Below are 71889 nucleotides of genomic sequence, written 5' to 3'. Positions count from 1 at the left end.
AAACATGAAAAGAATTATTTATATGATAAAAATATATTTAGATTTTTCAAAGCACAAGACTGAATTGAAGTGCTCTTTTTACGCTTCCTGGAGATGGCACTGCTAAATGTCTTTCTACATCAGGCTTTAATAAATCTGTAATGACATTTGATGGATTGATTTCTGCCTGCGTGTGGTTTTTAAAGATGGCAAGAGAGGAGAGAGGAGAGGGAGAGGGTAACGGGGGGGGGGGGTGGGGGAGTAAAGCGCCCTCCCTCAAGGAAGTGGGAGGAGGCAGAGTCTTGGTAGGCCTCTCCTTGCAGTCCTAATGCCTCACTTCTAGCATCTGCTCTCATTCCCACCTGCCAGCGCGGTTCCTTTTTCAGATGTCTGCACCCCTTGCTTGTCTTCTGGGCTGGCTCTGCAAGCTCTCCTATCCCACCAGCTTACACCAGTAATAAATAAGGACATTTCAACAGAGACACAGGCAGCTGTCTGCCATGCTGTGGATGTCCCTGCCTTAGAGGGACAGCCCTGATGGACACTCAGTTTCCCTCTGTGCTCCCCTCCATTTCCTTTAATGTCCCGGGAGACCAGGACCGAGCATCACACAAGCTGACTGAGCAGACACCAGTCCCAAGCTGAAGTGTTGTGTGATCTGCGCACAGGTGGCTCACAGCTTCCAGAAGCTTGCCCGCCTTGGGCCCGAGCTTGTTAAATGATGATAGTCACAGGGCCACCTGTTAGTCTAATTACATTGCTGCGCTCCATGTGTGGCTGTCACAGGACAGGACAGGCTAAATACAGCAAGGCAGGGAAGCAACAGAGGCACAATGTTGGGGTGAGCAATCTGGCACAAGTAAAGGGGGGGTTGTTGTTTGTTTCCTTAAGGACCTATTATGTGCTTGCTGGGTCTGAGGGTTACTTTGACAAATGAAATGGCAGTGGTCTACAAGAAGCTATGGCTGTCCACAGGAGCTACGCTAGCATCTAGGCTCAGTCATATGTCGTCTGGGACGGAAGCGAAGGTCGCAGAGGAAGGACACTACTTCAGGTTGCGTATGGGGATGATGGAAGCACAGAGGTGGTCCAGCCAGCCTGAAGTCACGGGATTCCAAAAGGAAATTATGTTGAAGGTAAAATCCTGGCCATCTGCTAGGTTAATGTCTCAAAAGAGTCCTAAAGGGGGCTGGACAGATGGCTCAGCGCTTAAGAGCACTTGCTGTTCTTCCAGAGGACCCAGTTCAATTCCCCACACCCACACAGTGACTCACAACTGTTTGTAACATTAGTCCCAGGGGATCTGGGGCCTTCATCTTGCCTCTGAGGGTACTATACCAGCATGTGACACACAGGCATCCGTGCAGAAAAGATACCTGCACATATAAAATAAATGATGATCCATTTTAAAGGAGCACTGAGAGAAACGCAAGTGGGACAGACAGAAAGGTGGCTTTGCAGGTGAGGCGCTTGCTGTCAAGCCTGAAGATTTGAGTTTGATCTCCAGGAGCCAATAGTGGAAGGAAAGAAACAGCTCCTGTAAGGGTGACCTCTGACCTCCAAATGCGCACCTGTCGACCTGAAGACAGTTCCTCACAGACATCCCCATAGGCTAGCACAACGGAGACAGTCCCTCCCTGACGATTACAGGTGGCATTGACAATGAAAGCTAGCAATCACACTGACAGCATAGCCAAGAATGACCTCGAACTCCTGATCTTCCAGCCTCCACCTCGAGCGACAGGATGATAGGTGTGCAGTCCCACACTCGGGTTGACGGTCTTGAACTTAAATGATCCCCTTATCCATGTTGATGGTTTGGCTCTCACCCTGCAGAGCGTGGGGAGATGGAAGGTCTTTAGGTCATTGCCCTCAAAGTGGGTGGTTGGTGGGGACCTCAGGCCTCACCTCCCACTTTTGCTTCCTGGCCATAATGAAGTGAGCTATGTGACGGTACCTCCCATTGCAGTCACAATGCACTGCCTTCCCCCAGCCCCAGAAAGACCGTGCCCAGGGTATCACAGAGTCACAAAACTGTGACTCGAGATGGGCCCTTTCTCCTTTTAACCTTCCTGTGTCCAGTATTTCATTATGATGATGGGCAGCTGAATTTCACACAAGATAGAAAAGGCCAGAATGTAAGCAAAAAAGGCTTTAAGAACAACTACCACCAGGTGTGTGGGTTCATGCCTGTAACCCCAGCACTCAGGAGACTAAGGCTCACATGTTCAAGGTAAGCCTAGTCTAAATAGAGTGAGTTCCCGCTAACTTGAGCTACAGGATGAAATCCTGTCTTTTAAAAATCCTGCTGAGGAGTTCTGAGAATCAAGAGACTCAGGTGTTCACGCTCCCTTCCAATCAATAAGAGGCTGAGGCCACCAGACTCAGGTGTTCATGCTCCCTTCCAATCAATAAGAGGCTGAGGCCACCAGAAAACGCATGCAGTGCAGAGCAAAGGTGTTGAAGTCAGAAGCAGAACCAAGCAACATGCAGGGAAGCCGCCAAGGACTGTGGATAGGACACCCAGGAGTCCAGCTCCCTTAGACCAAAAACCCCAACTCCTGGGGACTGACTGGGAGGCAGCTCAGCGGTAAAGAACTTGCCTCTTACACACGAAACCCTGGATTTGTACCATAAAAAAATAAATAAAAAGAAAGAGAAGGAGGAAGAGAAGGGGAGAGAGAAGGGAGAGAACAAGAGGAGGAAGATGAGGAGGAGAATCGGGAACTCCAGAGCTGGGTCTACTGGCACAAGCCTGTGATCCCAGCTACTCAGGAGGCTGAGGTAGAGGAAGAGGCTGGGGGATGGGAGCCAGTGGTAGAGCTCTTGCCCAACATGTCTGAGGCCCTGGATTCAATAGTCAATGCTGAAGGAAGCACTCTACGGCAATGCTCCATGTGCTGTTATGTGCATGTATTCACCTCTCAAAAAGTTTAGTTGCAGATAAAAGAAAAAAATTAGAATGAGGATATGGAACTACTGGTGTGGAAATAGACCACAAAGCCACTGTGATGTTTAAAATGCAGGAGCTGAAGGCTAGAGAGACGTCTCAGAGGCCAAGAGCACTGGCTGCTAATTGAAGAGGTCCCTGGCTTGGTTTCCAAAACCCACATAGCATCTCACAAATGTCTGTCACTCCAGCTCCAGGGGATCCAACACCCTCTTCTGATTTCCAAAGGCCCTGGACCCTAACACACGGGGCATACACACACAAACACACACATGCATACACATAAACAAAAATAAAATTAATATTAAAATTCAGGAACCATGAAAAATTAGATATCTCACTTATTGAAAATATTTAAATAAGAACTTAGTATATTATAGAAGTAGAATTTTAAATGTATGCAGAAAAGATGCAGTAATAGCCATTAAACACCACATGCACACAGTTGGTAAACTTACCAGGGTCTAAATTCCAGTATCTATGTCTTCCTAGATACACATTGCAAGATCCATTAATTTAATCTGAAAACAGAATCATAAAAATAGCTAGTGAGTAATGTAAGCAGGAAACAGATATAGGTTGGGAAGTTACTGCCAGCCTTAAAACTCTTTCTCTTTTACGTGCAAAAGGAATAATAAATACAAAGGGAAAATTATACAAAAGTATCAATTATACAAAAGTATCATCAAAAATATTGTCAGTACAATGAAAAGGCAGAAATGGCGTGAAGCCATATCAGCATAGGACTTACTATTATAACTAATGCCGAGGTGTTGCGTGTCCCAAAAGACTATAAACACATACACATCTTGTTTGTTTTGAGGCAGAGTCTCCTGTGGTCCAGGCTGGTCAGGAAATAACTGAGGCTGACCTTGAACTCCTGACCCTCCTGCTCCCTAACCCAGAGTCCTGCAACTACACACCTGTGTGCTACCCTTTCAAATTATGAGGTGCTGGCAATGGAATCCAGGGGCTCCTCAAGCAACTGACCCACCAAGCCACATCCCCAGCACACGAACTCCAACCAACCAGACTGTGTGGGGTAAAACTAATTGAGAAAATGCCTTACAACTGGATCTCAGCTGAGCCTCCTTCCCCTCTGATGACTCTAGCTTGTGTCGAGTTGACACACAGAACCAGCCAGTACAGAAGCCAACCTCGTGAAGAGTATCCTGTATACTGGTATTATTAAAATATAGAGGAGACACTTAGGAGGCAGAGGCAAGCAGATGCCTGCAGGTATGGGACCAGCCTGGTTAACATAGAGAATTCCAGAAAATTGGAACAAAACAAAATTTAAAAAAAAATCAAAGGAGATGGGGTGGGAGTGGGGGCTGCAGAGATAGCTCAGCAGGTAAGAGCACTGGCTGCTCTTCCAGAGGACCCAGTTTCCATTCTTATCACCCATACAGCGGTTCACAGCCATTGGTAACTCCAATTCCAGAGGATCCAATCGCCCTCTTTTGACTTCCCAGGCCACCGTGGCCATGTGGTACACAGACATACATGCTGGCAAAACGTGTGTGTGTGTGTGTGTGTGTGTGTGTGTGTGTGTATGTGTTTAAAAAATATATAAGCTTAAATTTTTAAATCATATATATACATATATACATACAAAAAGTGCTTGCTGCTGAGCCTCCTGCCCGGAGTTCAATCCCTAGGACTCGTGATGGAGAGACCAGCTCTCAAAGCTGTCCTCTGACCATCAGTGTGCCACATGCCCCTTCACACATTTACAGCATAAAATAAAAAATATATATATTTTTATAGCCAGGCATGGTGTAACACACCTTTAATCCCAGCACTCAGGAGGTAGAAGCATGCGGAGCTCAGTGAGTTCAAGGCCAGCCTGGTCTACAGACTGAGTTTCAGGACAGCCAGGGCTACACAGGGAAACCCTGCCTCGAAACCAGTACATACACACACATACATACATGCATACATAAATACACATATACATACATCTATATATGCATAATATATATATGTATATATGATATTAGTGCTATCCTAAAGAGAGAGTCCAGGCACCTTGGCGTGCCTCTGGCAATCTACAGAACAAGACTTGAAACCCAAACCTATCGAATGACCCTCAGTGACCTCTGAACCATCCCTGGACACAAGGTTAGCATCAGCAGCAAGAAAGCCGTGCGGCTCCTGCCCCTCATGTTAGTCCTTCCCCTCAGCAGCAGTGGCTCCCAGGAGCTAGTTCAAAATGCAAACTTGCAGGCCCGAGCCCTTCCCAAGCATCTGCAACATGTCCAGAGGTCACAGGGAGTCCTGCAGCCACAGATGAGCCACCCTTGTGTGCCACAAAGAGCCCCAACACAGCAACACAGACGCCTGCGATTGTTCGTACGTGTTAAGTCCCCAGCCCCAATCAGAAACTCCCTTGTCAGACTAATTATACTTATGGGTGTTCTGTGACTTGCTGTATTCCCAGAAAAAGAAAGAAAAATGAAGTTCTCTTTCAGGTTTTCAGGGTAGATAATGTCAAATATTTACAGAGCAAACATCATTCTAGTGGCACACCATTCTCTTCCTGCTGATTAGGGGGCTGTCAATCAAGCTGTGATGGGAGGCCTGTCAACCCTCTCAATGAGAGAAACCTCCTGCCATCCTGGCTAAACCATGTGTGCTACCATGCTAGGGATGTGAGGAGCAGGCTCCCAAGGCAGGCCACCCAGGGTGGGGCTCCTGCAAACAGAAGTCCTGCCTCTGTGCAAGGGGATAGCTTCGGGCCGCCTGCCCCATGAAGATCCTGGAGGAAGGGCAGGGCCTTTGTGTTAGGATAAGATGTTCCAACATGAACTAAAGGTTCCAAGGGCCAGCAGCATCTTATCGGGGCTGACTCAACATACATGACTGCCCTGCTCCAGGATGGAAGAGGTTGGGAATGAAGACTGAGGAGTCCACATGCCTAAGGCTTCCAGTTGCCGCCCCTCCCTGCTGCTGCTCTTCTTCCTCCTCTTCTTCCTCCTTTTTCTCTTCCTCCTCTGAGATCAGGTGTTGAGAATCAGCACCTACTTGCCATGATGATACAAGTCTGTAATCCTAGAGCCAGGAAGCAGAAATGGAAGAATAATTCCAAGTTTGAGCTCAGTGTGGTTCATGTAACAAAGGCCAGACCAATGAGGATTACAGAGAAAGACCCTATCTCAGCAAAGAACGAGGAGGAGGAAGAAAAGGAAAAATGAAAGAGAAAAAGAAATGGAGGGAGGGAGAGAAAGAGAGACAAACGGAGGGAAAGAAAGACAGAGGGAGGGAGGAGAAGGAAGGAGGAAAAAGGAAGAAGGGCCAGAAAGGGTGGGGAACAGAGGGGAAGAGAAAGGAAGAAAGAGAGCCAGAGGGAAGGAAAGGGGAGCCTGGCCTGAGCCCATGCTACTCTGAGTGTGGACCTCCAACCAGGAACTTGAAGTTACCTAGGAACTTGGATGAAGAGAGCAGGGCAAAGGAGCCTAGCCCTGCTACTGAACACACTGTATCTTCACAGCATCCCTGGAGGTAGCTCTGCACGTTGAACTCAAGGCCCTCATCTGTATCTCACAGGGCATCAGAGTCACCTGGGGTGGCTGACACATGCGGGTCTCTAGGTCCATCTTGGTTAAATAATCAGATTATTTGGAGAGCAGGAGCAGAGAAGTAATGTGAAGTAAATACTCTACCAGCTGCAGGGGTGCATGCCAAGCATTGTGCCAGCACTCAGGAGACTGAGGCAGGGGAACTATAAAGATAAGAACAGTCTGGGCTTCGAGAGCAACACTGCATCTCCAAAGACTAAGAGTTGGAGTGTAGACCTGCAGTGAAGCATTTGCCTGGCAGGTGGAAAGCCCTGGGTTCGACTCTCAGCCTGGGGTCGGGGGTGGGAGTCCTCGTGTGAAGACTACGACATGTATAAACCAACAGTAGGCCAGGCAGGGTGGCACCTGCCCTTAACCACAGTGCTAAGGAGAGAGACAGAGACAGGCAGATCTCTGCACTGAAGGCCATCCTGACCTACATAGCACAGGCCAGCTAAGGCTACAGAGTAAGACCCTGATTCCAAACAAAGTGGGAGAGGGTGCTGGCGACGGCTCAGAGATAAAGATGGCTGGCTGCACCAGCCAAGGACATGGGTTTGGTTCCCAGCACCCACGTGGCAACTCACAACCACTGTGCCTCCAGTTCCGGGGATCCAGTCCCCTATTCCTACCTCCACAGTCTTCTACAGCCATGTATATGTGGTGCACATGTACTTGGGCAGGCTCACACACATGCATAGAAACACAAAGTCAATCTTTTTCTTCTTTTTTTGAAGAAAAGAAGAACTGCCCGGTGGTGGTGGAGCATGCCTTTAATCCCAGCACTTGGGAAGCAGAAGCAGGCAGGTCTCCATGAGTTTGAGGCTAGCCTGGTCTACAAAGTGAGTTTCAGGACAGTCAGGGAGGGATATACAGAGAAACTCTGCATGGGGGCAGGGATTAGGGAGAATGAGAGACATCCCCTATGACCCACATATTTGAACACCTTTCTTCACTTGGTGACACTGTTGGGGAGATTGTGGGCACCAACAGCCTTATTGGAGGAATTATTTCACAGGGGGTAGGCTTTGAGAGTTCAGAGCTTCCAACCCCTTCAGGTTTGCTCTCTGGTACATAACTGTGATTAAACACACGATCTCTTGACTTCCTGTTCCTAAGTCTCCAGCTGGCTGCCATGCTTCCCCGCCGGGATGAATTCTTATCCCTCCGGCACCAGAAGCCGAAATAAGCTTTTCTGTCTGTAAGACACTTGGTCCTGGCATTTTATCACATCAACAGCAAAAAAGTAACTAATCCAGGGAAGGAAGGAAGTCTCTCCAGACAGGAGCATGGAATTTACCCACCTCTACATGGTTCTATGTACATGAAATAAGATGAAAGCCATGTGTGTTACATTCAACTTTACAGAACAAAATAAAAACAGGTGGAGTTAAATTAAAAGGTATTTCATTAACACAACATAGTGATTCAACATTAAATCATTAAAAATATTTAATGAGGCCTAGCATTTAGGAGGACCTGGATTCCATCCTCAGTACAACATACACCCAGCTTAACATAACATGCTGTAAAGTCCAACACCCAGAAGGTAGACACAGGTGGGAGGGTTGGGAGTTCAAGGTCATCCTCAAGTTGGAGGCCAGTCTGGGATACGATACATGAAGCCCTGTCAAGAAAAGAAAAGAAAAGAAAAGAAAAGAAAAGAAAAGAAAAGAAAAGAAAAGAAAAGAAAAGAAAAGAAAAGAAAAGAAAAAGGGTTTACTATTGTTTGTTGGTTTGTTTCCTATTCTAAGTCTCCAAATTCCTAGGCACAGCTACATGAACATTTACATTGAGGCCGAACTTTTCCTGGACATGTTTACCTTGAGTCTGAGCAAGCCATGTTTCAAGCTCTTGGCAACCTCCCGTGGCTAGTTACTATATCAGATGGGCTGCTGTGGTTTGAATATCTGTCCTTTCAAAATCTTGAGGAAAGCTAAGAATTGTACATACCTATAATCCCAGCACTTTGGGAAGCAGAGGCTGGAGGATCAGGAATTCAGAGTCACCCTAAACTGCACAGCTAAAACCCTGTCTCAAAAACCAAAATCAAGCCAGGTGGTGGTAGCACACACTTTTAATCCCAGCACTTGGGAGGCAGACGCAAGCAGATCACTGTGAGTTTGAGGCTAGCCTGGTCTACAGAGTTCCAGGACAGGCTCCAAAGCTACACAGAGAAACACTGTCTTAAAAAAAAATAAAGCAAAAAAATGAACAAACAAACAAAATCAAAGCTGGTGACATTTGTCATGAAAACCCCATTGATGAATGATACCTTTGAGAGGCCATGGGGGGAAGGGGTTGCTGGAGTGACGATGGCTCAATGGTTAAAAACATTGACTGCCAGAGGACCTGGGTCTGATTCCCAATGCCCACAAGGTGGCTCAGAACAATAGGCCCCAGGCACACACAAATGCATGAGTGTTTTGTCCCTGTTTATGTATGTATACCTTCATGTGTATGCATGGCTTCCAAAAAGACCAGAGACAGTGTTAGGTCACTGAGCACAGGAGCCGTAGATGGCTGTAAATCACCATGTAGGTGTGGAGAATTAAACCCCAGTCCTCTGCAGTAGCCATAAATACTCCAAACTTTGGATCCATCTCTCCAGCCCCAATAAAAGCAACATTTTTAAAAAGGTAGACTTTGCCAGTGAATGAATGCTGTCCTCTCCAGGGTAGGTTCATCATCCAGGGAGGGGGTTCACCTAGACCTTCAGGCTTTCTCTCTGGGGCAGTGGTTCTCAGTCTTCCTCATGCTGTGACCCTTTAGGACAGTTCCTCATGTTGCGGTGACCCCCCAACCAAAGTTATTTCATTGCTACTTTATAACTGTAATTTTGCTACTGTCATGGATCACAATGTAAATATCTGATATGCAGTATATCTGGTATGTGACCCCCAAATGGGTCATGACCCCCAGCTCGTAAACTAGGGAATGGTCTAGGGACTCTGAGTTTAGCCAGGCCTGTTTGGGACCTTAGCAAATATTTGGCCAGGAAGTGCCTTCCCAGAGCTACTTTCAGGTTCACCACACCCCCAACCCCCCTTTCTTTGCTTCAGGGTTCATCTAGCCATCAGTCAGTCAGAGAGATCATCTTATTGAAAAGACTCATGAAATAAACTCTAACCCCCAAGGGAACACTTGCTGCAGCTCCTCACACACTAAAATATTCAATTTATAGCCTATATTGAATCCTCTGTCTGTAATTTATTACCCTATGTACGGAGGAGGTTTTCTTAATACCAACCAATTTCGATGTACTTTACTGTTTTCCTTGCCTCTGTTAAAGCAGAAATAATATATTTTGCAGAGAGATTAGGAGGTAAATGCAATGGAGTTTTACAGGGGTGCCTCCTCCCACCTCCCGGGTTCGGTCAGACATCAGCTGAGGACCCACAATGGTGTTGGGTGTCCTGGGCATGTAACTCGCTCACAGTTCCAGGCGGTTCTGAGAGAAGCTGAGCACCACAGTTCTTAAAATAAACATGAGACCAGTCAGGTGGCTCAGCTTGATCTGCAAGTCTTGACGACCTGAGTTCCATCCCCAGAAGCCGCAGTGGAAGGGAGAACCAGCTCCCAGAAGCTGTCCTTTGACCCCTACACGCGCGTGCTATGGCATGGGCATGAACACACACAATAATAATAAATAAAACAAAATAACTTCATGGACTCATAGCCAGCAAGGAAAGAAGGTGCTGGGGATCCGACAGAATACAGACTAGACAACAACCTTGCTGTGCTAAGAAACTGTGTGCAGCTGGCAGTGGTGACTCATGCCTTTAAGGCCAGCATTCCAAAGGCCGAGGAAGAAAGATCTCTGTGAGCTGAGGCCAGCCTGGTCTACAAAGGAAGTTCTAGGACAGCTAGGACTACACAGAGAGACCCTGCCTTGAGGGAAAAAAAAAGAAGTGTTTGTATGAGCTGCTTTTATGTAAACTTGACATAAGTTATAGTCATCTAAGAGGAGGAAGCCCGAGAAAAATCCCTCCATACAATCAAGCTGCAGGCAATCCTATGGGACATTTTCTTAATTAGTGATTGACGTGGGAGGGCCCAGCGCACTGGGGGTGTTGCCATGCCTGGGTTGGTGGTCTGGGTTCTATAAGAAAGCAGGCTGAGCAAGCCATGAGAAGCAAACCAGTAAGCAGCCCCCTCCATGGCCTCTGCATCAGCCCCTGCCTCTAGGTTCCTGCCCTGCTTGAGTCCTGTCCTGGCTTTTTCAATGTTGAACTGTGATGTGGAAGTGTGAGCCAAACAAAGCCTTTCCTGCTCCTGCATGCCAGTCAGGGTGTTTCATGACGGCAATAGTAACCCTGACTATGATACTGCTGTTCCAAAAAATCAGAAAGAACACAAATAAATGAATGAAATAAAAACTGGAGACTGCCCCGGGGGTGGGGTGTCACACAATGCTTCACCAAGAAATGGCATCTGAACCAAGGTCTAAGAAGTGGAGGGAGGGGACAGGTCACATCTCTGACGAAAGAGTAGGCAGAGTCTGGTAGTGTGTTTCCTGTGCATGTGTTAGTGGATGGAGGTACATGTTCGTGCAGGTACGTACACGTGTACATGTATGTAGGTGTGCACGCACATGTGCGTGCTTTCATGTGGAGGCCAGAGACATATGTGTTTTCTTCAGTCACTCAATGCTACTTACTCTTTGAGGCACGGTCTCCCACTGAACCTGGAACTTATCCATTCAGCTAGATGAACTATCTAGGGAGCCCCGGGATTCTCTGTCCCTGCTTCCCCAAGCAGACATGGGTACGGGGGAACCGAACTCGGATCTTCAGGTTTGCCAGCAAACACTTTACCAATGAAGACATCTCCCAGCCCTGGTCCGTGATTTTAAAGGATCCCTCCAGTTGCTGTACTTGGAACTGGCTCTCAGAACCACGATGAAGGAAGGCTGGGTAGAGACCTGATACAACTGGCCTAGTAAAGGATGCGGTGTGGGTCAGGGTGGTGGTGGTAACTAAAATCGTAGGGTGGCATGCTTGCGCTGTGAATATATTTTTAAATTAGAATCATGGCAATTGATCTTATGGTGGATATGTGTTGTGAAAGCAAGATGGGGATGATTTCAAGGTCTTCACCCGAGATCAAAAATATCAGAAGACAGGCACAGCTGTTTCCTGAGCAGGGAGGATTGTGCTTGCAGAGGGACGATTAGATGTTCAACTTTGACCTGTCACACAGGAAAAGCTTATCAATTAATGCTACATAATAAAGCCTACCACTGGGCGGTGGTGGCGCACGCCTTTAATCCCAGCACTTGGGAGGCAGAGGCAAGCGAATCTCTGTGAGTTCAAGACAAACCTGGTCTACAGAGTGAGTTCCAGGACAGCCAGGTTGACATGAAAGAGACTCAGTCTTGAAAAACAAAAATAAATAAATGAATAACTAACTAAATAAATATTAAAAAATAAGTTTCCCCAAAACTCAGCATATAACATATTTATATGTTATATATAAAATATAACTGATATATATATATATATACCAGCATATAACAATAACAGAGTTTATTGCTTTCCTATTAGTGTAAGCAGAAAAGCAGAGGCAGTTCTCCTGAGGGCCTCCAGGGGGCCATCTGAGGCTACAAGTTCTGAAGACTCACTTAAGACCAACTTTCAAAACAGCACCAACCATGTCCAAAATGGCACCTTCACGTTTCAAAATGGCACCCAACCCACTTCCAAAATGGCACCTAGCTCATTTCCAAATGGCACCCCATACAACCACTGGCAGAGAACTTCGATTCTTGTGCCTCTGAGCCACCCAAAGGTGAGATTAGATAGTATATCAATAGCTAATCTCAGAAATCATATTCCATCATCCCCATCAGAACTAGATTGTGTCAGGGATAAGCTAACTGCCAGCTCACCCCTTATTCAAGAAGTGGGAAATTTAGCTCTGCTCTCTGAGGAAGTTGTAACGCAGAAATTTATTTGCAAATATTTTTTAAAACCATCTCAGTTGTTTATCAGACATTTAAGTCGATTTATGATTTGGATGTGAAAAGGCCCCCACAAGTCCTTGCATTTGAACACTTGGTCCCTAGCTTGTGGTGGTGTTTTGGGAGACTGTGGAACACTTAGGATATGGGACCAAGCTGGATAAAGTGGGTGGCTGGGACCCCACCTCCATGTTTATGGCCCAGCCCCATTTCCTGTCCCAACCCTGATTGCTTGTGCAGAGAAGTATGGAATAGCCATATGTTCCTGCCACCACAGCCAAAAGCCACCCTCCCCTGCCTTCTCCGCCATGATGAGCCAAAACACATCCTTCTTCCCTAAGCTGCTTCTATTTGGTATTTTGCTACAACCAGGAAAAAGGTAACCAGCGCAAGCAGATGCAATGAAAGTGCATAGCTGGAGCTGCAAAAGATCTAGACTGGGGGCTGTAATGGTCGGTGTTGTTAGCTCGACAGAACCTAGAATCTTCTGGTAGATGGTTCTCTAGTCAGGTCTTGTGGGGAAGCATCTTGATTACTTTTTCTGAGGTGAGAAGATTCACTGCTGTGGGAAGTGTCCTTCCCTGGCTGGGGATCCTGTGCTGTATAAACTGGAGAGGGCGCCATCACTGGCCCACACCTTCAATGCCAGCACTCGACACGCAGAGGCAGGGGGATCTCTGTGAGTTCGAGGCCAGCCTGGTCTACAGAGCAAGTTCCAGGACAGGCTCCAAAGCTACAGAGAAACCCTGTCTCAAAAAAAAAACAAAAACAAAAACAAAACAAACGAACAAAAAAGACCTCAGGGCCTAGCTGGGCATTGGTCACTCATGACTGTCTCCTCAGCATGTGGGAAGCTGAAGCAGGAGGCTTACCACAAGTCTAGAAGTGGAAAACCAGCCGGAACAGCCTGAGCTACCATGAGACCTTGTCTCAAAAGACCCATATTCAAAAATGGACCTCAGGGCCTCTCTCTCTCTCTCTCTCTCTCTCTCTCTCTCTCTCTCTCTCTCTCTCTCTCTCTCTCTCTCTCCTTCCCTCCTTTCCTTCCTCTATGTGGTGTGGTGTGGTGTGTGTGCGTGCATGCGTACGTGCGTGCGTGCGTGCATGTGTGTGTGTGTGTGTGTGTTTACCTTACCTGTTTATGTAGTGTGCAGGTGCACACAGGGTGGGTGTGGAAGCCAGAGGTCCGCATCTTAGGTTTTCCTCAAACACTCTCCACCCTACTGTTTGAGATGGGGTCTCTCAGCGGTCCAGGAGCTCACAGACTCAGCCAGCCTGGGTGGCCACCCAAGATCCTCCTGTATCCACCGCCTCTGTGCTGAGATTATTAATGTTGGCCATCTACATGGGAGCTGAGGATCTGAACTCAGGACACAGGGCCTGCACTGTGAGCTCTTTACCAACAGAGTCACTCCAGGGCCCTCTGGGTTGATTTCTGAGTAGCTGGAAAGCCATATTTGGGGGAAACAGAGATAAGAAAGAAAAAGCAGAGAGCAGAGCTCAGCAGGAAGATACATCTTAAATACCGTGACCTCCCTTGAGAACTCTGAGACTTTTAAAACTTCTTAGGCTTAGAGAATAAAGATGAAAGTTTGTTTTAACAGGGTCTCACAGTCTATCTCTGTCCTTGAACCTTCTATGTAGACCAGGCTGGCCTTCAACTCACAGAGATCCACCTGTCTCTGCCTCCCGAGTGCTGGGATTAAAAGCATGTGCCACTATACCCAGTTCAAGATATTTTTATTTATTTATTTTTTTTATTGAGGGGCTAGGAGTGCTCCAGTTGCCATCCCTGCCATATTACAATATCAAAGCAAGTATTTCCAACATGACGCCCAACAGAAATCAGGCAGTCTTCCCTGGTTTTTCATAAACAATTACTTGTATCTTTAAGTTTTTCAGAGATGTTTTATTAAATCTATGTTATTTTATGAATGTTTTGCCTGCATGTACATAGTACATGCATGCTTGGTGCCCTCAGTGGTCATGAGAGGGCAACAGAACCTCTGGAACTGCAATTACAGGCGATTGCAAGATGCTATGCAGGGGCTGGGGACCAAACCTGGGTCCTCTGCAAGAGCGACAAGTCCCTTACCCACTGACCCATCTCTCCAGCCTCCCACATGCATTTTTTAATTTTTTTGTTACACTCATTTGAGGAGGGGGATTTGTATATGCCACAGCATTTGAACGAGGGCGTCTTGCTAGAATCTCTTCTCACTTCGTGTCATGTAGGTCCTGGGAATAACTCATGTCACCAGACAAGAGTGGCCTTAACCCACTGGGTCATCCTCTGATCTGGTCATATTTCCCTCCTGTTCCCTGAGATAGGCATCATCCTGCACACACACCTTCACATCTTTATTGGAGTCTAATACGTGGCTTTCTTTAGGCTTCATCCTCAGGCCATCATTCTGCACTGGCTATTCTTGAAGCTTACTTTAGGGGGTGGGGTGGCAGGAAGCATTTGTCCGTCTGTCTCTGAGACAGCAGAAAAGCTTGCCAATGCCCTGATCCGGAGCCAGGCATGGTGGCAGCCACCTGTAAGCCCAGCACTTAGAAGCTAAGAGATGAGAAGAGAGATCGAGGCCAGCTGGGCAACACAGAGCATGCCAGACCAGTGTGGGCTACACTGATTCCAAAATAACCAGGTGTGATGGCCCACACCTTTAATCCCAGCATTCAGGAGGCAGAGGCAGGCAGCTCTCTGTGAGTTCAAAGCCAGCCTGGTCTACATAGCAAATTCCAGGTCAGCCAGAGCCATACAGTGAGATACTGTTTCAAAAATGTATAAAGTATGTTCTGATCCACAAAATGAGGAGATTAGACACTCCATAACAGATTCATATTATGAACAATATAGTAGTTTGTGATCATTAATAACAGGTTGGGATTTGAAGTCATTAAACTTCAGGGCGGATAAGTGGAAGATGCTTGAATCCCAGTTACTTGGGCAACTGAGGGAGCAGGTATTGCAAATTCAAGGCCAGCCTTGGCAACTTGGTGAGACCCTGTCTCGAAATTAAAAGCAAAAGCAGGGTTGGGGATATACCTCTCGGTGGTAGAGCAAGGAGAAGCCTGGGTTCAAATCCCAACCTCACAGAAGGAAAAACAAATAGACTCTAAAATCTGAGTAATGCCATTTACAAGCCATACACCTAAAATGGCTGAGATGGTAAATGTTACATCCTTTGCATAGTTTAACACACACAAATCAGAAGATTCCGTGGGATTGTGGGGCTACCGTTGTGCAGTGGCTGCGCTTTTACAAGCCTGAGGCCTGGGCACCTGGGTCATACGATTAATAATAGGCCTTGTCAGCCAGTCACCTTCCTCTCTCCACCTCGCGTACAACTCCATCCCCATGCCAGTCTGTCTGCAGCTCCCCACAAGGCCCAAGTACCCCAAGATCCCTCCTTTGCAGGGTGCCACCTTGCTTCCTCCAGCATTCTAGCCCAGGAAGGGCTATCAGGGCAGAATCAGGCTGGAGCCAGGGAGGACAGCAGGGCCTCTGCCCCCAACCCCTCTCTAATTACCATGGCCGATGTGTTGGTGATTCGCCAGTGCTGCCACCAGCAATAAGCAGTCATTTATCAAACCCTGAATGAAACTCTTTCTTCAGCAGAAGCCCATGACCCTGGTCCTGCGCCACAGCAAGCAGGAATCACTCAAGTCACCTCTGTCAGCAGGGAGGCTAGGGTTCCTGGTCTGCTGAGACTCGCTGACGCTGACGGCAGAAAGCACCACCATGCAGAGACAGGCCTGTCACTGGCGTGCGTGTGTGTGTGTGTGTGTGTGTGTGTGTGTGTGTGCACATCTATGTTAAAGAAGCTGTGAATGCTGATAAACTGGGCCCTGGTGTGACCCCACACATAACACCCAGCAGAGTACCAGGCCGCTTGGAAGGGGGTGGGGCACTTCAAATGTCTCTGTCCTCCTATTCTTTTATTTTCTTCGTGAGACAAGGTCTCACCATATAGCCATGGTTAACCTGAAACCCACTGACTCAACCAGGATGGCCTCAAACCCACAGAGATCCACTTGCCTCGGCATCTGCCTTCTTGGTATTGGAATTAAGGCATGTGCTACCATGCCAGGCCTCTGTGTTTTTCTATGGCTGTGGATAAGAGGTTACCATAGTGGTATTCTCTTGGGGCAAGAAAGATGGCTGAGTGGTTAAATGGACCCACCGTTCTTCCAGAGGACCTAGTTGATGCCAGCATGTACTGGGTGGCTTACAGCTCTCTGAACCTCTAGTTCCAGGGGACCCAGCATCCTCTCCTGACTTCCATGGGTACTGCATATATGTGGTATGCATGCATACATTTAGGTAAAATATTTATACATATAAATTAAAACAAATCTTTTTGAAAATAATTCATTCTCTTATAGTTTTTAGAAGTGTGAAGTCCCAAGGCAAGGCATGGGCAGGGCTGCATCCTTCTGGCTTTTGACTCTTCCCAGTGTTCCTTGGTTTGTAGCTACATCATTCCACCTCTGCCTAACTTCCTGTGCTGCCTCTCTTCTCCATCTCTTAGGGCCTACACTAACTCAGATGGCTTCCTGTCAGAAGCTATCTATATGAATCTATGTGACACCTACAGGCTTGCTTTCCAGGTTGGCTCACATTTGGAGTTCTGATAGGCATATCTAGTCAAGAGGACATAAGTCAGTCCACTATGTGCTATAACTGGTTGTTGGAGGATATTGGATCACACTGTGAACCCTGAATTAGCATTTGAATTAGTTAAATAAACTTTGCATCAGGAGGCCGAGTTAGAAACCAGTTGACAGAAAGTAATCATAGAGCATCAGAGGGCATCTGGAAAAGATAGGGGGACACACTGGAAGTAGAAAGGGAGGGATTTGGAGTGGTACAGCTTTTTTGCTTTAGTGAAGCAGAAGGACGTGCTGTTTGGGAGCCGTCCGCAAGGAGAGAAAGTTAACTAGTTGTTACTCAATTTCTCTGAGCTAGCAGGTTTTCACTCCAGCCTTGAATCTCCAGTTTTATTTATAAATAGAATGATAGAGATTTAGCTAAAGCTACCTTTAGTGGCAGCAGCAGAGCCAGTGCCTACGGAAACAAAATTCCTGTAAGGCTGTGGCCTGAATGGCTGGGCTGCTGCCAGAGAAGCAGGCCCATAATTGCAGAGTCACAATTACTGCCTGAAATAGCAGCCACTGTGCCCAAAGATAAAACACTTGGTGCTCCAACACGTGGCACCAATACATGGACAGAGAAGTCACACCGCTAGCTCTGCAGTAGTTACTGGGACTCCGGAAAGCGGGTTCTTGTTTGGAAATTGTGGGTGGGGCTTGGATTCACAACCAACACCACAGACAAACTGAGAAGTCAGCAGATTTGGTGAGACACCTAAGAAGTCCTTTAGGAGAGCTTTAAATAATACTAAAAGAAAAAATCTTTCCCACGTTAAGAATGGGGAGCAACACTGTGTGGCAGTGCCTTTAATACTAGCACTCGGGAAGCAGAGGAAGGCAGATCTCTGTGAGTTAAAGGCCAGCCTGGTCTACAAGAGCTGGTTCACAGAGAAACCCTACCTCAAAAAAAAAAAAAAAAAAAAAAAAGAATAGGGAACATCATGATACAGAATGCTAGGATTCTCTATAGTGTTACTATGGACAGTTTGAAAATGGAAAATTTATTTTTTTTTAAATATTTATTTATTTATTTTGTATACAATATTTTGTCTGTGTGTATGCCTCCAGGCCAGAAGAGGGCACCAGACCCCATTACAGATGGTTGTGAGCCACCATGTGGTTGCTGGGAATTGAACTCAGGACCTTTGGAAGAGCAGGCAATGCTCTTAACCTCTGAGCCATCTCTCCAGCCCCTGAAAATGGAAAATTTAAATGAAGGGATAAATGTCTTAGTTGAAATTAACATAATGTCAATTATAATTATTTTCAGTTTGATAGTTAATATTTTATTGTTAAAAAGTAGTTTGATAACTGTGCCAAATATGATAATATAGCTGGTAAGATGCGAGCCTTAGAAAGATTTACTGTTGATAAGATACAACTTTAGAAAGGCTTATTACTGATAAGATACAAAAGTTAAAAAGAAGCCGGGCAGTGGTGGCGCACACCTTTAATCCCAGCACTCGGGAGGCAGAGGTAGGCGGATCTCTGTGAGTTCGAGACCAGCCTGGTCTACAAGAGCTAGTTCCAGGACAGGCTCTAAAGCTGCAGAGAAACCCTGTCTCGAAAAACCCAAAAAAAAAAAAAAAAAAAAAAAAGTTAAAAAGACTCACCAATGAAAATAAGAAAAATTTGATTGAAATAGAAAGATTTATTCATGAAAATAAAAATCTGACGAATAAGATGCAAGTCTTCCACAGACTTACTATTGAAAGGATCCAAGTGTTAGAAAGACCTATGAATAAAAATAAGAAAAATACTCAGACAGAGACATAGGAATTTAGAGCATAATCTACCATACCATTGAAACTGACAAGAAGCCATCTAAAGTTATTAGAACATTGACCTTAATTTATTCAGTTACCAATTAAGAATGACCACCAGATGACAGGCACCCCCAAGGCTATACAGAAGTTAATTGGAATCCTTTAGACATGTTAAATTTGAAGAGATTTAAGGAAGTGGTCATTTCATATGTTGTGCATTCACCATTTGTGAAGCAGATGTTAAATTTATGGGAAACAAGGAACAGAATTATTTCACAAGACTGGAGAGATTTAGCTACAGTAACATTGGAATCTGGTCCTCAGTTACAATGGAAAAGATGCAGGAGAGAGGACGGTAGGGTCACAGAGCAAACAAAGTGAGTGAGAGGTATGGAAATTTCCCAAAATCAGCTTTTCAATGAGGCCCAGTAAGCTGATTCATAAAGACAGTCTATATTTGATGATCACACCTTGGTTCTATACTATACAGCAGCTTTGAGTGCTTGAGACAGGCTTAAAAATATCAGAAAAGATGACTGAAGACCAAAAGATGCCTTCACTGATTTTTTTGAATAATTTACTTCACTTTATTTTATATGCATTGGTGTGAAGGTATCAGATCCCCTAGAACTGGAGTTACAGACAGTTGTGAGCTGCCATGTGGGTGCTGGGAATTGAACCAGCCAGTGCTCTTAACCTCTAAACCGTCTCTCCAGCCTGCCTTCACTGATTTTCAAGAAAGATTGGTTTCAGCTATAAATAGAATGATACCAGATCTAGAAGTTAGACAAATATTAACTAAATCTTTGGCTTCGGAAAATATTAATTTAGAATGCAAAAGGTAATTAGTCCTTTAAAGGCAAGATCAGCACCCATAAATGAATGGATCTGAATTAGAGCTGATATTGGATCTCACACTTACGATGATACTTAGATAGGAGAAGTGGTACTTGAATAGAAGAAGTGGTTTCTAAAATTTTTAAGAAAAATCAAAGGTCAAATGTTTTAATTATGGTAAACAAGGTCATCTGAAATGGATTGTAGGCAAGATGTTCCTATAAACAATATTTTTTTTTTCTAGAGAAAAATCCAAAAAGAAGACCCTTCCTTCTGGAATATGCAGAAGGTGTGGCAAAAGGTGACTTTGGACTAAGGAATTCAGATCAACAAGGGACAGGCAAGTTAACCCTTTGCCATTGGGAAATGCCCTGGGGGGCTTTCAAAGGCTTTTGCTTCAGATTTGGTTCAATCATTCCCTATCAGCATTGGGAAAACTGCTCCACAGAGCAATTAAAAGCCTGTTGTTAAAAAACATACTGGTCCGGGCTGGAGAGATGGCTCACTGGTTAAGAGCACTGCCTGCTCTTCCAAATGTCCTGAGTTCAATTCCCAGCAACCACATGGTGGCTCACAACCATCTGTAATGAGATCTGGTGCCCTCTTCTGGCCTGCAGACAAAGTACTGAGAATACTTTATACATAATAAATAAATAAATCTTTAAAAAAATAAAAAAATTTAAAAATTTAAAAAAAAACATACTGGTCTGAATGACAGAGCAGCTTCAGTAGATAAAACAAATTCTCAGGGGAGACCATAAAACAAGAATTTTGACAAACTTCTATGAATGATCAATGACAAAGCTAAAAATATAAATAAATGGCATTGAAATTGAGAGGTTGGTAGATACAGGTACAGATGTAACGATAATTTCACCAAAATCTTCGGCATCCAGATTGGCCTCTTCGGGAGGTAAATATTCAGCTTCTAGGGATTGGAATTTTATCTCAGATAAAATAAAGTGCAAGATGGGTTGAGCACATAGGGACAGAAGGACAGATAGAAAAATTAAAACCATATGTGGCTAATAGAGCAATAAATTTATGGGGACATGATTTTTTGCAGTAATGGAAAACACAGATTAACATCCCTCCAATCTCAGAAATAAGCCATAAATTAATGTATGCTTCTGAGAAAAATATTCAAAGGTGTTATCAAAACAAGTCATAGACTGTTCAAGGGGTATATAAGCAGGGCATAACAGCAGCTGATTTTTCAAAGGTGCCAACAGTCCTACCTTTAAAATGGTTACCTGCCAAACTTGTGTGGGTGGAACAATGTCCTTTGACATTAGAAAAATTACAAGCATTAAAAAAGCTGGTACAGGAGCAGTTAAATGCTCAATATATTGATGAATCATCCAGTCTTTGGAATTCTCCTATATTTGTTATTTAAAAAATATATGAAAAATGGAAAATATTAACAGGTTTAAGAGCTATAAATAAGGTGATTCAGCCAATGGGCTTTTTATAGCCTGGAAATCCCTTGCCTTCTCTATTACCTAAGGGATGGTCTATTATAATGATTTATTTATTTATTTATTTATTTATTGGTTTTTATTTATTGGTTTTTCGAGACAGGGTTTCTCTGCAGCTTTAGAGCCTGTCCTGGAGCTAGCTCTTGTAGACCAGGCTGGCCTCGAACTCACAGAGATCCGCCTGCCTCTGCCTCCCGAGTGCTGGGATTAAAGGCGTGCGCCACCACTGCCCAGCCTAAGAAAGATTTTTTTTTTCAGTCACTTGAAATCAATTATAAGGAAACGTCCTACTTATTCTTGTATAATCAAACTCCATTACCTGCAGAAAGTAACCCAAAAGGTACCCAAAGAAATGAAATTTGGCAAATGCGTGTGTTTCATTTTGCAGAGTTTGGAAAACTAAAGTATGTGCACCATACTGTAGATACATAGTCAGGATCTCAATGAACAAACAACTGCTTTAAGTTCCGAAAAGGCTAATTCTAAGCCGGGCGGTGGTGGCGCACGCCTTTAATCCCAGCACTCGGGAGGCAGAGGCAGGCGGATCTCTGTGAGTTCGAGGCCAGCCTGGTCTACAAGAGCTAGCTCCAGGACAGGCTCTAAAAAAGCTGCAGAGAAACCCTGTCTCGAAAAACCAAAAAAAAAAAAAAAAAAAAAAAAAAAAAAAGGCTAATTCTGTAACTGTACACTTACTAGAAGCCACGGCCGCTATGTCCATACCTGTACAAATTAAGACTGACAATGCTTTCAGCACATGTGTCTGGTAAAATGAAAAGGTTTTTTACATATTCCAACATAAAGCATATTACAGGTATACCACTCAATCCTATAGGACAAGCAGTTATAGAAGGATCCAATCACACTTTAAAAGATATGCTTAGTAAACAGAAAGGGGTAATAAAGATCCCAGAGATAGATTACACAGTGCTTAATTGACTTTAAATTTTTTAAATACTAATGAAAAGGAACAATGGCTGCAAAAAGACAATGAATAATAGAGAAAAAAAACTGCTGAATTAAATCAGCCTTCATATTTTCAAGATGTGTTGACCTCAGAAACCAGGATATGTGTTACATTAGGAAAGAGGTTTTGCTTTTGTTTTCCCAGGAAAAGAAAAACTATGGATACCATCAAGACTGATAAAGATGGCCGGGCGGTGGTGGTGACCTTTAATCCCAGCACTCGGGAGGCAGAGGCAGGCAGATCTCTGAGAGTCCGAGACCAGCCTGGTCTACAAGAGCTAATTCCAGGACAGGCTCCAAAGCCACAGAGAAACCCTGTCTCGAAAAAAAAAAAAAAAAAAAGACTGACAAAGATTAGATTCGAACCAGAGAGATCTCTTTATTAGGAGAGGTGATGCTTCATCAAACAGCTTGGTCATTCAATCCAAACTAACTTCTAAACTAACTTCTAAGACTAACAAATACCTTTCATTTAATCAGGTATGAAAAATAATGATTTTTACTAATAAGAGATAAAAAAAAACTTTTTGTTTAAAGACTCATTTATTTATTATGTATACAGTGCTTTGCCTGCATGTATGTCTGCACACCAAAAGAGGGCACCAGATCTCATTACAGATGGTTGTGAGCCACCATGTAGTTGCTGGGAATTGAACTCAGGACTTCTGGAAGAGCAGCCAGTGCTCTTAACCTCTGAGCCATCTCTCCAGCCCCAAGATAATACTTTTTCTGTTGCCAAAAAAACATTTTGTCTTAACAAAGATATAGCCTCACAAAAAAGGAAGTCCCCAAAGTTAAGGTTGGGGCAGGGTTTTATTTTTGTCTTTCCAGGAGAATTAAAAACATCCAACTAAGGAATCTGAAGACCACTGGACAAATGAGACGTCTGAAGAGAAAAGATGAATCTCCAAGAGAAAATGTCCCAAGAAAAAGAGCAATTTTGCCTAATGGTATAATACATTTCCAATAGGATAAAATTTCATAAGCCTTTCCAAATACTTGCTGCCACCGCTCTCTACAAGCATGAAAGGACATGCTGTGGAATAATCATTTTGTACACTGTGAAGATGCGTCACTCAGATTGGCTTAGTAAAAAGCTGAATGGTGAATAGCTAGGCAGGATTTTCAGGGCAGAGAAGGTGCTGGGAAGAAGGTGGAAAACAAGCAAGACATGCAGCAGGAGAAGTGACAGCCATGAGCCACATGGGTTAATTTAAATTATAAGAACTAGTTAGAAACAAGCCTAAGCTATAGGCTGAGCTTTCATAATTAATAAGAAGTGCCTGTGTCATTATTTGGGAACTGGCTGGGAAGACAGAGAAAGACTTGCAACAGGCAAATGATTTTTTTTATGGTCCCAATTCAATTAAAATTCCAAAGCTGGCTTTGGAATTGGAGTATGACTCTTGCTCTCCTTCTCTAAACCCAAGCACACTTATTAAAGGAAAGTCCAAAGTCTCTGTCTCATGTCAGAAGATCCAGCTGATATGGGACAAAAAAAAATCAAGGGGCTGGAGAGATGGCTCAGAGGTTAAGAGCACTGGCTGCCCTTCCGGAGGTCCTGAGTTCAATTCCCAGCAACCACATGGTGGCTCACAACCCATCTGTACTGAGATCTGGCGCCCTCCTCTGGCATGTGGGCATACATAGAGACAGAATGTTGTATACATAATAAATAAATAAATCTTTAAAAAAAATCAAAGAACTATTCTATTGCCACTAATCTCATAATCCTTGGGTTTTATTTTGACTTTTTAAATTTTTTCTTAAGGTATAAATATTATCTCTAAATTTATAAAATTGCTATATATATGTAGGCATATATGCTATATATAAACATATATGTTTAATCCTTCTATTATAATATTAATGATTATAAAGGCTACTAACTAATTCTAGAAATAGGCTTCATCTAGCTCCCTGTAGGTTATTTCAGGCTTCAGTCTGAAGCAGGTAACTAGAAACTAAGTTTCTGTACCGCAGATGTATTAAATAGATTATGATCCTATAACCTCTCCAAGATCTGCTGCATATGACATTCAAAATGTTTGTTTTCTGCAGTAAATTGTGACCATTCCTAACAAACTTCTTTGAAGTCTACAAAAAGATATGAGGGCCCACAATAATGATGATTCTACCTGGATTGTGGTATTACCATTAAACTGACGAACAGAGTGCAAAGATCATATTTGAACTACAAACTGCTTAGGACAATTTCAAGGTGGTTAGCTGAAATAATCCAACCTCACAGATAATGTTGACTGTGGTTTCTGTCCCGCCCGGTCCCCCAGCCATTTAGTCCCAAGAAAATCACACAAAGGTCTACATTAGTTATAAACTGATTGGCCGGTTAGCTCAGGCTTCTTATTAACTCTTATAACTTATATTAGCCCATTATTCTTTTTTTTTTTTTTTTTTTTTGGTTTTTCGAAACAGGGTTTCTCTGCAGCTTTTAGAGCCTGTCCTGGAGCTAGCTCTTGTAGACCAGGCTGGTCTCGAACTCACAGAGATCCGCCTGCCTCTGCCTCCCGAGTGCTGGGATTAAAGGCGTGCACCACCACCGCCCGGCTAGCCCATTATTCTTATCTGTGTTAGCCATGTGGCTCGGTACCTTATTTGGCAGGGCAGTCACATCTTGCTTCTTTTGTGGCTGGGTCAGGACTGCGAACCAAGCTTTCCTCTTCACAGAATTCTCCTGTTCTCTTTGACTCGCCTCTACTTATCCTGCCTATACTTCCTGCCTGGCTACTGACCAATCAGCATTTATTTAAAATATAATTGACAGAATACAAACCATTGTCCCACACCAAGGCAATTCCATCCAGGACTTCAGATCAGCCCTGCACTTTCCCATTACACACAGACGGGACAACCAATGTTACAGCTAGTTTTCCTAGGAAAACTCAATTTTCTCAGGATTCTCTAAAAATGTCGTTGTCCCCAGACAACAGTAATTAATTTGGGGTTTTTTGACTTGGTTTGGTTTTTGGTTTTTTGACACAGAGTTTCTCTGTGTAGCTTTGGAACCTGTGCTAGAACTCACTCTATAGACCAGGCTGGCCTCTAACTCACAGAGATCTGCCTGTCTCTGCCTCTCAAGTGCTGGGATTAAAGGCGTGTGCCACCACCGTCCAGCCTAATTTTAAGAATATGATGCCCACATTCCCAAGAGGTGGAGTGGGTGGCTTTTGATCATTTGGTGGATTAGAGGGTTTGTCATCATTTAGGGGTTTGGTTCAAATTGTTACTGGTCATGGAAAGGGAAGAAAGTAAGCAAGGGGGTTGGATTCAGGGATCTCTTTCAAGTGCTAGGATTACAGGCTAGTGTGGGATATACAGCGGGAATCTCTTTCCAAAAAACAAACAGAAGACATAGCAGATTTCCTGTCCGTGTTTCTGTCTGCCCTTCCTCTCATTTTCAGCCTGGAGGAAATCCAGGACACACAGGAGCCCGTGTGTGGCTCCTGTAGACACTTCCACTCTGTGGCAGCCAGATCAACCATCGGAAACACAAATGAAAAAGTCTCCTCATCGTCTCCCTCTGAGGCCCAGTCTAAGCGCAGCTGCCAAGGAGTTCTGAGCAAATCCCCAGCTTAGCCATGCCAACTGGAGTTTCACAATGGAGTGCTAGCTAGCTACTTCCTGTAGGTTCCACCAGACTACGTCACAGAGGACATTCTCCGGGGCATAGAGTGAAGGAGTGTGATGTGGCCTCACTAAGGCAGGCGGGAAAGGCTGACGCAATCTGGAACTGGGACAGAGCACACATGAACACACGAGCAGTTAGCATGAGTCAGCTCTCCCCTCCCACCATGTGGCGTCAGGGATCCAACTTAGGTAGCCAGGCTTGGCAGCGAGCACCTCTACTCAATGAGCCACCTAAGCAGGCCAGTGTAGCTGTCTTTTGCCTCGACTTGAGCCTTAGGTTTCTGGTGGTGGTGGCAGCGGTGGCATCAGCAGCAGCATTGGTGGTGGTGGTTGGAAATTCTGGCAAACTACCAGCAATGGAAAGAATCTTCTCTGTGACATTAAAGGACCCTGAACAGGCTGTAGTGGTAAACAAAGCCTTTAGTCCCAGCAGCCAGGAGGCAGAGACTATAAATCTCTGTGAGTTCCAGGGCAGCCTGTTCAACAATAGTGAATTGAGGGTCACAGAGAATTACATATCTTTAAAAAAAAATAAAAATAAAAAGAGCCAGGCGGTGGTGACTCACGCCTTTAATTCCAGCACTCGGGAGGCAGAAGCAGGTGGATCTCTATGAATTCGAGGCCAGCCTGGTCTATAGAGTGAGTTCCAGAACAGACTCCAAAGTTACAGAGAAACTCTGTCTCAAACTAAAAGGAAGAAAGAAAGAAAGAAAGAAAGAAAGAAAGAAAGAAAGAAAGAAAGAACTGAAGAAAGGGAGGAAAGGAGGGAGGGAGGGAGGGAGGGAGGGAGGGAGGGAGGGAGGGAGGGAGGGAAGGAAGGAAGGAAGGAAGGAAGGAAGGAAGGAAGGAAGGAAGGGAAAAATAATAAATGATAAATAAATAAATAAATAAATAAATAAATAAATAAATAAAAAGAAACCTTGGATTTTAGTGGTTATAAAAGACAACCATGGCAATTCCTAGCCTTGTAAGTAAGCAGGAACTTAATGGTCCATAAGATGGCTACAGATCGCTGTGTATTTGCTGTAGATTTGAGGGAACTAGCTTCCACCCCGCCACATTCCCCACCTCGTTTGTTGAGAGGTGGTCTTCTGTAGACCAGGCTAGGCAGCCAAGGATGGCCTTGAAATTCTCATCTCCCAGTGCTGGGTGTGCCGCCATGGCTTGTGCAATACTGGGGTTGAACTCGGGACCTCCTGCATGCTAGGCAAGCACTCTACCATTGAGCTACACCTCTCCACCCAGTTTTAAGACAGCATTTTGGTGAATGGCCCTGGCTGGACTGGCACCGGCCACCACACCCAGCTTCAATGTCCCCAACCTTCTTCCCGTGTGCTGTCCCGCTGCTAACAACGGTTCCCTTTGAAAAGCTGAGGTCCCCTTTCAAGTCCCATTCTCTGTCTTTTTTCACTGAGAATGCATACATGTCCATAATATGTTTTGATCAAAACTGCCTCCTACTCCTTCCAGCTCCTCCCATACTCCCCATGCCTCCTTCCCAACTTCCTATTTGCTTCTTCTTAGCCCACGGAGTCCACTTAGTGCTGCCAGGATAGCCCACCATCATAGTCTCTTTTAAGTTGAGGGCCCCCTGGGAAGAAAACTGAGGACATGACCGGACTCTAGCAGTATCCGTGAATAAGGGTGTCTGATTTCTTGTCCTCTGCAGAGAAGCAACTGGACGCTCAGGAGATGGCTGGATCCTTTGCAAGAAAGAGAACTGCGGAGGAGAGCTGCTCTCCAGTGGCCCCTCATTTACTCACTTCCTGTGTATGCTCATCGTGGAGGAGGGGCGCCACGCATGTGCAGAAGAGCAGAGGGCAGTGTGAGTGGGAGTCCTTTCTCTCTTTCCTCCATCCAGGGCCTATGGACCAAATTCAGCTCCCCAGGCTTTGAGACAAGAATCTTTACCTGCTGAGCCACCTAGCCAGCCCTTCCTCTGCTTTCTTTAAATTGTCTCTTTGGCTATTTCTGTATGTCTATGTGTGGATCTGTCGGTGTGTGCACGGGAGCATGCAGGAGCATGCAGATGCCTGCAGAGGCCAGGAGAAAGCATGGATGTGCTGCAGATGGAGCTGCAGGCAGGTGGTTGTGAGCTGCCGGACCCCGGAGCTGGGCACTTGGTTTCTGCAGAAACAGGAAGTGCTCCTAATCAGGGAGCCATTTTTCCAGCTTCCTCTAATCTTTTATTTTATTTATTTATTTATTTATTTTTTTGGTTTTTCGAGACAGGGTTTCTCTGTGGCTTTGGAGCCTGTCCTGGAACTAGCTCTTGTAGACCAGGCTGGTCTCGAACTCACAGAGATCCGCCTGCCTCTGCCTCCCGAGTGCTGGGATTAAAGGCGTGCGCCACCACCGCCCGACTACTCTAATCTTTTAATAACAGCACTCTGGGATTTCCTTTGGGACCCACTCCTCCTAGTACTGAGGTATAGTTTGGGTGTGGCACATTCCTTCACCCAAGAATGGGCAAAGATGAGCAATCTGACCCAGGAAAGAAGGGTCCACCATCTCCCTGGATACCAGTCAGTGAGCATCTTCTCTGGGACGTAATACCAGAGAGAAGGAAGTTAGGCATCCTCTTGCCTTCAGTCCGATCTTTCTCTAAGTCAGTGTTTCTCAACCTGTGGGTCCTAACCCCTTGGTGGGTCAAATGACCCCATTCGCAGGGGTCACCTAAGACTATTGTAAAACACAGGTAAAACATTACTATTCATAGCAATGGCAAAATTACAATTATGAAGTCGCAAGGAAAATAATTTTATAGTTGGGGTCGCCACAGCATGAGGAACATTAGGGTGGAAGCATTAGGAGGTTTAAGAACCACCACTGCTCTAAGTAGACTCGGGGGCAGGGTTACAGGCGGTTGGGGCTAAGTCCTGACTCTATTTTAATGAGTTTGAGGCCAGCCTGATCTACAAAGCTAGTTCCAGGACAGCCAGGACTGTTACACAGAGAGATCCTGTCTTAAAAAACAAAAACAAATCTCAGAGCTTAGAGTCAGATGTGAGCTCTATAAGTGGAGTTACGTGCCCACCCACAGCCATGCTTTATTATCTAAGTATGCATGTGATTTCAAGACAGGGTTTCTCTGTGTAGCCCTGGCTGTCATGGAACTGGCTCTGTAGATCAGGTTAGCCTCAAACTCAAGAGATTCGCCTGCCTGGGCCTTCGAGCACTGGGCTTACAGGTGTGCACCACTGTCTGGCCCACTGCTTTATTTTTTTAGATTTATTATTTTTTTAATCATGTGTCTGCATTGTGTAGATAGGTGCACATGAGTTCAGGTGCCTCTGGAGGCCAAAAATGGGCATTGGATTCCCTGGAGCTCTAGTTATGGGTGGCTGTGAGCTTCCCAAGCTGGGAGGAACCAAACTCAGGTCCTCTGCAAGAGTTCTTCCAACTAAGCCATTGAAAGACCCGGATAAATCCAGACCCCCTCTAGCAGGAAGAGAAGAGCCAAAAATCTAGGTTAACCGGTTCAGTGACTCTGTTTCAGGAACTAGCTGAAGATAAAGTTAGATTGTAATCTTGAGAATAATCTTGAGAAACAGGGAGTTACCCCCTTGTGATTATCACTGGTATTTTCGGAATTTTCAGTGATCACTGGTGTTTTCGGAATTTTCCAACGATGCCCTCCCTATCCTCTTTGGATTACCGGGTTGTGATTTCTTCCATTAAATACCCCTTCTCCCAGCTACTCGAGGTTGAACTCCTCCCCTGCATGGGTTATGAATCTCGGCCCCAGCGCTGGTACCTGTCAATAAACCTCGTGTGATTGCAGCAAGGACGGTCTCTCGTGAGTTACTGGAGGGGGTGTGTGTCATGTTATCCCGAGACACCGGGGGGGTCTGTCACCATTTCTCACCGGCTTTGCTTTTTTATCTTTCGCTGTTTAATGATGTTTCCCAGGATGCCTTGTTCCTTTCCTGAATGGTTAATACTTACAAGCTGATTTAATTTTGATACTATATTTAATAACCTTCCTCATCTGGCAACATCAAAACATGGTGTCCTGTGACGGCACGAAAGTCAATGTTATTGGTCAATGAATTATGGAAATCTGTAAACCATTACCCCATACAAAATAAGTTTTTCTTTGGTTCTTTTTGAAATCAGCACTCACATCAGAAAAGCAGTGTCCTCTGCCTGTAACCATGTTTTCAGGGCATCCCAGGGCCGGGACTGTGCAGTGTCCCCCACAGTGAGGGTCTGTGTGAGCCCTTCCTCCCCAGCTTCATAGATCGGAACCCTGGCTTTGACAGTCTCGGCCCATGCCTGGTCTGTATCCTTTTACCGACATCCCAGGAGTGCTGATTAATTTCTACCTGAGCCTGGTAGAAATAATAGGGCCAGCTCATCTTGGCTGCTCTTCCAGCCTTTGTCTCCAACTTGCAACCGGTTAGCTCTCCTTAGCGAACGCTGCCCCCGTGTGACCAAAAGCTGCATTACTCACACCAGGAATGGAAGGCGGAGCTTCTCTGAATACGCCAAGTCAGGAAGTTGCTCTAACCTGCTTTAATACAACCAAAAGCTAAGGCTACCTGACCTTCCAGAATTCTCCAGAGAGAGAAGCGAGCAACCTAATTGGATGCAGCCTTCCCTTCAGTGTATCTTAACTTCATTGCTGAAATCATATTTTGACCCAAGGTGTCAGTTTACTAATGCATACCACGTAACAGAGGGCCCCATACGCTCTCTAGCGATGAAATTGACATATGAAAATTAAAAGCCAGCGGGATGGCTCAGTAAAAAGCTTGCCTCACACTCACACACCTGACAACCTGAGTTGGACCCCCAGAGCACACTTAAAAGTGAACGGGAAAAAACGACTCCACAAAGTTGCCCCCTGACCTCCAGTGTGCGATGCCACATGCACCCACATACCACATGGTATTCCCATTTACAACAGTAAACAAAGAAACACATGTTAAACACGCAAGAGCACCCGAGGCTGCTGGGTACACACACGGGTTCAGGAAACACTTGGTATAATTCAGTTTTTTGTTTTGTTTTTTTTTTTTTTTTTTTTTTTTTTTTTTTTTTTTTTTTGGTTTTTCGAGACAGGGTTTCTCTGTGGCTTTGGAGCCTGTCCTGGAACTAGCTCTTGTAGACCAGGCTGGTCTCGAACTCACAGAGATCCGCCTGCCTCTGCCTCCCGAGTGCTGGGATTAAAGGCGTGCGCCACCACCGCCCGGCTTGTTTTGTTTTTTTAAGTTTGCTTTTATTATTTACTTATATGTAGGTGTGTGTTTGCATGAGCCCAAGTACTAACGGGAGCCAGAGGCATCAGATTTCCTGGAGCTGGACCCAAACTCTGGCCAAATTCAAACTCTGGCTTAAGAACCGCCTTGAGCTGAGCCACTGGTGTTGGCACACGCCTTTAATCCCAGCATTTGGGAGGCAGAGGCAGGCGGATCTCTGTGAGTTCAAGGCCACCATGGTCGACAGAGTAAGTTCCAGGACAGCCAGGGCTACAGAGAAACCCTGTCTCAAAAACCTACCAAAAAAAAAAAAAAAGGCCCAGCTTGATGGGCTGAGAGACTGATAGCTTGGTGTCTGAGAACATTGGTGCGCTTGTGGGAGAGAACCATCTCCCCAGGGCTCTCCCTGGCTTCTTACACATCCTGACACCACCACACCCCAATAAATTTTTTAATGTAATTTGTGTTTTTAAAATAACTGCCTTAACAGAAAATAATTTAAGTTTTTCTAGGTCATACATGTATGTGTGTTTTGCCCATGTATTTCTCTGTGCACCACTGCCTGCCTAGTATCTATAAAGGCCAGATGAGGCCATCAGAGCCCCTGGGATTGAAGCCATAGGTGGTTGTGAGCTGCCCTGTGGGTGCTGGGAATCGAACCCAAGTCCTCTCTCTGCAAGGACTCTCAACAAGGACTCTTAAGCACTGAGCCATCCAGCTCACTCTTGTTTCTGAGATAGGGTCTCAACTCTGTAACCCAGACACGGACCTTGAATTCAGGTCTCGGCTTCTAGACCGTTAGACCTGGGTGTGCTGGCTGTCGACATTTCCTCCTGGAAAGATAGAGCAGGGAGGATCATGGCACCCTCAGCTGTGTTATCTAAGCCACCCTGCCCAACCAGCTGAATGCAATTAATTCTGCTCTAATTGTATGGGTGCGGGCGGAGACAGGAGCTGGGAAAGGTTGGAGTATAGAGGTGCGGGAGCATTGAGGATGGGGCTCCTCTCCGGTCCCTGGGGGAGCCATCATCCCTACTGTGTCAAGACTGTCCAGCTTTAAGGCCATTCACACTCCCTCAGAGTGAACTTTGGTGGCGTGGCACTTTGGTTTGTCATTGAGACCTTAGGAGTGGAGAGGAAGGAATTTTCCCAGAGGGAAGGAATTTTAGCAGCATGGTGCGTGCCTAGAATCCCAGCACCCAGGAAGGTGAAGCAGCTATAATGCCCATGCAGTGGGTTTGACCCCTAAAAAAGAGTTTTGTTGGGCTGAGCCGAACTCAGCTTGATGGTGGTCTACCTCGGGGGCATAACCCCATACCGCACACCTCCATGCCCAGTGTGCATGGTTCTGAGAATGGAACCAGGGCTTGCCTGCCAGCCAAGAACTCTACCAATGAAGCTACAACTTTGCGCTGTGGTTTGGTTTGTTTTTGTTGTTTTTTGTGAGAATGGGGATTGGTTTTATGAAACTGGGGGGGGGGGAGGAGGTCATGTAGCTCAGGCTGGCTTCAAAGATGCTCTTGTAGTCAACTCTGACATTGAACTCCTGGTCCTCCTGCCTCCTTCTACCACAACCCCAAGTGCTGGGGCTACCAGGCCTTTGGGGTGGAGAGAATTTGAAAAGCAAGAGCTAGCCACCATCACAAACGAACACTGGGATGCCCTCAGTCATCCCTTCAGGAGGAAGGGCCGCGAAGGTGAACCCAGGCCCTTGTTTTCCATTACCCATGCTGGTGGTGATTTAACCATTTGCATATCTGACTTGGTCTTTTTATTGAGAGGGATTTCGTCAGGATGGCAGGGGCTGTGAAAAACACTCTGCTACTCAAGCGCAGGATCAGCTGCCAGAGCAACTGTGTATCTTCAAGAAAACTCAAAGCTCCAGCAAAACTCCAGCCACCTTGCGGTCTGAGCTCCTCCACCAAGGGGCACCCACACTGCCATGTACCTGCTGCCAGCACCACCACGTGGCAAAGACGTAAAGCTTCCGTCCACTTGGGCTGAAAGATTTTTTTGCCAGTTCCTAAGGTTATGAGATTTGTATTACCAAGAATTTCAGACATATAAGAAAACTAACACATCCCTACATCATAATTGTAAGATTCCTGCGTTTCAAATTCGAACAGAATAAGATCTCAACTGATGCCAGGTGGTGGTGGCACACGCCTTTGATCCTAGCACTGGGAAGAATGAGGCAGTTGGAGCTCTGAGTTCAAGGCCAGCCTGATAAACAAGAGTGAGATCCAGGACAGCCAGGGCACTTGCTCTCTTCTGGCCTCTTCCAGGATGGGACACACAGGTGCACAGTTATACATATGAACAAAACACACATGCACATACATCTTTTTTCTTAGATTTATTTTTTATGTGCTCGGGCGTTTTGCCTGCACATACACGCATACCCAGTGCCTTCAGAAGTCAGAAAGGAGGAGTTGGATCCTCTGGAACTGGAGTTACAGATGATTGTGAGCCACCATGTGGGTGCTGGGACTGACCCTCAGGAAGAGCAACAAAGTGCTCTTAACCACCAAGCCATCTCTGTGACTCCAGAATAATTAATGAAAAGGTTCAGTGCATGAAAGCTTGTTAAATCCAGATATGACTTGTGTGGACATGGATGGCACCATGAGGCCAGGGGTAAAGCAAGGTCATGTCTTAAGATTTATTACTTACACACGTGTGTGTAAGCCTGCTGAAGCTTATGTGACCCACTTGAGTCCAGGGGCCCTTGGAGGTGAAAGGGCATCAACTGTGAGCGGCTGTGAGCTGCTGGGAACGGAACCTTGGAATCATCTTTTAAAGATGGTGACCGGTACAAGTGAAACAGGGATCCTGGAAGGCATGGTGGAGAGAGACACACCAGGACCAGTCTCATCCTGGAATGCCCTCACCTTCCTCTTCAGGGTGACAAACAGGTTGGTGATGATGGGCGACTGGTTTGTTTTTGAGACAGACCAGGCTTAAACTCCCAATTCCCCTGCCTCCGCCTCCCACATACTGGGATTACAGACCTGAGCCACCGCCCCCACCCCCAGAACACCTTACTTTAATCTGGAACCCCATATCCACAGAGGCAACTCAGACCCCAAGTAGAGAAGTAGAGTTGCAATACCATCTGCAACTTCTAATCCTCCTGACTCTGCTTCCAACACGCGTCCAAAGCAGAGAGCCCTTAGTGACATCCTGAGAGTGTGTGCTGGTGGCACAGGCACCAGGAGTCAAGGACACCACCAGAGGGATGGCAAAGCCTTCCTCGGGTCTGAGGGAAATGCTGACGTGTGTTGGAAATGTCTACTGCAGCCCCTTCCCCTCCCGGGATGTTTATGGGCTATCCCCCTACAGAGAACAGCCCTACCAAGATGAGTTACTGTCTCCTTGAAGCAGCTGCACAGTATAAGCCCCGCCTCCTTCTCCAGCTGTTTGCACTAAGCCTACCTCTAAGGGTCAACTCTATAATAACCATGCTGTGCATCCCTCTGGTGGTGATGTGGTTTCTCTAGCCCAGCCCAGACCACCCAATCGCAATTTTTCTGGTGTCTCTCTTCTTCACTGCCTCACTGCCTGAGCGGATCCTTTGCTGGGGCCGTGGAGGCAAACACACGGAGATCATAGGTGTGCTAGGGAGGCATACATGCAGGATTCCCCCATACTAGATGAGCACCCTGACAATCCTCAGTCTGATTCATTCTTTTTAAAGTTAAATTGGGTCTATGGTGTCCCTGGGGAAAAAATACCAAAAAAGCACCTGCACCCTCTTACACCAATGCCGTGACCACACTGTGTTAAGGACCTTTTTATTCCAATGCAGTGACCACATTATATAAGGAGTGGAGAGTACCTCTCCAGATCATAAACGTTAAACTAAGCCTCCAGTTGGCTCAAACATGTACATCTTTGAGAACTTGCCCCAGGTAGTAAAGTTGAACAATAAAGCTGAGAACAAGGAATGGTATTCACTGTTTATACGGGAGTCACCTGGTGGTGGCACTTCACAGCTTTGAGGGAAATAAATGGTACTATCTCTCGGTCTTTGGATCCTATGGGGGAAGCCACCCATGAGTTTACTCCAGCATTCAATTAGTATTTTTCAAGAAAGCACCTCTCAAAAATCAAGAAAACTCTAACGTGCTGGCACACACCTGTAATCCCAGCCCTCAGAACATGTGAGCAGGACAGTTACACCTTGTGTCCAGCTAAAAGAGCATGTCTGGAGAGGGATTCCTATCCTCCCCAGCTCACTGTTCCACAGCTGTCCTCGTCATTAGGAGGGATCCCCACAGTCCCTTCAGGAAAGGATCTGGATGCCGCCCCCCTCCCCCCCCCCCCCCACGATGCCTGACCCAACAGGTCTGGTGAAACCTGACAATCTGCATTTCTAACGACTTTGCTATTCTGGGGCTGCTTTAGATGAACAGCTTCAAAAGAAATATAAGGGGCTCCATAAGCGATCCCGTGAGTAACAGCGGCATTGATTGTGTACAGTAAGCTGTAGTAAGCCATGACGTTAGTATCACCTAGAACCTGGGTGCTCAGATCAGTAAGAAAAGTCAAAGATTCCAGAACATGAATTGACAAGAGCAGCACAGTTCACTAAGGTATGTGATCCACACACTTAAAAGAGAAAAACATGTACCTCCATGTTCCCCAGGAGCCCAGGCACCAGGAGCTCCAACCCTCTTGCTGCCCAGTGAGGCCTGACCTCCATTTCTCACGGCGAAAGAGCTCAACCCTTTAGTTCATACAGAAGACGCTCCGGCCTGTGGCACCTGCAGGCACATACATGTAAGAATCTGAGAGCTCAAAAACCAGCTCAGCGGTTATGAGTACTAACTTCTTTTCCAGAGGACCCGAGGTTCAGTTGCCAGCAGCCACCTCGGGCAGATCCCAGCTGTGCCTTTAAGGACCCAGTGCCCTTGGCCCCCATGGGTAGTGTGTTCACATAAACGTAACGCGTAATTACAAATGAAAGGTAAGGGCAGACTGCATGGCTCGGCCATCATGCGCACTTGCACCCACAGGGTATAACCTCCCATAACTCCAGGGGATCTGAGGTCCTTTTCTGGCCCCTGTGAGTGTCCACAGAAACACAAATACTTTTAATGTTTTTTAACTTTATAATAATACAAAGAACCCAAGATGAAATCAGAAGATCTGGTCACAGTAAGACTGATGCCAAGCACTCTCAACAAACCCTGGGCCACCAGGAGACTCTGGGTTTCAGCATGGCCAGCTGCTTAACACACTTTTAACACCCTTGTTCCGTGACCCAGAAGGCCAAGGGGCTGGGCTGCTAGGTCTGGAGGCAGCAGCCAGGAATATAGTCTTTTGATTTAGTTTATATTTGAGTCACAAAGCAAGTTTGGGGGTCCTGCTTTTGTTACTTAGACAGGCTTTCCTTGAGTAACCCAAACGAGACTGAATTCACTCTGGCTTCAGCCTCCCCAGCGCTGGGATTATAGGCCTGAGTTCCCAGCCACACTCACGTGGTCCCCTTTATAGTTTCAATAAGACAATGAACGATGGAATCTTTTAAATACTCCGTTACATTTTTATTTATTAATTGTACTTATTTTATGAGACTGAGTATATACATGTGTTTCAGGGACTGAACTCAGGTAATCGTTTGGAGGGCAAATGCTTTTACCACTGAACAATCTTACTGGTTCCAACAAAGTATGTGTGTGTTGAAGCTAGAGACCAACTTGCAGGCCTTGGTTCTCTCCTCCCACCACATGGGTTCAAGCTTGGCAGGAAGTGCCTATGTCCATGACCCATCTCACCAGCCCCATGCAACTTTTACAAAAAGACCCTTTCCACACTCACAGCTTTGATGATGGCCACTAAGAACTTAAGGAGAAAGGTGGGGTGACTGTAATGACATCATTCTACTCGCCCTAATTCACCATTTGGCCTGGTATCCCCGCAGGCTAGAAACAGCACAAGGGATTCACCCTTACTCCAGAAAAAACAAACCTAAGCCCACCTTAAGGTTTAACTGGTCAGAGACAAGAGCAGTAAACCCCAAGCTGACAGAATCGAACCTCACCCAGGACAAGGCGAGTCTCTTCCCTAACCGGCATCACAGCACACAGGGGAGGTGCGACTTACTAATCTAACTCCAGGCGCCTTTGAATCAATGTCAGAAGATATTTTTGAAAAGCCACAAAATTCATGGACTGGCAGAGGTTGGCAGTGAGAAACAGCTGGTATTGCTGTTTCTCACAACCATGCTTCACTCCAGTTCTGGGGTGTCCCATGCCCTCTTGACTGCCTTGAGCAGCACGCGCGCACGCGCGCACACACACACACACACACACACACACACACACACACACACACGGTACACACACATAAACCGTAAACATGTTAGTCTTTATCTGCTAGAGATGCACATTCACAACAGAGATTAAATTATGGCTGAGGTTTACTTTCCAACAACCCATGCAAAACTGGACAGGTAATCCCCAGGATGTGGGAAGCAATGGAAAGAGAGCAAGTTTAAAGCCAGACTGAGGCACATGCTCAGTCTGATGGGCCTGGGCTATATACAGTGGACAGAGCATGCCTCAAAATCCAAGAAGGGGGCCCAAGAAGGGGGCTGAAAGACTAAAGGCTCCCAAACCCTCATCCCCACAGAAAATAAAAACAACAATAATACAAAGGAAGCTACAACTTGGGTGTAAAAGGCACTCGTCGCCCGACACAGCAGGTCCTCAGGTCCTGAAGACTGTTTTCCTTGGGTATAAAAGGCACCCGGGGGCCGGGTGGTGGTGGCACGTGCCTTTAATCCCAGCAGAGGCAGGCGGATCTCTGAGTTCAAGGCCAACCTGGTCTACAAGAGCTAGTTACAGGACAGCCTCTAGAAACTACAGGGAAACCCTGTCTCGAAAAACAAAAAAAAACAAAAACAAAAAAAAAAAGGCACCCGGGACTCAGCACCTGACACATCCTGAAGACTGTCTTCCAACCTCCACCACACACACCATGCTGCATGTGCCAAGAGAAAATAAAAGGTTAAAAAAAAAAAAAGAGGGCAGCACTGAGGAGGCAGAGGCAAGCAGATCAAGTGCTAGTTCCGGGACAGGCTCCAAAGCTAGAGAAACCCTGTCTCGAAAAATCCAGGGAGGGGAAAAGGAGGGAGGGGGAGGGGAGAGGGGGAGGGAGGGAGGGAGGGAAGGACATTGAGTTGGGGAGGTGGCACAGGCCTTTAATCCCACTCAGGAGGGGGAGGCAGGTGGATCTCGAGTTTAAGGTCAGCCTGGTCTACAAGAGCTAGTTCCCGGACAGGCTCCAAAGCTACAGAGAAACCCTGTCTCGAAAAACCAAAAGAAAAGAAAAGTGGAGAGTTGGTCCAGGAGTTTAGAGTGCGGGCTGCTCTGGCAGGACGGGGTTCAGTACTCAGAACCTATGTGGTGGCTTCATGACCACTCCTAATTCCAGTTCCAGGGGATGCAGCACCCTCTTCTGAGGTCCATGGGCACACACAAAAGTTGATTTTTTTTAAGTTAATAAAACAAGCAAAAGTTTATTTTTCAAGACAGGGTTTCCCAGTACCTGGGAGCTTGTCCTGCAACTGGCTCTGTAGTCCAGGCTAGCCTCAAACTCTGCCTCCCGAGTGCTAGGATTAAAGGAATGCACCACCACCACCCAGCAAAACAAGCCAAAGTTAAATTTAAAACAGGAACCAGAGCCTGAGACCAGCAAGGTGGTCAGTGGGTAAGGACATCTGCAGCTAAGCCTGATGATGAGTTCAGGTCAGTTTCTCCTTTCAGGGCTCACAGGGGAGGAAAAGACTAACTCTTTTACACACACACACACACACACACACACACACACACACAGCAAGAACCAAGAACACAATAAAAACCAGAACACCAGAACTGTAAAACACCAAATCTATATTTACATCCACATATAATAACATAACTTTAAGCTGAAATATATCATAAATAAAGCATGTCTACGGTCTGACAACTTAAGTATCAACAATTAAATCAAACCGGAATGAAATAAATACATTAACAAAAATCCAACGAATTGTACCTCTATCACATGTACTGTTGCCTCACGGGAAAGACACAGGAAGCCAGTAGTATCCCAAGAGTTAATACTGATGGCAAGAACACACACTGTGAAGTACAAAGGGCTGTTCAAACACAAACAAAAACCTGGAATTTTTATGCATTCAGAAAATGTTAGCTAGAAAAATCTGAAAGCCCCCAGAATTTCAGCCTTAAACACAGTGACATACTTTCTAATAGATTTGGTGATTTTTTTTAATGCAGGCTTAATTTTGCACCCCCCCTCCCCCCAAGATTCACATTTACCGTCTCTGCGAGCTTCCTGCACACTCGCTGGATTTAAGCAAAGATTGAGTCAATCATCTTGCAAATGTGTTCATCCTCAAAAATAGGCTATCAAAGTGCAGAACCTAAGAAAACAGTCTAGATTATGTACATATGGCTCAGCTTGTGGACGGGAACAGGGCCTAGTGTACATGTTCCTGATACAAAAAGCACTCTCTGCCAGAGCAGACACATCTCAACCAGGGTATCCCCAGCACAGGACCCCCATGTTCCACTGTCAAAGTGGGGAAATGTTGGGTTCTTGGCGCGCTTCGCCCTTTTGTCCTAACAAGAGGGGTGGGGCAAGAAAAATAAGCAGTGCAAATTTACTTTTCAAACAGTTTCTTAATAAAATATTTTGGGTTTGCTAAACCCAAGAATTGGTGACTAAACTCAAGGCATCAAAGGAACTCAAGTTTAAAATGCCAAATGAGCCAGCTGGTGGCTGTCGCCCCTCAATCCCAAGCTGCCTGTGCACTGAGGAAATCACCCCGGCTGTAAAACAAAAAAAACATGGAGACAAGGGTTGCTGGCAGCTTTTCCCGCCCTGCCTCCCAGGAGGCTCAGGCAGCAGCTCTCACCCAGACTCCAGGTGTTCGTTCCCACTTCACACCAGACATACAAGACTCCAGACACAAACTAAAAATTTCCCCTAACCTCTCACTCCCTTTAAAATTGCTTCCCAGCATGCAATTCACACAAGGAAATTTGGCATATTTATTTAGACTTAACTCAAGACAACTCTCCAAGAAACTGAATCTTACAGCAGAAATGAAGAACCGAGGTAGCTCCCCACGGAGCTTGGCTCGTCCACTCAACGTCGGCCACTCTACAGAGCGGTAGTTTCTCTGTAGGCACATTTGCTCAGAAGCACCACAGGCCATCCCCAGGCAGGATGCTGGGGTTCCAGAACCTGTACACACACGAAGACAACGGTATCTTCCTCACTGAATAGCTGACAGCAGCTGACTAACGGTGCAAGGTTCAGTCCTGCTGACCTCAGACGCACAGCGCATCTCCAGAGTGTCAATGCTTCCATCAGCAAGTTTGTTAAGACAAACAATAGATTGTGGAGGACTCAGCATCATACAGGGCAAGCAGATTTGCTTTAAAACACGTTTAAATGAAAAAGCAGAAAGAAGCAGAAACTGCTCAAATCATTGAGCTCCACAAGGAAGGAAACACAGTACTTAAAGCAAGTTTACAACATAGGTATTTACAGTTACCTGAGGTGCGAGCTTTCCAACGGTTCCCACCCCACCCCACCCCCAAATGATTTCATTTCAGCAGCGCTCAAGTATGCAAAAACTTATTTGGTCAATTCTGTAAAAAAATATTTAGGAACAAAATAGATTTGCAGTCCCCATTTGTGTACAGCCCAACTGCTCCACTAGTTTTTATTGCTATTTGGTACAAAAGTTAACAGAACTTTAGAGGATGTAGTGTTCCTTCTCTGCTCGAGTCTCTGCCCAGCAGTCACAGCTTGTTCAGTAGCTCTCACAAGATGGATCAACGTGTGATTCTGTGGAAAGTATGTACTGCATCCAGCGAGACCTAAGGGGAAAGGGTTGAAAGGGATTAAGAAAAAGCACATTGTTGAAGGATCGATCATAGGGAATGAGCTGGAGAAATGGCTCTATAGTTACCAGCACTGGCTCTTCCAAAGGAAGACCCACGTCAGGCAGCTCACAACTGTCTATAAGTTCCAGCTCCAAAGGATCAAACACCCTCTTTTAGAAGTCAAGAGCCACTTGCACTCACAGGACATTCACTCACAGATACACACATAAGCATCGTACTTCAGGGCTGGAGATGGTTCAGCTAAGAACACACTGACTGCTCTTCCAGAGAACCCGGGCTAAATTCCCAGTACCCACACCTGTCTGTAGCTCTAAGATCTGACACCCTCACACAAACAACATGCAGGCAAAGCACCAATGCAAATAATAATGAAAAATAAGAGTAATATTTTAAAGCATACATGAATCGACTAAGGGAACCTAGAAGTGCAAAGGATTCCTCTTATGCCCCAACTCCACAACCTACACAGCTGGAGACTAAATTATGTGTTCATGGACTACTCGGAGGGATGAGATAATTACACCAAGAACCAGAACCCAGCACTCATCTGGCAACCACAACTGCCACACCACACCCTCTGAAGGGTTACCCCGGGCCCTATTCCCGACACTGGGGCATCTTCTCATCTCTGCATCCCAGCTGGCTCCATCCATGTGCACACAGGATGGTCTTATGGAACTCACCAGAGAGACAGCTGTCTCTGTCCAGAAGCCTAGCTATTTAACTGCAGTGCTCAATCAGGTTTAAGCCTAAGGAGGCATCTTGACATGGCAGCTGCCCAGGCTGTGACATCTGAACGGACAGCCATGCAATGCTGGCTGACAAGGCCTCCCTGAGCTCAGGAAGTTGCCATTTATACAAGGCTGACTTGTTAAGCCCAAACACACCTCTGCTTGCCCCTGTCCCCAGTCCCTTTCCTGGAACAGATAAGGACTCTGAATACTCTGCATCGGTTCTAAACCAAAAAAGCAGGTGCAGCTTCAGCTCTGTGTAGACCCAAGACAATGCTAGGCAGAGGCGGGACTCCAGGAAGCCTGTCTTCTCACACTGGCTCCGAGTACGTGCCTCCCAGCCTCAGGTCCAAGACCCGTCTATTTCCAGCAGACCTATTGTAACCCTTAGTCACTGGGTAGAAGGAGGGCAGCCATGGACTGTGTGTGCAGCATCCCAATTCAGCCTCCTTTCCAAGCAGCAGCAGTTGGGGTGTGGCCTGCAGAGCCCTAACCTAACCTAACCGCCTGGCTGCAGTGAGGCTTACAGTATAATTCATCAGATACTCACTACATGGAAATATTCAACTACTTCATGGGCTATCATGACTAACTACGGCAAGACACCCTTGGTCCCTGAGTACTGTAAACTTTAAAATAGTTTTAGTCACTTAGATGGCTCATCTGGGGCAGGCACTGGGTGCCGAGCCTGCCAATCTGAGTATCTCATGTATGGGAAGAGAAAACAAAGACGTTCTACTCGTACCCCCCAGCACACAATCAACATACATCATTTAAAAATAATAATCATTAATCTTTTAAGAAGAAAATTAACCAATACAATGTACTTAAAGATAGAAAACACTCACCTTTTTCCCAAAAAAATCGGAAATCAAGTTTTTTTATCATTTGGTCGATAATGTGTATTTCCAATACAGTTCTCGTAGCCTCTCTTTTGAAGCATGCTATTGGACAGATGCTGATACGACACAGGCCTCTTTCCTAATTGAAAAGAAAGGATGCGGTCACTCAGAGGCCAGGACCAGCAACACAAGAGGAGGTCAGGTCTGTCTATGGAGCAGGTGTCCACAGTCATGTTTCTATAGTAACACTCACCAGAGACCAAGAAGGGGCAATGGTGGTGCAAGCCTTTAATCCCAGAGGCTGAGGCAGATACAGGCAGACAGCCTAGCTTACAAATTGAGTTCAAGGCCAGTCAGGGCTACAAAAGCAGACCTTCTCTTAAAAAGAAACAAATGCCAGGCCTGGTGGCATTCACCCTTAGTCCCAGCACTTAGAGGTAGAGTCTAAGTGTCTAAGAGTCTAGAAGACTGAGGCTAGCCTGGTCTACACAGTAAGTTCAGGACAGCTAGAGCTGCATAGCGAGAGCCTGTCTCGAAAAATAGGCAGGCAGGCAGGCAGGCAGATGATAGACTATGAGACATATGACTATGACAGACAGGCAAGCAATCAAGCACACACACTTACGTAAACTGGGCACCAACAAGATGGTTCGGTTAAGGCACTTGCCACTAAGACTGGAGACCAGAATGTAGAGGAAGAGAACCAACCCAAGTGTCTACACACATCACACACAAGCAAGCAAAAACAAGGCACTTAAGTCTACACATATCATAAAGCAAAACTCTGCAAAACAGGAAAGAGGTTAAGCACTTCTGTTGAAAGACCATGTAATACTGGACACCTAAATCCACATGAAGAAAAACTACCGCTTCAGGGGTAGGAATGTAGGTCAGTTGGTTTGGTAGTGTTTGCCAAAAACACACAAAAGCCCTGGGTCAGATAGCCTACACCCACAAAAGCCACACATTACCACTTCAGCACAGCGTTGGTACGATCCACTGCCATCGATGAGACACTCGTGTCTGCAGCAGCAAATGCCCGGAACGCACTGCAGAGAGCGGTTCTTGGGGTTTTACAGTACAAATCAAAGTTAAACGGTCTCTCCTCCAGGGCCAACACTCTGCCCTGATATCACTCCAATCCTAAAAGGTTTGACTGTGGCCGTTTCTTTGGAGCAGCACAAACCCACACCACAATTTAGACAGGTCTGCAATAGAGACAGGTGGTCTACCTTCCTCCAAGCACTGGAAAGCACCAGAAAGCTCCATAAAACACAGCAAAGAAAGCAGTTCCCCATGGGAACTCCGAGGGCATACCCAAGATGACCACTACATACAAGACACCCTCATCAGGAACAGACCCAACAGCAGACAACAAGAGTACCGGTGTCAGTCTCTAGCACAACAACAGAGAAGAACCCCAAGCCCCACCATAGTGGGTGCAGTGTTGGTCATGACTTGTGCAAAGGAGAAGAGGGCTGTGACAAAGCACCTAAGCAGGGTCTCTCGCAGCAGCAGTCATGTTTAGTTTTTTCTTGGGAACGGTCTATATAGCCAGGCTTTAAATCAAATGCCACCATGCGCACCCAGCTAGTACCTGGACTTCAACAGCAAGGAAAGGAACTACTTTTAATTTGTTTTTATTGTTTTATTCTACATCATTTCCTTAAGAGAAACTCAAGACACTCCTGCAATGTTAAGCTCTGAAGGCCCATAATTCACTGCTGTATGCTGGGTGGGTATGGAGGAATGCTTGCTTGCACCTGAGCCCCTAAACTCAGCACCAACCCAGTTCCTGTAATACCTTCAAGGGCTGGGCTGGTGCCTGTGTGTCCCACAGGCCCACAGGTATACAGAGGTCCAGAGGCGCTGTAGGGCTTCTGCATAGTCAACACACTAGGCGACTCCACCTCCCCAGGGCTCAGGAAACAGGCTTTGGGGGACAGGACAGACGACGGGCACACAGGTTCTGGTAACAGCGAGGTGATGTTCCTGACCACAGGGTACTTGCGCAGCTCAAAGCCCCTTCTCCCGTTGGGCCCAGGATGTTCTGTATCCAGGGCCACCACGCTGGATTTGAGCCTTTTGGGAAGTGGCTCACTGAACTCTGCTGCGGCACTGCCTGCATTCCGATGGCAGTAGTAGTCTCTCCCTTGAGGCACCCATGGGCTTTCAACCTTCATGGGATACTCCATGGAACCGTTGCCATTACTACTGCCGAGTGAGGACTGAGACGGGGCAGCTGGCAGGGCCTTGAGCTTCGGCTCAGGTCTTTTCACCTTATCCATAGCAACAGAGATGCCACCTTTGGGAAACAGCTCTGACTGCTGCTGCCTGGTGGCCCCGAGGCTCCCAGTAGGCTGTGGCCTGTGTGACTTCAGATTACTTGGGGCTAAAGTGCTGTTGTCTGGCCCTGATGTCTGGGGAGCTTTGCTTGGTCCCGAAGTGCCCTGCCGGACCTTCTCTGGGTGCAGGGACTTGGCCTGTGATGAGAAGGCAGGCTTGACCTTGGGCTTGTGCAGGCCGGATAAGGGAGGCACATCTTTGCCCAGCAAGGCAGGAGGACAGCCTGTCCGCCGGCTCCTCAGCACTGACTTGCTACTGCAGTTCTTGTGGGTGTCAGGGTAGTACCCGTGCTCCAGTCTCTGGTGCATCAACAGAACTTCCGGATAAAAGGTCTTAAAGGTACAAAAGGGGCAGGCGATGCTGGAAATGAGACACTTGCTCAGAGAGATAGCAGGAGAGGGGTGGAGTGCCCCAAGCGACAGATTCAAAGGCCTGTCCTGGCAGTCAGCACCGGGCTTGTACCTGCAGTCGGCCTCCCACTCCATCTTCTCCCTATGGCTAGCTTCCCAGGCCAGGGGCCCACCCCCTTCGAGTTTACAGGCAGGGCCACTGGCCTGAGGTTCGCCAGCGGCTCTCCTTTTGGGCAGGTCCAGATAAGCAGGGGCAGGACTCTTTCGCACTTTCTCGCCATCCTCAGCTGCATTTTTAAGTAAATCCTGAGTATCCTTGTGTGCTGGTGAGAGGACAGTGCTGCCCAGAACACTCTGGAAGACAGAAGGCGTCTCCTTAAGCTGCTTGGCAGGCAGGCTGCCCTTAACATCTTTGGCACCATCAAGAAATCGTTTCAAATTTTTGGTCTGTGCACTGTCAGCGGTTAGTAATGCTTCCTGCGTCTCCTGGCTCCGGCCTTCATTTTTAGCCTCAGCCGCAGCATCCACCAGCTGCTTGTCCTTGTGATGTCTCTCCAGGTGGTACCTCAGAGAGGTCTTCTGGGCTGCGGCATACTCACAGAACTCACATTTGTACGGCTTCTCACCTACAACGAGATATTCCACTGTATCATGACGTTTAGGAAAGGCGCCAAAAACAGCTCTGCAAGCTAGACAAGCTATCTGCCAATCTTCTCATCTAGGCCATCTCAGCACCCCAGTGTGCTGCACACTTACTTAAACCTGCCTTTCCCCGAAAAAACTCACTGCACGCTTTAAATGACCTGACCTTCACCGCTGCCTGGTGGCAGAGTCTCTGCACTTTTCCAGCTACAGAAATGGGAGCACTAAGAATTAACTAGTGCTCCCAAGCCTCGAGGCAAGCTCATGACTTCCTAGCCCATGAGCAGAGAACTAAACAATACTCCCAAGCCTCGAGGCAGGCTAACTTCCTAACCCACACTATAGCTGCACCTACATCCAAACAGCAACAAATACACCCTTGCTTCATTCCAAAATTATAAAGCAGATTAAGAACTTAAGAGTGTGACATTAAAATTATCGCATGTTTGCCTTAAGATGAGAGAATATGGCAGCCATAAACCATGAGAACAGGAGCCACTGTCATGTTAAAGGACACGGCAATAGCGGCAAACAGCGCATACTTAAGCCATCTGAACCACACAACAGCACATAATCGTCTCAACTAACACATGCTTTAAGAAACAAGTCCTTTACCTGTATGCGTTCTGAGATGAATGTTGAGGTAATAGTTTGAACGGAAGAACTTGCCACAGTAGCTACACTCTCTCGAGGATGGGGGGGGCTTTGCTTTTCCTCCATCATCATTTTTATCTTAAAGTAGAAACAAAAACATTTAGGCAAGTCAGACGAAGCACATGATTCAGGCGTGCGGACTTCAGTGTTCCTGACACAAAGCATTTGGGGAAACCATGAAATAATTTTTTATTTTAGTTCTGAGTAGACGTTTCAAAGGCTAAAATAACATACCAAATGCCATAAGGCGATGTTTCATGTCTTATGCTGTGTGCTTTTGTTTTGTTTTAGAAACAAGGTTTCACTATTCAGCCCTGACTAGGTTGGGACTCAGAAACCCACCTACCTACCTGCCTCCCTACTGCTGGGATTAAAGGTGTGTGCCACCGCACCCAGCACCACACTTTGCTCTTTGTATTCCAAAATGACCATTTAATAGATGAAACCTGGTTCATGCTTGAAGGTGGTTGTACCCATTAGCCAGAGAAACCCCCTTACTCAGAAACAGCAGTTTTATTTGGAGGCAATATAAAACCTCCCATCCACCAGCAGAATCCAGTTTGAGATTAAGGAAATTACCACTAGAGGGCAGCAAAATAACTTCAACAGCAACCCCTGGCTTGGTTTTGGGCAAGCACCTAGGAAAGTCAAAATTTAGCCAAGTTTGGGAAGGTGGAGTTTATGGTTTCCAAGCAATCTCAGGACAGAAGAGACCTGGCTCAGAGTCAATTCCAAAGGCAAGGCTGAGCTGCCTGATGTGAATGAAGGACTCACTGGAGATGGGCCGGCCAAAACCAGGCTGAGGCTTTTCTCTCTCACCAGCCTCTTAACCTGAAGTGATTTGCAACTGTTAAAGACTCCCCTAGTGAATTTCTGCCATTTATAGCAGGTAGGCATAAATGACCCACCATGGCCTTCTCTGCCAGTTCTAGCAGTAGGTATAAAGGACCCACCACAGCCATCTCAAGTCTAGCCATCGGGCCATGATATAGGCAGAGATGGAATCACAGGTGCAGCGATCCCACCTGGGTTCAAAAAAGCATATTTAAACTAGTCATTCTGCCTTAGAAACCGATTTCCAATTACAGGCCTCTTCCCTGCTCTGCCACATGCTGCCTTCTTGCTAATTTGCAAAGGCAGTTGATCCATACACCTGGGCAAGAGCAGGTGTAATGAATGGGCCTATGCCATCTCCATTACACCAGATCCCTACTAGGGAAGGGGACCCATAAAACACAACCCCTGGCCTAACATGGTACCAGAGGCTTTGAAAATTCATCAGCTTCTTTTGGAACCTCTTGAAAATAACCTAAAGCAGACTGTACAACAGCACAGTGACTGATGCCCTTACAGTCCCACTGCATTTACAGCTAGGCTCGCAGCTGTCAGGCTACATGTAGGCTTTGTTACAGCACCTGCAAAAGGCTAGGTAGGAAACACCTAACACACAGGCATCTGGGCCTGCTTCTATCCCGGAGCTTGACTGGGACGCTGCTGTTCTGTATAGGTTGCAAGCGTTTACAACTAATGTTGGACTCATCCTAGGAAGGAAGGAGTGCCAGAGGTGGATAAGCTGATTTTGCAAACAGGGAAATCCTAAGGAAAGGTTGAGCAATGAATGTGTAATGAATGGGTCACAGGAACCACAGCCAGACCCTGGCACTCCCACTTGTGGCAGTCAGGCCAGGGAGTCACCCTTAGGACCCCCATGGAGTTTCTCACCAACTCTAACGGCTGGTAGACTTCTTTCTCTGGGAGCATAAGGGCAGGCATCTCCAGTACTATCGCTATAGCAACTATATGAGGTCATTCTTATGATGTCACAGACACCATGTGTACTGTAGGTTTCTAAGGACTGAGGAATGGGACCATGCTCACTAGGTTTCCACTGACTCTGGAAACTCAGTTGAATAAACATCTGTCATGAAAGCAAAGATCCTCAAGCCTATCAGTGGCCAGAAAAGGAACGGGGTACTGGTTCAAATGCACAGGTCTAGCCTAACTGTCCTACTCACCTAGTCTCATATAGACTGTCAACACACCACACAGTGCCACAAACACATCTCAAGTGTTGTCATTAACCTGTGGATCATGCCCCCCCCCCCAAACACACATCAGGAGTATGAACTACTTTAAGCAGCAGAGCCCCATTCAGTGACAATGGTTCAAGTGTGGGTGGGCAGCAGGATGAGACACAGGTGGATGGACTCCCTGGCTTTAGGCTCACACACAATCATGAGAACCTGGACAATAGCTTGTTTCTATAAACACCATTAAAACACACCAAATTCATGGAGCAGGCCTGAAGTGGGCCGACATGCATGGATTTCACCTAGAGGCCATTTTGGAACCTCACTCATGAACACTGGCCTCGCCAAGGTAACCAGAATGCAGCAGCTGAGTCCACAGCAGGACTAGCTGACTGGTTTGGAAGTTCCCCTCTCTCCCCCAACCCACCCCCACCTCCTGCTCCTTCTAGGACCACTAGAAACCCATCTGAACCCACATGAACACAGGCCTTGACAGTCCTGGTCTTACAAGTTAACAGGAATGCCGGGAACTGGGACAAAGTGCTGGGTCTCAGTCCCAGAACGCCTATGTCCTCCTGCACCAGGTCACTGTTAGACTCATTCATTCCAGTGCAGGAGGAGGCAAGCAGCATTCCCAGTCTCTACCCATTGGTGCACTAACTACAAAACCATTTGGACAGCTTTTACTTCCACCCAGTAAACACAGACAGAAAGAAGGGCCGAGATGCTGACGACTAGACGGAAGGATGATTCCAGCCTGGCTCCCACGCTCCCTGGCAGCACTGCCCGCAAGGCAGCAGAGTACTCACCCAAATGGAGCCCTTCAGGGAGCCCATCCTCAGACCCATCTTCAGAGCCCCCTTCTCGGTCCACGGCCCCACTGTCTTCCAGCGTGCTAGCGAGGTCTGGGGAGCAAGTCCCAGGCTGTCTTCCATCCACAGACATGGTGGGCGATGGGGCATCAGCCCTCCTGTCCTTCTTGTGCACCCTGGAGTGCAGGACAAGCTGGTGGTAGGTCCTGAAGGCTTTACTGCACTCAGAGCAGTGTGTGGGCTTCTCCTTGCTGCTGGGCAACTTGGGGTCACCATCCCCAGAAGGCACTTCACTGTTGGCAGGTCTAGGTTTCTCTCTGTCTTGTGAGAGACCTGGACAACTGCTTCTATTCGTTTTGGACTTTGCAGAACCTTCTGGCTTGCCCCCAATCCAAATTTCTCCAAGTTCCTCTTTCTCTGAACATGAATCGTCATTGTCGGTGCTTCCATCCTGGCCTGACTCTTTCACCTCTTCCTGGGCAATGGCCACTTTTCCTTTGGTGGCCAGTTGCCATGCCTGGTAGGTGGTGAACGGGTCAAGCTGAGGTATACAGGTGATGGGCTTCACTGTAGTCTCTGGGTGGGATCTGGGTCTCAAGTTCAAAAACTGCAGCAGCTCTTCTCTGGGGGATGTGGGTCCCTCTTGTTGGGCATCAGGGGCTATGCTACTGGCACTGGAGGTGGTCTCTTTGGCATGAACCTTACTGTGCTCAATGAGACTCTGCTTATTCGGGAAGAGGAAGCCACAAACCATGCAGATCTTGTAGGGAGTGGAGATGTTCCCAGCTACATGTGCCTGAACCACTTCATTGATGGTGACAGGACTCTCCAGGCCCTGCTGCAACTTGTTCCTGGTGCCAGATTTGCCATTGTGTGTCCGCATGTGGTTCTTCAGAAACCATGGCTCCTTAAACCGTCTCCCGCACATGCTGCACCCGTATGTGAAGGAGTCTTTATGTTTCTTCATATGGCTCTCAACATCAAAGGCCCCTGGGAATGTCTGCCCACACACGTCGCAGCTCAGTTCTTCATTGTCTTTGCAGTTCTTCTCCTTCGGGGGTTCTGTCGGCACCTGACCCTTATCAAGAGGACTTAGATACTCGGCCTCCACACGCAGGACGGCTGGCTCGCAAAGGGTGGGCCGGTGCTGCAGGAGCACGTGTTGATTGAGGTCTTCTGCATGGGAAAAGGCCTGGCTGCAGAACATGCAGTCCAGGGGCATGTGCCCTTCAGCTGGGGTCATGCTCCTCTCCTGTGCGACTCGGAAGGGGACTACAGCTGGCCCTTTGATGGATACAGCATCATCCACCTCCATCTGGGTGCCTAGAGAGCTGCCAATGACTTCCGGCCCGTCCATGTACACGAGGAGCGATTGAGTAGGCATGCTGCCTGCCACTTCGGGGTCAGCCGAATGCTGGGAATCTCTGGGTTAGAATAAGGCCACTTGTGAGAAGTCACGCAAACCTCCAGGAGCCCTGGGCTTGTAACTACAGTCCAGAGGGGGGTGTGTATTCGAGTTTGGGAAAAGCGCAGTGATGGAAATGGGTCTTTCACAAACAAAGTCTCCTCGCTGCCCTGTGACTCAGACGTTAGTCAGCACAAGGGCCCTACTTCTGTCTGTCTCCATTGGGTGAGCGGCTCAGGTGAGCAAGACGTTGATTCCAGCAATGTGAAGGCAAGGAACTTCCAAACTCTGGAAGGAAAAAACAAGACACGGTGAGGAAGGCTCAGAAAGAGAGGGCTTGGCCGATGAGTCACGTGGTCTTTTCCACAAAAAGGGACTAGACTCAACAGCATCACCTTTAACTAATCCATAATGCATTATTATGCTAAACATGCTTGTTAATTAAATAATTAGCATATTTCCCAGCCGATACACTTACTGAGTAGAATTTCAACAGTGAGGAGGGTTTAAGCCAAAGCTCTACTCACTGAAATATAAAAACCAAGTTTAAACAGGGAATGGTTACGACAGGCCAGCCAGACTGAACTATAGAGTGAGTTCAAAGTAAGCCTTGTCAACGAAAGTCTCAGAAGTAAATATAATACAAATAATAAATAAGAGGTCAAGTTTTAGGATAGAATTGCTACAATCCTGCTGTCTCAGACACCACCAAGATACACATGTGCCTCCTATACACAGACCACAGAAGTCAAGCGTGGCGGCACATGCCTTTAATCCCAGTGCCGAGGAGGAAGAGGAAGGTGGGTCTCAGAGTTTGAAGCCAGCCCAGTCTATATATAGCAAGTTCAAGAATAGCCAGAGCTACATAAGGAGACCCTGTCTCTAAGGAAAAATGTTATGAAAACGAGCTGACAAAATGAGACTGCTTTAGGTAATAGGTAATACCCTAAAAAAACAGTACTCAAAACGGTCACCTGCACATAGGCCACAAGGTCTCAGTATCTCAACCACATAGAGATCCAAACCCTCAGCACACAACACAGGAGGTCCCCATTCAGACAAACCTCAGGATGGGCATTCGCCTGGGCCCAGGGCTTTGGACGAGTTTGGGCAGAGGCCACTCACTTTGCAATGTTCACACTTCTAACAGGCTTCCACAGACCTGGCTCCGCGTGGCCCACTCCTCCATCAGAAAACACCTCCCTCTTTGTACTCCACCTTCCACTTGGGCACTGGCCAGGTGGCAGGGAGGATGTCACTTAGCACACTCTACGGGGTCTGCTTCAGAGGCTGGTTTTTCACCTTTCAAGAACTAACCCCTAAAGTCAGGGTCCTTCAAGGGTTTGTTTCTACATAGTCCTTCCTCCTCTCCTCCTAGGGTGGTTAATTCCACCTAAAGAAACCAAAGGGCACAAAGCCACCTGCCACTGTACCATTCTCCTCCCTTCTGCGCCCCACCCCACTGGTGGGGTGAAGGTGGCTCTTTCCCACTTCACATTACACAGTGTGAGATCTGGAGCAGAGTGCGGAAGGGCAAGCCTTTGGCGGTGCCTGTAACTTCTTTGTCTCTGCCTTTATTACAATCACAATGGAGGGTAAGTACCTGAAGTAGTTACCACCCTGTGACGTAACAGAGACCTGAGTTCTAGCCCAAGGTGTCCTGGCAAAGCTAACTCAACCTGGGCATTTCCTGAGGTTAAAACTACAGCAAGGTTGACAAGCACTAAATCCTGTCTATGGCTGAGGACAGATCCACACAACCGAAGCACTGGCAGCAATCTAAGCTTGGGACCAGTTTTAGATTTATACACATTTACTAACTTGACACCCGTAACCCAGACACAATGTTCACTGGAAAATTAGGTACGTACTCTGGAAATGCAGGATTTCAGCCTGCTGACCCACTTCTGTTCCGAGCCACAGGGTTAAAACTGCAGTTTGAGTACAGTCACTTAGCTACTAGACATCCTTTCCCTTTATTTTAAAAATGGTAGAGAAGCAAAAGTTACATAGAATAACAGTGAGTTCTGGGTCAGCCTAAAGTATGAAACCCTATCTCAAAAAAGCTAAAAGCAAACTGCTTGAGTTGGGGGCACAATATGGGAGGGCTCATCTGTGAAGCCTAAGCTTTTGGAAGACTACTTCTCTACAATCCCTTTCAGAAAGGTTACCACCCTCTGGTTCAAATCATGACCACTCAGCAGGGGGGTAAGGGTAACTACAGTCCCGGGAAGTATCTGAGCAGCTTCACTCAAGCAGCCTGCTTCCTGGACGGTGTATTCTGTTCAAATCTGCAGTCCTTGTGTTTGACACTAGGATTGGAATAAAGTATTCTTGCTATTTCAGGGGGTAAATAGCTCCAATTTTCATATGTGAACTCCTTGGCTCCCTGAGAGGAGGCTGCAGCTCAAGGCAAAGATGCTCTAAACGGCCACCGGAGACATGCCCAATAAAGGACAAGAGGCACCAGAGAGAGAAATGGGGCCATATCTGGCTCAGAGGTAGAGAGACAAGAGAAGAGTAAAGCTGGAAGCGCTTCCTTCTCCTGAGAAGTTTCCAGAGCAGATTCTGATGATTACAACTATACCAACTGACGCAGCTTCGGACAGCCTGAGTTACAGCCTCTGAAGACTCAGGAGTAAACCTACCCCACAACTCCTGCACACCACAGCAGTGACATACTCTGAGGACTTTAGTTCAATCTAAAACTATCATAGGAGAAAATACAAATTTAAAAATTAAGATTAAAAAAGGTAAAACAAAATTTTTCTCTACCACAATTTTTTTTTTTTTTTTTGGTTTTTGGTTTTTCGAGACAGAGTTTCTCTGTGGCTTTGGAGACTGTCCTGGAACTAGCTCTTGTAGACCAGGCTGGCCTCGAACTCACAGAGATCTGCCTGCCTCTGCCTCCCGAGTGCTGGGATTAAAGGCGTGCGCCACCACCGCCCGGCTCTCTACCACAATTTTAAAGATTATTTTTAAAACTTTACCAAATATAAAAATCCTAGAGACAGAGTTTGCTGGCTGGTTCACTGCTGTCTCTCTGGGACATGGCACTGGGCCAAGAGACACTTATGTCTTCAGGAAACAAGGGCCAAAGCAGCAGCCACTTCTTGGGCTATGGCCCCTGCCCACCAGATCTGATGCTAAAATGAACCCAAATGTTCACAGGGTTTCCTCATGAAAGTCAAAAGGCCACCACCTCATGACCATGACTGCAATCAAGACTATAAGAGAACTTAAGAACAGATCCCTTGCAGCTGGAGGTGGTAGAAAGCCATCTGGGATGGGTACTAGGAATTGAACAAGGGTCCCATGGAAGAGCAACAAGTGCTGTCAACAAATCAATCATCTTTCCATCCCATCAAGATTTTTTTGTCTGGGACAGGGTCTCTCTACAAAGCCTCTGCTAGCATGGAATTTGCTGTGTAGACTAGACTCAAACTCAAACTGCCTCTGCCTCCCAAACACCGAGATTAAAGGTGTGCACCAGACTCCTACACTTAGATAAAACTGACCAGCACAAACAGCTGTGCCGTTGGGACCAGAGTGTGTCAAGCTGCAGAGCACTGGCCTGCCGCACCATATGTAGGTCTGGGGTTCCATCCCCAGTACTGAAAAACAAAGAGTGCACCACTTGAGTTTGTTCCCTTCAGTGGCAGCGGGTGCTCACTCTTCTCCACTGACAAGCCACAAATCTCTTGCTGAACTGTAAAGGACAGAATACTTAAAGTGTTAAAATTAATTTGCTGAACTATAATCTTTAAAGAACTCCAACAGACTTAAGTGTCTGAATCTATCAAAACAACTGTTCTACTGTAATTCCTACCTAACAAATGGTCATCCCTCTACCTGAAGAGGGCAAGCAAACTCAACTTTCCCAGAAGACTCCAGCCTTCCTCCTAAAGTGCAGAAGGCAACACAAATCCTAGTACTTTAAGGACCGTTTCTTGACAGAAGGGATATTATCTGCAATGTTAGGTTTGTTTGGTTGTGAGGAAAGCAAGGATTCTAACCACACCAAGCTTGTTTAAAAAGTACATAGCCCCCCCCCCAAAAAAAAGGAAAAAAGAAAACATAAATCTTCACTCCCATAAAGGCAGCACTGACCCTTCAGTCCCACCCCTCCGGCACCTCACTCAACATGCCCTCCAATATGAGAGCATCCTGGTCTCAGTTTTCAGTAAGAACCATATGGCTTTAACTGCTTAAGTGTGTTTGATATTCTGTGAGTCACCAGACACTGATGTGTGACTAAACCAACCTAGAACCCCCCCCCCCCCAGTACCTGACTGTAATTACCAACTACACAAGATAGTGAGAAGACAAACTGCTCAAACAGCAAATCAGGGCAGCTGACAATCACTATACTTGGGCATGAAACACCACTGCACACACAGACGTGCTCACGGCCACCCAGAGCTTCAGGTAACACATCTGTTTGTGCTTCCCAAGAGCACGCTATCCCCCATTCTTGGTGAGGCCATCCCACTGAGGATCAGGAAGGCATTCGCTCCTCCCCAGGCAGCAATCCGCCACATCCTCCTTCATGTCACCCAGGCTGTGTCCTAATAGAGCCTCAAACATCCAACACACAGCACTACACTCTGGCCAATTTATCTCTATCTTTAAAACTACAAAATTCAGGCTGGAAATATGGCTCAGTAGTTAAAAGAACTGGCAGGTTACTCTTCCAGAGAACATAGGTTCAATTCCCAGCACCCACATGGCAGTTTACAGCTCTAACTCCAGTTCCAGGGGTACAGCCTCTTCTGGCCTCCAAGGGCACACATAGTTCTCAGAAGTACAGGCAGGCCAAACATCCATTAGTATAAAGTCTGTGGGGAGAGAGACGTTGACTAAGATTTACTTATCGAGCCAGGTGGTGGTGGAGCACGCCTTTAATCCCAGCAGGCAAATCTCTGAGGTTAGCCTGGTCTACAAAGCTATTTCCAGGATCTAGGGCTTAAATAAATAGAGATTTATTGTGTGTTCTGCCCGAGTGTATGTGTGTGAAACATCTACATACAGGGCCTGGAGTTTAGGAAAGGCATCAGATCCCTGAAACTCAAGTTATGAATGGCTGTGAGCCACCATGTGGATGATGTAGGAACCAAACCTTAGTCCTCTCCAAGAGCAACAAGGGCTCTTAACCAGTTACTGAGCCATCTCTCCAGTCTACTACATTTTTTTCTTAACAGGACTAACTTCTACATCCGTCTACAGCATCAAACAAAACCTATCACTTTTTCTAAAGCGATTATTTGTATATGGGGGTGTGTGCATGCGTGCCTTACACCACATATGTGGAAAGCAAAGACCAGACAATTTTTGGAAGCCAGTTTTCTCTTTCCAACATGTATGTCTCAAGAATCAAAATGCAGGTTATTAGACTTGGTGGCAAGGGACCTTACCATCTGAGCCATAGCCACAGCCCCTAAGCCTGTTTACTTTTGATCTTTCAGTGGTCAGGCCAACTTTCCTAGCAGGTGAGGGAAAAAAACACTTAAAAGTTCAGAGAAACAGAAAGATTTAAATGTAAATGCTCATCTTAAATTCAGCATCAGCATCTTAATATAATCCATCACAGGCAAAACACTGCTGCAAGGCAAGGTGATAAGTCCTGGACAAAATCCCATTTCCTGAAAGTCCCTGAGAACACTCCACTCCCAGCAGCAGGAGGCCCAAGGACTGGCAGCAGGAGTAAGATGAAAGCCCTTTAAAGAGATACAGCCTGATTCGCCCCCAAAACAGTTCAGGTGTGCTGAGGAAGCCAGTTTTACTTTCAATATTATCAGTACTGAGATCTGTAAACTGTTTTTCAAACACTCCATATCAATGTGCAAAGCAGTTTATGGGAGAAGTAACTTTTTTGCTAATTGTCAATTAGGCAGGAAGAGACAGTGGTGCCCTAGGTTTCTCTCAGTAACCTTGCCTATCAGGGCAAGCTTCCATCCACTTTGAGATCTGACAGGGCCAACCCAACAGAGAGAAGGATTTCAGCAAACAGCAGCAAACTCTCGTAAGACTCATGTCTGCACAGCACATCCTTGGACACACAACAACAACTAGTGTAACCATTATGTAGCACCAGGAATTAAACACTATGCCGGTTTTTTTTTTTTTCAGAAGGTTAAATGGGCAATGTCTAAATTAGATCCAATTTAACTAACCAGGTAAAAATAAAACACAGGCTAGGCAATGCCCTTAAAATCCAGCTTTCCTCGACCTCACAGAATGACCCCTTCCTACATAAAGTTGAATAAACACTAAAGCTGTGTCCAGCGCTTTCATAGATACCTGTTTGCATCTCAAATTAATAAAAACAAAAACTCCTTTCAATGCGTAAGACGAATCACTGTTGAACAGTTTTACAAAGCAGCTACTAGGAAATAAAAACTAAATTCAGTCCTTTTAAATATTCACTTATGCAGAGTGTCAAACAAACGTCAAGTTACTAAACATTTAAATTATCCTCCTCTAAGAGACAATAGAAAGTGAAGTAAAAGGCCACCAGGCCATTCAGTATTATCTTAAAACTTGAAAGACAATCATCACCCATTAAAAAGCTAGCTTGACTTGGGAATAGTGTAGGCAAAAAAAAAAAAAAAAAAAAAAAAGAAAAAATCTAAAATCCATTCGTAAAGAACAAAAGCCACGGGTCAACTTGCTTACCTTGCTCACCTCCACTGAGCTGTCTTTTCAGGCTTAGTAATTGTATTTCTCAATTTTATCATAAAATTACCAAACTGGCCCCAAATTTCCAGTAACTCAATAATGCTGCTAGCCTGAGCAGGAAGCAATGGCTCTTCAGAATGCTGCAGTCAACACAGGCACACAAGTCAAGTTTTCTAGGGAGCACGACATAAAGGGTGACCTGTGGTGGCTCTGGCTAACAGGGGCTTGCCCCCCCCCCCCACCACCACCACAGTTTATCTGGAAGGTAGGTAGGTCCAAGAACTAAACTCACTCATGGGAAGCTGAAGATTTTTAAACAGAGAACGGCAGGAGATGTGTGTCCCCACTCCCTCCCCTCCCACCCCCACACACACTTCCTTAAAGGCAAGATTTCTATCTGCCCTCGTGGTCTGAATTCAAAACCCTTTGGCCCACACACCCTTGTAAATTTGCCTGGCTATATTACTGGCTAGCCAAGAACCTTAATCCAGATCATCTAACCAAAAGACCACTTCTTAGTCCTTTCTACAGTGCCCCCACACCAAGGCTTTAAGTGATATTCCACCATACTCCCCCACAGCAGAGTGAAGACATTTCCAAGTCTTTGTGCAACAACACACTTTCTTTCACATGCATTTAAACTATTAACACCGCTCCCCTGAAAAACCTGGAGCTGAGGTGTGTGAACTGAGCGCCTCCATTGTCACAGCTTTTATTTACATGCCTGTAGCTAAGCCCTTCCTGGTTCAGAATATTTAATAGGACTGAAATCCTTTAATTCAATTTTGGTAGCTGTTGTATACACGTCTTCCAAATTTTTATTTTTTTTAAATAAATTCACCCTAGTGAATGAAAACTATTCTGTACGCTAGGTTGTGACTTAAAATGGCATTTTTGATGCTAGAAGAGCAGACAGTTTTCCTAAACTGCTTCATGTGTTCCTTCTAATTCAATAGCTGGAAAACCCACTTCTTGATAATTCAGCTTCAACTTCCCAAATTATTAATTACACATACTGCCACGGGATTAAACTGAAATGGGAAATCAGGAACCAGTCATTTAAAAGAAATCATAGCCAGTGACCTCAAAAGTCCACAATGGAGGCCACACGGCATGATAGGACAGTTTCAAATTGTTTTCTGATTGGAAACACAGCTTCCTATACAGTATTTCTAAGTCATTTGTTTCCACAGCAGTCAGAATAGATCTTTTATCAAGTACTGTTTTTAAGGCAGTCAAGGGTCATTAAAACTACTCCAAAGTTCTCATCAACAATATCATGCTTAGAACAACTGGGGAAAAAAGAATGTCATTTAATAAAGTGGGCAAAGAGCTCATCTTCTGGAACCCCCGAGGCTCTAATCAGGCAGCTCAGAATTAAGAGGGCTCCTAGACTGAGGGTGGCAGCCCTGCTGTGGCAAACACCATTTCAGACTGAAGTGATGGTAACAGAGAAAAGGTGATTAGCACTTATCTGCCAGGAGGATATAGACTGAGCTGTCCTATGCCTTTGGATTCCTTAATTATTTCATCTGTTTATAAGAGACTTGATGATTAAGTTTTTTTTTCAGATTTCCTCTAAAAAAAAGCCCACTGTAAAAGGTTTAGGGGCCCCTAGGCACCCCCAAGTTTTTCTGCCAAAAATGGAGGGTTCCAAAACGAATGCAAACACCCGCCCCCCAAAAAAGCCAGAGTCTGAACTTTCTCTGCCCCTGGTCCTCCCCACCACCTGGAGGAAAAGAGAGCTATTATTAAAATAGCATAAAGGGGGAAATTTTCTGAGTGGCATCTTAGTTCCTTTTTTAAGTAAGAAGTGAAAGGGAATAATGCGGAGAGAGACAATTATTAAACTTCAATCTCACCAAATATTACAGTGAAAAAGACGAGCTCAGACTGCAAACTGGGAGCCGGTGATGAGAGGGTAAACGATCAAAAGGAGCTCAAACTAAAGACCTAGGCCCTTTCCCCAGTAGCCTTCCCTCTATTTCCTCCTCCTGAATGCATGAGGGTAGAATCTTTAGAGGTCACTGCCTCTTGAATTTTTATACTTGCATAACTGGGAAAGTGGCAGGATGGGCAGGGGAGCCTTGGGGGTAACTCCCAATAAATAAAAGATCAGGATTCAAAATAAAAATCAAAATAACCAAAAAGGAAAAAATGTGTCACTGAACCCCAAAAGTTTGAAAAACAGTATCTAAAATAAACAGGATTTCTCGGGAAGAAAAAAAAGGCATATAACATTAAGGACACACCTTAAAAGTTCTTGGTACTTTAAGCACAAACTAGTGGTGTGGTGGTTACATTTTTCAGACGGCAATTAGGTTAGTTCTCTGCACTTGTCACTTCAGAAAATAGCTTGGGGGTAGGGGGCTAGACCTGTTACTCATCCTCGAAGTAAAAATTAGGCGTCTGAAATCTGATTTGATACCAATCAAGGCAGTGGATCCACTAGGGGGAAAGTAGTCAAGAAGAACACTCTGCACGTCCTTCACTTACAAAGGGAGGTGAAAGGCCCCCTGAGGCCCCTACCTAGCCTCCAGGCCTGGCCAGCAGCTGTGGCTACCCGGCCTCTTCTTTTGTTGGCCTTAATCTCATGTCAAGTTATTCAACCAACTCAAAAGCGATGAAGACATAATTGAATCAACCTGAACTAAATCAGACCTAGGCCTCTTAAAACATACAGCTTAATGGCTCCAACCAATCCCCAAACCAGGAAACCAACCGGCCACGGGAACCTGTGGTTACACATGGTGCCCCACAACCAGGGACCCCAGGCTGGCTACCCTTAATCAACGCGTGCTCAAGAATTCCTGTTTCTCAGAAAGAGAAACTAAGGCTCAAGGACAGAAACCTTCCGTCTGGGGACGACCACCCTATTCCCTCCCACACTCCCATCCCGGACTCAAACAATAAAAAGTTAAAAACTTTCTATAGCCCGGATGCGGACCGGCCCCCATTGGGGGTCACAAATGGGGGCCCTCAGAGCTTCGGCTCACTTCAGGAAGCAAACCTTTTGGGAAAAACCCCCGCCGGGTGTCCCCACCCCCACTCTCCCCGCCCAAGAATGCTCTTCCCGAGCTCCGAGGGTCCGCGGCGGGGGCGCCCATCACCGTGCGCCCGCCCGCTCGCGTCGGGGCTAAACTGAGGCGCTCGGAGCCGCGCCCTCCAGTGTGCGGTTCCGCCTCTCGCCGCCCCGCACCAACTTCCCACGGGAGTTTGCGGGGCGTTTTAAGTTTGGGCGTGAAACCGAACACCTTCTTCCCTCACTTGCGGGACGCAGGTCGGGCGGGGGCGAGGACCCCCGACGGCCCCGCCGCACCGGGCGGGCCATTGTCTCGGCCGTCCCTCCCAGACCCACGCGCGGCCCCGGCCGTGGGGACGCGGCCCCGGCGCCCCTTTACCTGCGGCCGTCCGGCTGCACCGCCCGGGCCGCGGGCTGAACGAGCGGCAAGGGCAGCGCGGCCTTTGTGCATCCGCCGCGGGGCCCCGACGACGCGGGGCCCCGGACGGGGCCGCGCCATGCCCGCCTCCCACGGCCGCGGGCGCCGGGACCCCCACCCACACAGCGGCTCCGGGGGGCCGGGCTCACCTCCGGCGCGGGGCGAGGGAGCGGCGCGGGCGCCCCCTACTCGTCCGCGCGGGGACAGTGCAGGCGCGGGGTCCCTGCGCGGGCGGCCGGCGTCCGGCGGGGGGACTGTTGGGGCAGAAAGTGCTCGCAGCAGCTGTTGCGCCCTCCCCCGCGCCGCACCGCCCGACGCCCCGCCCCCAGCCGCGCCTGTCACGCCCCCTCGAGCCCGGGCGTGTGCGCAAGCGCGCCTCTGACCCGCCCACCGAGGCCGGCCACGCCCCCCACGGACCCCCGAGGCGCGAGCCCCGCTGAGCGGCGCGCGCACTCCGCTCCCGCCCCACGAGCTCCCGCGCACGCGCGCCCCGCTCCACCTCCCGCCATCCGGCCTAACGTGGCGCGCTCGCGCCCGGGCGGTTCCAGTGACAGGTATTCTGAGGGGGGGGGCTGCGAGCACCGCGCGCAGCCGCACAGCCCATTCTCCCTCGCAACCCACCCTCCCCCACCCCCGGCAAGGTGCGCCCGGGGAGGGGAGGAGCCGGTTGCCCAACTCCCGGGTCGCCCAGAATCAGGAACAAAAAAAAAAAAAAAAAAAAAAAAAAAAATTGCCACTGGCTTTGGGTAGCTTTCAGGATAGCGGTGTTCAGGAAAACACTTTTCAGAGATTCAGTGTGAGATAAGAGGATTAAATTTCCCCAAAGTACTATCTTCATAAAGCTTTTTTTCCTTAAGACCCTGGTTTTGCGTTTCTATTATAATTTCATGTCCGAGTTTGAACTAAGTATCACAAATTTGAGTTTGCATAGAAACTCACTTGGGTGAAACTAGGCTTAAAAGTGGGGTCAAAAACAAACACCCCCCTTATGCCCAACTCACTTAAAACGTTCCCCTACTGTTTTGTTCCTGACTCATAGAAAAGATGAAAGAAAAGACAGGAAAAGGTTATGACTCCAAAGGCCTGGGACAGATGCCCCCTGTTTTAAGTAAGCCTCAGGGAGGAACTATGGCGGCCACAATCACATCCAATAATTTTTCTGCTCCAAAATGCAAATGAATCCAAATATTAAAAAGATCTATTGCTTCATACAGAAAGGCCAACTTGTTTGTTTCTTTTTCAAGGTGCCCCGCCAGTGTCAAAAAGTGGGAAAACATCAATAAAGCACTCATACCCATTTTCTAAATCAAAAGAAGCGCCCCCCCCCCCCGCTGTTAGGGGGTAAAAAAAAAAAACGACCGGAACTGGTAAGCAACGCAGTCGTTAATAAATAGGAAGAATTCAAGAAGCCAGCCAGCTTATCAAGGGGCAAGAATCTGCCTTGTAGAATGTTTTTGCTGTCGTTTTACATAACTACCATCCCACATATGGTCTCGTTAGTCTTTTTTTCAAAGGAAGTGAATCAATTACTTACTCACAATTAATTAGCAGCGCTGGAAGGAGATTTTTAAGCCAGCCCTGATTCTCATTCAAGTACATAAGATATCGATCATTTTTAGTACTAGGGTTCCTTTCCTCACCAGATTAATATCTGCCTTTAAAATATTGGTTAAAGCCTAATAAATATTCACGCTCTACACGCAACAGCTCAAACATTCATAAGCATAAGACTTCATTTAACTTTGTCCCAAAAAAAACGATGGGGGGGGCAGTTTTGACACAAAACAAAGAAAACTATGACCAAGTAAAGTGGACGGAGGCTGAGGCTAAACCTGTGTAGCCTCAGTCTCCGTGTTAATGGATAACCTTTGCACTCTGAAGCCTCGATCCTGTAAACACAACAGTGCTGATAGTCAGAAATCCCAGTGTGGAGATGGAGTATAAAGGAAAGTCCAAACTTCTCAGCAGCAATAGGGAAACAGTCAAATATTTTGACAAATAATCGTATGGCTAGGAACAATGAGACCCGGGCTCTCAGACCTTGTAGCTACCGAGTTATTTCCAGAGCAAAGGGGGGGGGGGGGTTCCTCCATGTCCTCACAAAGCCACCACTCTAAGCCATTTTGGCATCAGATGGGCTGTTACTGTTTCTCCTTCCCTCCCTCCCCCCACCACAAATAAAAGGGACAATAAAAAAAAAAACTTACTATGTTGTAGCTTTTAAAATTGAAAGAGAATTGTCTTCCCTTGTCTATCTGCTAAGAGATTTGTATGTGATCCTGATGTCTGAGTAAAGAATTACAAAGAACCTTCCCTCCTGGAAATGTGCCAACAAAACTGGGAAATCGTTGCAAAATTCTGCCAGTGACGGCTGGGCTTGCAAACACACACCGTGTTTTCCAAGGGACGTGGAGGGATCGGAATTCCTGCCTTAGAATGCTGAGGCTCGTGCTTCGCGTTGATTTGGGGAGCGTGGGTCGTTAGACACAATTAAAAGTCGGAAAGTCACAGGAGAACCCGAGGGACGTTTGGTTTCGTAATAAGCAGCTAAGAACTCCCCACTCCTGGGCTAAGTGGAAACTGAAAAATCGAACGTTGGTCTCCACGGCCTTGGCCCCGCCCACGCGGAACCCAGCTTCGCCATCACTCACTTCCCAGGCTGCGCTACCTCTAAAGGAATCAGGTGCTGGAGGACGCAGCCACCGAGAGTGGGACCCGGTTTCTCGGTCCCTACTGCTCGGATCTGCACGTGTACCCAAACTCAGGCTCCATCCCACCACCTCCTGAACCCGACAAACCTCAGCCATGTCTCGTCCTTTTCAGAGTCCCCAAACAGCCCCCACCCAAGACACATTTCCCAATGTGCGCTTATTTAAAAAAGAAAAAAATCACTATTATCTATGATTTCATCTTAGTGCTAGCAAACCTGTTCCTTAAACTAACATCTTATTTTCTATCCAGATCCCACCTGTATTCGAAAATCTACAAAAACAAGAGTAAGCCTGATTTGTTGTATATACTATCTACAGGAATTATCTTTTTGAGACTAAGTCCTAATTAGAAGTGCAGATGGAATATAATCTTTCCTAAGTATTTATTTCACTGTGGAACAGATTACAGAGAAACAACTTGGAAACGATATCCATGGAACTGCAGCAGAAACGGCTCACAAGCTCAAAAGAACTCAGTGTACAGGACAGGAAAACCAGAAAAACTGTAGGCAGCAGGAAACAGAAAAACTTACTCAAACCTGTATTTACAAACTACAAAGGACATTTGAGAGGGAGTCAGGGCAGCCCTCTTCCCAAGACTGAAGGCGCTGAATCAAGGGGAGATAACAAAGCCGAGGGAGAGAAGGAGGGCACTCCACTTTTCCCTTCCTAAATTTCAACCCCATGGAAGTCACCCGTTTTGAAAACATTCGGTAAGGTGAGGGAAAAGTAGACAGCAGAAGTTACCTTTCAGGATGGAATGTGGTGGTGTGCGGAAACCTGGAAATCCTAGGAGCCTGCCAGTCCACCTGGCCCGGAACAATACAGGAGGTGGATTGCTGGTTTTTACAAGCAAACCAAGAAGGGAGGGGCTAAGAGTAAAGCTCAATTTAAATAGAGGTTGAGATATAATCCAACTTGATTGACTAAATCAACCTTGATTGGGTTAAGAACACCATTTGATTCTAAGGACATCTGTCCCTTCAGCAACTTTGTTAACCCCTTTAGAGGCACAATTGTTTCTTCCTTTAATACTGCTGTTCCCCAAAGCTGCCTTCTCCAAATATTCGTGGAAAAGTGCCCTAAAAATTTATGTTTATAATGTTCTCAAAACTTCTTCCAGCCGGGCGGTGGTGGCGCACGCCTTTAATCCCAGCACTCGAGAGGCAGAGGCAGATGGATCTCTGTGAGTTCGAGGCCATCCTGGTCTACAAGAGCTAGTTCCAGGACAGGCTCCAAAGCCACAGAGAAACTCTGTCTCGAAAAACAAAAAAAAAAAAAAAAAAAAAAAAAAAAAAAAACTTCTTCCAGTCAACAGGTTTTCCCAATGGGACAAAGGGAAGAGAGAAAAGTAAACACCATTGAAATCCAGTCATGGCCACCATCTCAATCAAGAGAACCATTTTCTAGTCACACACTCAAATGGAAGCAGGCAGATCAAGGCATTCGAGGCTAGCCTGAATACATGAGATCCTGTCTCAGACAAACCAGGGCTGGGAATATAGTTCACTGTGGAGTGCTTGCCCACATGCAGGAAGCCTGCATCTCCAGCATGGCATTTTTAGGAGTGGTCACCATGGCTGAAACCCAGCACTGGGCAGAAGGATCAAATTTTCAAAGCCATTCTCAGCCAAACAGTGAGTTTGAGTCCAGCCTGGGCTATATCATAAGTCCTTGTCTCAAAATAATAACAACAGCAGGGCATGGTGATGCATGCCCTTTAATACTGGCACTCTGGAAGCAAAGGCAGAAAGGTGGCAGATCTCTGTGAGTCTAAGGACAGCCTGGTCTACATAGTGAGTTCTGGGACAGCCAGGGCTATGTAGAAAGACCTTGTTTCAAAGAACATTTATTATTATTATTTGTTGTTGTTATTTTATAAATATTGTGTATTATTAATATTAATATGTAATAATATTATGCTAATATTCTTTAATATTTTAATGCTACAAGAATATTCTAGTTACTGTTCAACCTGTTGCCTCTTTGCATTAGGATCAAACTTTTCTTCCCCACAAACAGCTAAATTAAATTGTATAGACACACATTTGTAGTACAAATCATAAAAACTCAGAGACAGATATTAGGGTTCAAGCTGAATATCAGAAAAGCAAAGCAGCCAAGCCACTAGTGAAGTCTCACCTCTACCAAGACTGGGCAACTGCAGACTGAGCCCTGAGCATCTGTCTCCTCCCATTTTATATTCTCCTCTAGTACTGGTATTAAAGGCGTGTGACTCCCTAGTACTGGGATTAAAGGTGTGAGCCACCACCACCACCTGGATGTGTAGCCCGGGCTGGCCTTGAACTCACAGAGATCCAACAGCCTGTCTCCCAAATCCTGGGATTAAATGTGTATGTCACCAGTGCCTGGCCTCTAAGTGGCATAGTTTTACCCTCTGATTTTCAAGCAAGCTTTATTTATTAAAACATGCCAGGCAGTCGTGGCACATGACTTTAATCCCAGCACTCGGGAGGCAGAGGCAGGCGGATCTCTGTGTGTTTGAGGCCAGCCTGGTCTACAGAGCAAATTCCAGGACTGGCTCCATAGCTACTGAGAAACCTTGTTTCAAAAAACCAAAAAGTAAAATAAATAAATATCACTATAGGCATTTACCAGCCAATCCTACTGTCTCCTAAATTTTCAACGCTGGAATTGGGAATAACTCACCAAACATGCAGAGGGACACAAGTTCAATTCCCAAGCACCTCCAAAATATTTTGAATCTCACTTCTGTCAGTTATGTGTCTCTAACCCCAGTGTGGTGTGGGGGACCCAGTTCCCTCTCCTAGTCAAACACAGTGTGCATGTATCTGTTTCTCAGCTCTATCTAGCTGGGCCTCCACGCGTCCATCCAAAACACAGGACAACCTTCACAGAGGAGGGCTGAGCCTGTCACCACCCTACTCGGTCTCCTATGGCCCTGGGCGCCTCCCTGGGCAGCCTGGCTAGCCTTTGGGTCTAACCTAACTCTTATAGTCAAGTCTTGGCAGGGTTCTCACTTCCAGTTCTACACCAACCAACCAGTAGTTTTCTCAGACTGGGGCTTTCCACCGCTTGTCCTGCCTTTGCCACCATCACATCCCACACAAAAATAAAATAAAATAAAATAAAATAAAATAAAAAATAAATAAAAAATGTTTAAAAACCTACTTTTCCTTCCCCGAAGGATCTGAGAGGGTGGCCTGAACAGGCACACCTTCCCCTTCATTATAGTTCAAATCCTCATGTTATAGCCCCGAAGAGTCACATAGTTTTAGACGATTATTTCATCTGCTAACGTTCAGATTCTTTACCTAGAAAAGTGAGTGGTGAACGTGACCTGGTAGTCCAGGGCAGTAACTCCAGCTTCTCAGAAGACTGAGGCAGGAGGACCACAAGTTCAAGAACAGCCTGGGCAACATGAAACCCTGTCTCAAAATAATCAAAACTAGGGCTGGAGAAATAGCTCAGCGGTTAAGAGCATTGCCTGCTATTCCAAAGGTCCTGTGTTCAATTCCCAGCAACCACATGGTGGTTCACAACCATCTGTAATGAGGTCTGGTGCCCTCTTCTGGCCTGCAAGCATACACGCAGACAGAATATTGTATACATAATAAATATATAAATAAATATATAAATAATAAATATTTTTAAAAAATAATCAAAACTGGCCGGGCGGTGGTGGCGCACGCCTTTAATCCCAGCACTCGGGAGACAGAGGCAGGCGGATCTCTGTGAGTTCAAGACCAGCCTGGTCTACAAGAGCTAGTTCCAGGACAGGCTCCAAAGCTACAGAGAAACCCTGTCTCGAAAAACCAAAAAAAAAAAAAATAATAATAATAATAATCAAAACTAAGTAAAGGTAGAGGCAGGTGAACCTCTGTAAATCTGTGGCCGCCCAGGTCTGAGTGAGACTCTCTGATAAGGAAAGGCGGGACAGCATGAGGCCAGGCTCAGAATTCGTGAGACAGAGGCAGGAGGGTCAGAGTTGACCTGGATTACAAAATAGGTTCTAGGCTAGCCTGGGCTCCAAGAGATGCTGTCTCAAAAAAATTAACAAAATCAATTAATCTATGATACCGGAGGCCCAAAACCCTAAATACTTAGGAGGCTGAGGCAGAAGAAGACTCTGCCTCAAAACAAAACAGGGCTGGAGATGGAGCTCAACGGTAGAGTATATCCCTAGCATGCGAGAGGCCCTAGATTACATGCCCAGAACTGCAAAAAGAAAAATTAGGATGTAAAGGAAGATGAGCATGACAAGAAATATAACGGCAATGCAATTATCCAGATTTCCTGCAGAAATAATACATAGCTCTCTAGAACTCTAGGGTCTTAATGAGACCACTGAGCAAACCCTAACAGCCCAGGCTTCTGGGTACCCTGCGCTGGCTGGAGCAAAGGAGGCAGAGTGACAGAACAGTGAGTCCTTTTGTCCTTTCTGGGCTCAGCTCCTGAGACAGAGAGAAGGGAACTGGAGAGAAGTAGAGATTCCCTTCCCGGAAGGAAATCAACCCATGGTCATTATGGCCACGTGTGGGAGTCTAGCTCTGCTCCGTGATCTGATAGTGGGGGAGGTACTGCCTCCTCCCTCTTTCTCTCCCTCTCCCTCTCTCTCACACATACATACACACAATAAATAAATAAATGAATGAATGAATGAATGAATGAATGAATGAATAAGTAAGTAAGTAAGTTCTGGGGCTGTAACTGAGTTGCCTAGACTACACAAAGCCCTGGGTCTGGTCCCTGGCAAGGGATGCACAGCATGTGGCAGCTCAGGTCTATAATCCTGGCATTTGAGAGGTGGAATCGGAAGGACCATCGGTTTAAAGTCAAACTCTAGTACCCCAAAGAATTCGAAAAAAAGAACAGAACAAAAGGTATGGATGGGTGGTGGTAGCTCACACCTTTAATCCCAGCATTTTGGAGGCAGAAGCAGGTAGGTCTCTGAATTCAAGCCAGCCTGGTCTACAGAGCAATTCCCAGGACACCTAGAGCAGCACAGAGAAACCCTGTTTCAAAAAACAAAAAACAAGCCGGGCGGTGGTGGCGCACGCCTTTAATCCCAGCACTTGGGAGGCAGAGGCAGGCAGATCTCTGTGAGTTCGAGGCCAGCCTGGTCTACAAGAGCTAGTTCCAGGACAGGCTCTAAAAAAGCTGCAGAGAAACCCTGTCTCGAAAACCAAAAAAAAAAAAAAAAAGCATGTGTGTGTGTGTGTGTGTGTGTGTGAGTGAGAGAGAGAGAGAGAGAGAGGAGAGCGAGTGAGAGTTAACGAGACCATGGCAAAGCCTGGGGGGTTGAGTCGGGCTGCAGTAAAATATCAAAGGCTAATTCTCCTTTCTCATTCAGCACTCTACAGCACTTCTCAGAGCTCTTAACCCTCTTAGTCTGTGTCCCCCACCCCTCCTGAGTCCCCTCAACCCTCTATACTGGTCTCTACGTGCCCTCAGTGCCCCTTTCCTGTCGAGGTTGTCTCCCCTATTCCAACAGCTCAAAAACACATCTCCAGTGGTTACATACCCAGTTGGTTCAATATTCAGGGCTGGGACCATCACAGCGGACCATCACAGCCCTGCCTCAAATCCCCAGTTATCTCGTAGAATAAAAGCAAAATCTGCAACAAAGGCTGCAAGACTATAGAGATGGCTCGGTGGCTAAGAACCTGCTGAGGCAGGCAGATCTGAGTTCCAGGCCAGCCTGGTCTACAGAGCGAGTTCCAGGACAGTTAGGGCTACACAGAGAAACCTTGTCTCAAAAAAACCAAAAAGGAAAGAAAAAAGCAAAAAGAACCCTGCTGCTAACCTACAGGACCCACATTTGGTTCCCAGCACCAACATCAAGAGACAGCATGGACAACCAGAGCTACAGAATAGAGGAAGACCCTGCCAAAAAAAAGTTTTAGTATATGGGTTGGAGAGATGGCTCAGTGGTTAAGAGCATTGCCTGCACTTCCAAAGGTCCTGAGTTCAATTCCCAGCAACCACATGGTGGCTCACAACCATCTGTAATGAGGTCTGGTGCCTTCTTTTGGCCTGCAGACATACAAACAGACAGAATATTGTATGCATAATAAATAAATTTTTAAAAAGTTTTAGTATAGATTTTTATTACTTATTAATCTTTTCACAGCTGTGGAATTTATTTGTTAGGGTAATAACATAACTTTCTTGGAATAACAAATATAACAAATCTTTGCTTAGGCAGCACCAGAGCCTAAACTTCTAACAGTGAGTCTCACCATTAGCCTCTGGTTGGCCTGGAACTTCTGTAGATGAAGGCTAGACTCAGCTCTGACCCTCCTGACTGACTCCCAAGCGCTGGGATTAAAGGCACATCATCACGTCCTGCCTAACACATATTTGACACTGTTTCTCGGATATTCAGCCACTCGGGACCATCAATACAACATGTGCTCACCAAGATGTAAGTCATGACTCCTGCCATGCCCACATCTCTGTTCAAGAGATGGCAAAGCGTTTGAAAGTGGTAGGAACGATCATTAGAAAAAAAGAAAAAAAAATGTCCCACCCAGAGCTCTCCCTATGGAGCAGAAGGCAATGAATGTAAATACTCAGCCAGGAAGGACATCTGTGATGTCATCATCCCTGTCAACTTGGGAGGCAGACCTCAGCACAAATTTAAGATAGCACTAGTCTCAAAAAAGCCTGGGAGATGGCTCAACAGATACAAACACTTGCTACCAAACCAGATTGGACAACCTGAGTCAGGCCCCACATGGTGGAAGAAAAGAATTGAAAGAATTGTCTCCCAAAGGTTGTCCTCTGACCTCCATTTTGCACGTCACGCCACTCATGTGTGCTAGTATATAAACACACACACTACGCACACATATGTATACATATACAAACACTAAAGAAATTAATTTTTCAAAAAAAAAAGTTAGTAAATAAATATCCCAGACCAAAACCGTGTCACATGCCTGTTATCCCAACTCTTGGAGAACAGAGGGCGGAAGAGTTAAAACAGCCTTGCCTCCTTGATACCCAATCAATGAATGTCCCAGACCTGATGTTGTGATGTAGGCCTATAATCTCAGGGCTCGGGAAGCTGAGGCGGAAGGTTTGCAAATCTGAAACCGGCCTGAGCTATGCAGAAAGACATAGGGTGGACCTGATAGCCCCTGGTAGCCCACACTTAAAATGTCAGCACTGAGGGCTGGAGGCCACCTTCAGCCACAGCAACTTTAAGAGCAACCTGTCTCCAAAAAACACTAAAATAAAAATACCAGTGTTGGTACCGACGTCCCCCTACACCTCCTTCACCTTGCCCTCAAAGGTGCTTGCATGTCCTCCTAGGCCACAGCCCTCTCAGGACCCCTTCCTCCTTATTCCCATCATCCTTGTTCCTCTGGTCTGTGTCATCTGGCTCTCACCCTCCTGACCCCATCTTCCTCCCAGCCACACAATGACCATCACACTTCTATCTCATATGAAAATCTCCTATTTTACCAGAACATGCCTTAGTTCACTCTCTGGACACCAGGATGCAAGCCCCAGCCAACCTTGCAGCATGATTCACTTAGTAAATATTTACAGTCCATTCCTTTCTCCCAAGCAACTAAGCGAGGTAGTAATTACAAGAGTCCTACCTTCCTGAGGCTTCTATTTTAACAGAAGTAGACGGTCGCCAAAGTTAAACACGTACAAGCAGAGCAGTGTAGAAACCATGGAGTCGACCCAGAGGAGGACACAGCTCATGTATAAGAGGAGCAAATGCAAGCACTGCAGCAGGGAACAATCTGGAAACTTGGAAGAGCCACATTTCAGAGTGCCGAAAGCGGCTTAAATCAGCAGTGAAAGAGACCGAGTCCTCAAGTCCTTGTGCAGCTGGATCACCAAGGCAAGAACTGACACAATAATCCAAGTCTGCCAAGTTTGTTTACAAAGACAGCTTTGCATCTGTAGGGATATTTACAGGAACGCCTTCCGAAACAGAAAACCAGGACCTCAGGAGCCTCGCTCCATGCACTCCGGCACACACTCCCGCACGTGATGGAGGTCGGGAAAGGCCCCCACAAAAGTCACTACATCTTGACTGAGGAAGCAAAAAAAAAAAAAAAAAAATCACTACAGTCTGGTGATAAATGTTTTCATCTTTTGCATGTAAGGTATTTTATATTTTCTCTAGATAATTATAAATTAGCAGCCTATAAACATATAATTGACAGGGGCTGGAGAGATGGCTCAGTGGTTAAGAGCACTGACTGCTCTTCCAAAGGACCCGGGTTCAATTCCCAGCACCCACATGGCAGCTCACAACTGTCTGAAGATCCAGTTGCAGGGGATCTGACACCTTCACACCAATGCACA

General features: G+C 46.4%; 1 protein-coding gene across 3 annotated transcripts; it reads right to left on the bottom strand.

Annotated features, from left to right (window-relative positions):
* Nucleotides 1-38887: 38887 nt before the first annotated feature.
* Znf217 (zinc finger protein 217) lies at nt 38888-64423 on the bottom strand. Of its 3 annotated transcripts, none has more exons than XM_038330682.1 (6): nt 64321-64423; nt 49337-51032; nt 46459-46575; nt 44310-45827; nt 42512-42644; nt 38888-40905 (listed from the first exon to the last, which is right to left on the bottom strand). In XM_038330682.1, exons 2-5 carry the CDS (start codon nt 50721-50723, stop codon nt 42535-42537), a joined length of 3132 nt encoding a protein of 1043 aa, XP_038186610.1. In that variant the 5' UTR covers nt 50724-51032; nt 64321-64423; the 3' UTR covers nt 38888-40905; nt 42512-42534. The 3 variants fall into 3 exon arrangements, with proteins under 3 accessions (XP_038186610.1, XP_038186612.1, XP_038186611.1); XM_038330684.1 differs by lacking the exon at nt 64321-64423 and adding an exon at nt 63070-63200; XM_038330683.1 differs by lacking the exon at nt 64321-64423 and adding an exon at nt 61012-61135.
* Between the last annotated feature and the right edge of the window lie 7466 nt (nt 64424-71889).

This window comes from Arvicola amphibius, chromosome 5 (assembly GCF_903992535.2).
Source record: "Arvicola amphibius chromosome 5, mArvAmp1.2, whole genome shotgun sequence".
NCBI lineage: Eukaryota > Metazoa > Chordata > Mammalia > Rodentia > Cricetidae > Arvicola > Arvicola amphibius.
This window is presented reverse-complemented; position numbering and strand designations above follow the sequence as displayed.

Coding starts and splice junctions, on each gene's coding strand:
- Znf217 (XM_038330682.1), bottom strand. CDS start 50,723: ATGCCTACTCAATCGCTCCTCGTGTACATGGACGGGCCGGAAGTCATT. Junction 45,828..46,458: donor TCATCTCAGAACGCATACAG/GTAAAGGACTTG, acceptor ATCTCGTTGTAG/GTGAGAAGCCGTACAAATGT. Junction 42,645..44,309: donor CACCAGCCCAGCCCTTGAAG/GTATTACAGGAA, acceptor CTTTTCAATTAG/GAAAGAGGCCTGTGTCGTAT.